General features: G+C 47.9%; 2 protein-coding genes across 6 annotated transcripts; both read right to left on the minus strand.

Moving 5' to 3' along the window:
• Positions 1-18,882: 18,882 nt before the first annotated feature.
• CD2 (CD2 molecule) lies at positions 18,883-44,462 on the minus strand. 4 transcript variants are annotated; one of them, XM_014947161.1, is made up of 5 exons: positions 44,320-44,462; positions 32,558-32,854; positions 29,349-29,591; positions 22,788-22,907; positions 18,883-20,826 (listed from the first exon to the last, which is right to left on the minus strand). In XM_014947161.1, exons 2-5 carry the CDS (start codon positions 32,829-32,831, stop codon positions 20,618-20,620), a joined length of 846 nt encoding a protein of 281 aa, XP_014802647.1. In that variant the 5' UTR covers positions 32,832-32,854; positions 44,320-44,462; the 3' UTR covers positions 18,883-20,617. The 4 variants fall into 4 exon arrangements, with proteins under 4 accessions (XP_014802647.1, XP_014802646.1, XP_014802645.1 ...); XM_014947160.1 differs by having other exon boundaries at positions 44,317-44,461; XM_014947159.1 differs by lacking the exon at positions 44,320-44,462 and adding an exon at positions 35,805-35,935 and having other exon boundaries at positions 18,883-20,823.
• A 5,082-nt stretch (positions 44,463-49,544) lies between these two features.
• Positions 49,545-61,730, minus strand: LOC106891003 (T-cell surface antigen CD2-like). Of its 2 annotated transcripts, XM_014947155.1 has the most exons (6): positions 61,619-61,730; positions 60,491-60,769; positions 57,906-58,154; positions 54,367-54,504; positions 53,627-53,746; positions 49,545-52,180 (listed from the first exon to the last, which is right to left on the minus strand). In XM_014947155.1, the coding sequence occupies exons 1-6, from the start codon at positions 61,677-61,679 to the stop codon at positions 52,020-52,022; spliced, it is 1,008 nt and encodes a 335-aa protein (XP_014802641.1). In that variant the 5' UTR covers positions 61,680-61,730; the 3' UTR covers positions 49,545-52,019. The 2 variants fall into 2 exon arrangements, with proteins under 2 accessions (XP_014802641.1, XP_014802643.1); XM_014947157.1 differs by lacking the exon at positions 54,367-54,504.
• Positions 61,731-63,660: the final 1,930 nt, after the last annotated feature.

Raw genomic sequence — 63,660 nt, forward strand, 5'->3', positions numbered from 1 at the left:
ACAGAAAAAAAAGAAAAGAGTTTCTGGGAAACTATGCAAAAGAAAAAGTTTGTTCACTCCTAAACCTTTTCTTAAAATTCAATTATATTGCTCTCATCCGCAACAGGCTAGTGGCCATTTACAGAGTCCATATCAGATGCAGCCACATAGTTTCTGCTGACCAAAAATTTCTCTGGAAAAATGCCATTTCATTTACTGGCAAGTTGGTTTGCTCAGCGCATCTCAGCTTTGACAGATTTTCACCAAGTACCATGCAGGATTGCCAGGATGAGTCCCTGGCTTGGCATCAGTGCCAGTCCCATCCCTGCCTCTCGGGGGGGCTGCCAAGGACCCTCTTTGGCACTGCTGTCCCCAGGAGCTCTCCCGACCAATTGGTTTCCCTGGCTGGGTAGCCGCAGTCAGGGTTTCGGGGACAATCTCTTTGTGCAGCATCCTCACACTTTCAGGTTTTCAGGCCACCCTGAAATATTGGAAGACACACTGTTGCCTGACCAAATGCAAACACCACTGCTCACAGTGCAGCTCAGCCACCAGGCTTCTCAGGTGGCACCGAGAGGACTTCTTACAACCCCTGACACAGAAGACTGGAGAGGAACTCCTGTGTTATGGGAGCCCAGACTTTTGTTCTTGAAAAGTCTTGAGCCTTGAGCTTGTCACATCAGTGTAATGGGTTCAGTAGGAGAAAATAGACCAAGAAAATATCGACCAACATGAGTGTGTGTCAGAGCCTGTCAATCAGGAAACAAAACAGAGCCAATGTCCTCCTCCCCCAGAAAACAATACCAAGAGCAAGGGATGGAGGGAGCAAGGACATGGTGCCTTGGAGGAGGAAGAAGAGGAGGGGTTTATATCTTACCCAGCCCTCTTCTCTAAAGGCAGTTCCTTTCAGCTGTTCCTCAGAAAGGTCAGTGTGGAAAAAAAAAAATAATTTTTTAAAAACAGCTCTAAGATAAAGTACTGCTTTCCTTGAAGGCAAAATAAAAAGCCTTACTTCAAAAAAAGGAGTTGGAGGATGTAAAAATAAATAAATAGTCCCTTGACTTTTACTTGTTATTACTATCTGGGGAAATATTCTTATCTGTGGGGACTTTTTTCAATGCACTGCTCTTGGAATCAGCAGTTGATGTAGAGCACATGTGTGCAAGGGTGGCTGCAGTTTCCCATGCAAACACTGAGAAACAGATCCAGATGGCTACAGGGACAACAAGGCCAGAGAAATCATCCAACACCCCCCAAGTGGGACTGATCTCACTTTGGGTACTGTTGCCACAAGGGCTATGGGGTGGCTGTCACACAGATGGACACCGGCAGGTCACTCCGCTATGTCCCCATCTGGTATAGCAGGACCTCTAGAGGTCCCCATGTGGTCAGGGGGCACTGAGCACACTGAGCACCGTGTACACCATGGCCTGTCCCTCAGACAGGCCACCCACTATCTCCTTTCCATCGGGTGTAAAGCAAGGAGACAGCCCAGCAATGCTCCTGCAATTAAAAACACAACACCCTTCTGGAGGAGGATCTGCGAGCATTTCACAGATCTCAATTTGTTAAAAAAGCCCCACAACTCTTCTTTGAGGTACTGAATTATTATTTCTGTTTTACAGGCAGGGAAACAAGGACAGAGCGAGTGAGGGTGTTTGCGTGAGATCCCATATGTTCTCCATTACCAACCACGGCGCTTCCTGGCTGCAGCATGACCTGACTGAAGTGCTAAATAACATCCAGCATTTTTTCTTTTCATACATCCAGACCAACCAGTAGCAGGAAGCACAGTTGCAAACTCAACAAACCTGGGAGGTCTGGAGAAGGGTTTGGGCCCCTAAGAGCACGTGCTCAGAGACACCGAGAGCAGAAATTCTGGACATGTTAACCTTCTCCGCAACAAGATACACCTTCTATCAAGGGTATGACAAGGCACAACTGCTTCTCGTTAGCAGAAACACCTGCTTTTTAATGAGGCAGAATTCTAAGCACCTTTCTTGCTCTGGCAGGGGGTTGGACTAGATGATCTCCAGAGGTCCCTTCCAACCCCATGTGATTCTTTGATTCCTTTCTTCCCCTAGTTGCAGAAGAGTGGGAGGAGAAGTGCATAGGACACCATCAGGAGAAGGGAGCAGCCACAGCAAGACAAAACTACCACTTGCATGAAGCTGCAGGACATCAAAGGTCTGGCCTCCTCCCAGCTGCTCTGCTTCTGGGTCCATGCATGCCTGCCCCACACACCATGTTCCTACCATCCTTTCATTGAGGGGTCAAAGCAGCATGTGAGGCACCCCTTGTGCTTCCTTCACTGCACTGCTGTATAGTCACTTCAGAGGGAGAAAGAGGGGATTATTTACCCAGCTGAAGCAAGGAGAGCACAACCATGATGACAGGGACAGAGCGTGCTGTCCCAGCCAGGTACAGCAGGTAATGGTGAAGGCAGCCGAGTTATCCATGATGCAGTGAGGGACCATGCTCAGACCAGCACCACCGTCCTTCTAGAAGGTGACATAGGCATGCAAGAATCTGGACACAGTCCACAGCCAAGCCAAACCTCTCACCCCTCTTACATTACCACAAAAGTCCAAATGAATCCAAATAAGCCAAGATTTATTTCCAAAGTTTCTCAACTCAGCAACTCAACAATGCTTCACAAGCTGCCTGCTTCAGTAGGGAGTTCATTTGGTCTTGTACTAGATGGCCTCCAAGGGGGTCTCTTCCAGCCTAAATTAAGCTTTGATCCTACAATTCACCAATTTTGAGGGAAGCGGTCTGAGCCAAAGCACTGCTCAAGCAACAACACTTCTCCTTCCAGCATAATCACTTTTATCCTCAGTGCATCTTTGAGGGAATGGTTCTCAGTTCCAGCTTGAAAAAACAACATCCCTGTGGAGACACAGCTGCAGCTGCATTAACATGGCTGGTCATCCAGAAACTTCTGAAGGAAAATTGGGCCATTTCAACTCACTTCACAAAGAGGATGCTGCCTCACCCTCTGCTTTGAGTCTGAGCTGCGGCAGTGGTATGAGGGAGGGCTTTCAGTGTGCGAGTCCAGGTTGCTCCCAACACGCCCATGCAGAGCCTGACCAGATTTCACCAGGAGGCTAAAAAGCTGTGGCCTTCCCATTAGCACCAACAAATCACACTGCTTAACACACACATTTTGCAGTACCCATAGTCACATCCAGCCCAGACCCCAGAACGCAGATTATGTTTGAAATGACCTTTTCAACCTGAATCACCTCCTCAGGATGCTAAGGTTTGTACAGAAGAGATTTTTCTCTCCTTGGGTAGTCTGGATGCCTATCTATCACACAGTGTCAGTCCAGAAGCAAAAAGGGAGGAGCTGTGCATCAGCCAGCACGTGCAGCTGCCCGCTTACTGGGTTTGTGCCTTTCACTGTGAAGATAAAACTGCAGGCGACAGTGAGCCTGAGCCTGTGCAAAGACCCAGTTAATGGTTACAAATAGAAATACACTGCACTATCAGCCTCTTGGGGCCGTGGGGTTTCCAGCATCCTTTTTACAAGAGCTGACATCTATGGCTCTTTCAGCTTGCCTTGGAGGTCACTCCTCAAAATGTGGCCGAGCACCATTCACCCACATCCAGCCCAAACCACTCATCTTCTCGGCCACAAGACAAATAATGTGCTCCAGCTCTGGCTCGCCTTTCTCCTCCACGTCATCTGGGCTAACCTCTCACCTTCCCACGCGGAACAGCTGGCTCCGTCTGGGCTCACATGTCTCCTAAGGACCTTCCAGGGGCTGCACCAATTTTCCACTAACACTGTGCTTTGTTTATGCCCAGAGGTCTCCAGGTCAGTGAGATGCTGGGGCTGCGGAGTTGAAGCCATTGCTCTACTGTATGCCAGATACATTTAGATCTTGTCTTTGGTTTGAATGGGAACCTTGAGCAAGAGGCAAAAATGAGCTGGAGATACTCCCCACCATGGCAGCACCAGCTGCCATCCCCTGACCGACTTTGAGAGACTTTGCCAAAAAAAATAAAATAACTTACACAAAACATGGGTCTGTTAAACATAAATATAACTGTTTTGACTCACCACAAGGTTGAGATGAAGGGATGAAGAGAGGAAGGCAAGTGGAAGTAGCACCAGCGTCACTGCTCTGAGGAGGTAGGCTGTTCTGAGGAGACCATGCAGGACAGGCAGTACATCTGCTGGAGATTGCTTCCTACTTTATGTCTCTATTCTGAACAGACAAGAACAAATAAGAAAGGTGAAAAAAAGTGAAGAGCATGTGACCAAACTAGTGCTCTAACCCCAGTGAAAAGCCCAGCAGACCAAAGCCAGTAGGGATAGAAAATGGGTTCAGTATCAAGGTGGCTGCTGGCACAGCACTATAGCGACAAGCCAGTGGAGGCCAGCTTCTCAGTGAGAGACCTTTGAACGTATTTCATCCAAGGGTCTGCCACTAGTGTCACCCTCATGGCAAAAATGCTGCTTAGCTCAAGATGCTACCACCATCAGGAGCACCACAGAACCTGGCTGTGCCTTCCCCAGTGGGGTCAAAGAGGCATCCTCAGACCCAGGGCTCCCTCCCCCACCACATCACGCCATACCAGGTGAGCTGGCATCCATTCATTTCACTTCAGGTGAGCTGGTATCCATTCATCCCACTTCAGGTGAGCTGGTATCCATTCATCCCACTTCAGCAGAACCTCCCACAACACATGGATGCATTTAGGGTCCACACAGACAGGGAAGAGGGACAGAGACCCCTCAGCACAGCTCCATTTGCTGCACATGCATCTTCTCCCACCACTAGTGGTGGGTAGGGCACCACTAGTGTCCTGGTGTGCAAAGCCAGAAACTGTTTTTGCATCAGGCAAATCCTGCAGACCCAACACTTCTTAGTGTCAGCCTCACACTCCCTTACAGCCCCAACCTCTCAGCCTGAAGAGGTTCACTCAGAGCAGCAGGAAGCTGTTATTTAAATGCAGAATGCAGCTGGGAAAGCACCTGAAATCTGTTTGGGGCTAAATCCTTTTCCCCAGGGTTCATGCCCTGCCCTTTTGCAAAGGCTTGTAACCAGCGCAGGGGCACCCCACTCTCACCCTTGCAAAAGCCCTAGTAAAGCTGTTCCTTGAGAGCCCTGGACAAAGCAGGCAGCAACAAGGTGCATGAAATCTCCCCAGAAACAGCCAGAGAGCAGTGCTAAGCACTCAGCATGGGGGTGAGACTTTCATCACCTCCCCTTCCCTGATGCTGCAGCACAGCCCAGCCTGGCCGCCTACTCCCATTCCAGTAACAGGGACTCCCCACCTCAAGCTGTGCCCTCCCAAAAGCCACAAGCCTTTGCTGGTGCCAGCAAGCTGCCCCAAAACCCCTCCTGGCTACCCAAGCACCCACATCACTCACCACCACCATCACCACTTGTTGCACCCTGGCTTTCCACTGCCCCCTCAGCTCCAGCGTATGAGCAACCCATACATCAAATTAATGGAGTAACAGCATGTTGCCCAGGGCCAAGGCGTGCGGGCCGGCCTAGGCATGCTGGATGTGGCCACCCAGCCTGTCCTGGCACAGCAGGCTGGCTGCAAGAGGGGTTGTCAGGGGTTTTGCTATTGCCACAGAGATGGCTGAGATACCGCACCTCCCGGAGGAGGAGCCCGGTCCCTTCTCCCTACAACGTGGAGAGTCCCACTTGGGGGAAAATGTTTCCTCAGAAGGCTGCATTTTGCATTTGTTACCCTTAAAATGGGCTAGGGGAGATTCACTGAGAGAGCACACACAGAGCCCATTTTAAGAAGCCACATGTTGCCCCAGAAAAAGGCCTTGGCCAAACAGGATTTCAAGTGGCTCATCTGCAGCACCTCGAAGCTTAGCTGAGAGCCTGAACAAGCAGGAGAGGCAAGCACGAGGGAAAGAGTCAGAAACAAGGGGGGTAAGAAAGACCAGAGGAGCAGAGACAGCCTGACAGGCTTGTTTGCTCTTGGAAAAGGAAAGTAAGTGTGTGCATGCGTGTCTGTGCAAAGTAAAGGAGTATATTTATACTTAAAGTGGTGTGGAAAACATGCCTGTATACACACAGTCTGTCGCAAGAATCTATTACAGAGCCGTCGACGTCTCTGTGCTTAAAAAGTGGAGACATACACGTAAGTGTGAGTTATATGTGGGCCATGTGGACACAGCTATAGAGCATGAAATGTTTATTGTGTGCATGCGTTGAGTCAGAGCGTGGGGCGCTCACCTGAGGAAGGCAGTTGCAGGGAAGTGATACAATTAGGGCATAAGTGCGTACAGCGAAGCCACACAGCAAAGCGTGTAAAAAGCATTTGTTGGTAGGGATTTCATGCTTGAATCTGCAAGCACCCATGAGAAGTGAGGAGGAAACAGCACGTGTTTGGGGGCTGGGGGTGGAAAGAGTGCGTCTCTGCAGAGGTGAGAGAGGGAGAGACCACGGGATGGATGCTCATGCTTCCCCAAGGGAAGCATGGCAGGGATGCTGCGCTGTGACTGTCGGCGTTAAAATTCACTCTGAGCAAAACCCCAGGAGCTTTATAATCTGGCTGGTATTGGTGTTGCAGCTGGCTGCCCCTCAGCCCAGCTGGGCTCTGTGGCCCAACACCTTTGATTTGAAGTTTGATGTGCAAGATCTCCAGCTCAATGTTTTCAGCCTTCGGGAAACCAGCCTTCCCAAGGAGCAGCATTCCACCAGCATTAGCACAAAGAGGCCCAGCCGTGGAGTGACATCTCAAAAAGACAGTCAAGCCCGGCACTGCTTTCAGCTTGACATTCTTGTTTCCTGAGGTGGCGTGGTATTTTCTTTCCTCCCAGCCCCGCCGTAGCATGATCACAGGTGCTGTTTCACTGAAATCTGCGTGTTGCCAGGAGCTTTTCAGGAAAAAAAAAAAATCAGATGTGGCTTTGGCCCCTGAATTGCCGTGTGGTTACAACACACTTGCATGTGCCCGTGTGTTTTGTAGGTGAGTGGATTGCTGGGGGTGGGCAGGGGCATGTGTCTGGGGCAGGGGAGAGAATTTGGGGCAAGAGGGGAGGGGAGAGGTGGCTGGATGCAGGCAGGGGAAGCGCAGCCCGCTGCTGCCCGCACACCGAGAGGGGCTTTGTGCTCTCCTTTCATGCCACAAACCAGCAAATTCCCAGGAAGATGAAAAGGGCTCTCAGGGTTTGTCGAAAGGAAAGGGGAGGGAGGAGAAAAAAAAAGGCAGGGGAAAAAAAAAAAAAGAAAAGAAAAAGAGAAAGGAGAGGGAAGAACCCAACAGTAGACACAGCCGTGGACAAAACAGTTGTTTGCAGGTGCCCTCTTCTGGCTTTGCTGGGGTTCTTCCTCGGATGAGGCCAGAGCAGAGGTCTGCTCCAGCCCCGGCAGTGGGGCACCGGGCACCGGGCATCGGGCACCTCCCTGGGGCGGGAGGGGGCCCAATGGTGTGGTGGGGCGCGGGCAGGGTGGGGGGAGGCTGGGAAGGAGGGGGAAGAGGTTGTGGTGCCTTTCAGAGCCCCGACATGACGCTTGTGGGTCCATCCCGGCTGCTCTCTTTGGTACAGCACAGTCGCGTTCTGGCAGCTTTCAGCAAAACTGTTCTTCTAGGAGCAGATGTGTTTGTGGCCTTTTTTACCCCCCCTTTTTTTTTTCTTCCTGACCCCCGTATCATCCCCATGTATGGACAGGGAATCCTGCCAGGACCTTCCTCTACTCACCATCAGCCTGCACCACTGAGCTTCTGCAGCCACCAGTTGACACCACGATCTGGAACAGTTAACCAGGGGGCAAGGAGTGCCTTAAACGGCAGAAGAGCATAAGAGAAATTAAGCTAGGAGTCCTTTTACTGGTCATAAGCAGATGTAACCTACAGATTAATGTGCTTCCTGAAAAAGACTAGGAGAAGGGTAGGAATGAAGGGTAGAGAAGGACAGCATGAATGGAGACACTTACCTTCATAACTGTATTTCCTTCAGGACACCAGTCGAGATCACCCTCTGTCACACATGGACAGAAGTGTTTCAGAGATAGAAAGATGAAGGATTTCAATCTAAAGCACAAGGAGAGAACAAGGGGCAGTGGGTACAAATTGCATTGGGAGAGGTTTCATCCTGACATAAATAAATTTCTCAGAGTGAGAACAAACGATCATTGGCATAACCTCCCCAGGGACATGGTGGAGCCCTCATCGCTGGAGGTTTTCAAGACACAACTGGACAGGGTATCAGATGATCTCACCTAGGCTCCCTTTCCCACAAAAGGTTGGACCAGATGATCTCCGGGGTCCCTTCCAACCTGGGCTGTTCTACGGTTCTATTTAAAATACTGTTAAGAAATCCCTGCATCTTTAAAAACAAAAACATGCCAGTGCTTCTCATTTGGGAGACTGCTTTCAGTTCCCTGTTGCCCCCTGCCAGGGCTGCGGTTTGCGTTCCTGTTCCTTTGCCAGAATTAGCAGCATCAGATTTTCCAGCACTCCCTCTGCTGTGTGAGGAATGAGGAGGCACTTATAGGACAAAACTATTAGAGGCTGGGAAGGATGTAAGATGAGCTGCAAGGCCCTACTCCCACCTCTGCCCTTCCGTTGCCACTCAGCCTTGAACGCATCCCAAATCCTGAGTCTCTGACATTGTTTTTTGTCTTCCAGAAGACAAGTCATCTCAATGTACCCTCTGGAAAACATTCGGGGCAGCCGACAGGGAGGTTTGCCACGTGTTGTGTAAGTGGCAGAACATGTCTGAGCAGTTGCAAGGGGAACCAAAACTTGAACCTGATTGTAGTGGAGATCACAAACAGGAATGTAGCAACTAATGCTGTGTTTTGAATACAAATAACAGAAATCAAGCATTTAAGAGAATTCTGTACCCTTGACCATTCAGACCTCCGTGGGTGCAAAACAAGATCTAAATTAGATGGCCAATAAACCATTATTCTATCTGTGCATTGGGTTAATCTCTTTTACAGGCACAAAATACACTCTACTGGGGGGAGTACGTGAGTGCCACCTGAGTTCATGAGTTTAGATGAGATCCCTTTAAGCCCTGCCTGTGACACACAAGCCTGATAAAAACTGTATATGAAGCATGTAACAATTAACAGCTTTTCCACTGCCTAGTCTAGGGAAAAGCCTTAGGTCCCCCAAATGCTCCCAGGCCTATTAGTCAGGACGTAAATGAGCACAAAGGAGGAGTAAAAGGGATGGGAGGAAGAGCCGAGCCATGGCCGGGCTGTGCTCACGTTGTCCCACTAGATGACAGCACCAACATGTGTTTGTGCACCCCGCGCTCACACCAGCACCAAGCAGACTGCTGCAGGCAGGGCACCTGCTGCCTCCACTGCTTGCTGCTGGAGACAGCCCATAGCACAGCTCAACAAAGCATTTGGGCCAGATCCTGTAGGGCAGGGCTTTGTACAGGAGCTGCTAGGTAGTTCTGTGCTGTAAACTGCCTTCCCTGCCTGGAGGTGTGTGCCAGAAGCTGCCTAACAGGCGCTGCGCTGAAATGAAGCATCCCTAAACTGTTGTCATCGCTGTACGGCCAGCCCGCACATTCCCCTTCTCCTCCAGTGACACCAGGCAGCCACCGGTTCCCTGAGCAGCAATGGGCTAGCTGCCCCTTGAGCACAGGTCCAGGTTTGTGTTTCCTTCTCCAGCCATGCTGTTCACCACCCAAGGTAGAGACTTTAGTCCAAGACCACTGGAAAGGGCCAGCTCTGAGTGTAAAACAGACATAGCACAAAATTCCTATCCTTCATGCACATAAATATCCCCAGGGAACCTCTTCAGTGGCATGTGTTAGGTAGGGCATCCATCCTGGCCTACTCTAGGTTGTACCTGACTAAAGGCTGACCCTGAAGTGGTGGTAGCCAAAGCTGCCGAGAAACTTATGGCAGAGATCCAGAGACCGGCTTCCTGGCTGGGAGCCACACCATTTGCAGACAAGTTTCTGCTTCCAGGATGCGACTGCCCCATGAGACCATCCACTTGCTCTTCAGACACCTGCGTGACACTTGGAGCTGGGAGAAGATGCAGAGCAGCCAGGTTCCACGTGAGAGGCGAGCCAAGTGTCTCAGGCCCAGGTAGCCATGCCCGTCCCTGGGCTCAGCCCGCAGAAGGTCAGTGCCTGCAGTGCACCTGCCCCACAGAGAAGTATCGTCTGTACCATGTCTTTCACCCCACCTTCTCACAGCATTATTTTGTTTTCAAAAGGATGCAGCATCTTCTTTTTATACCTTGGAGAAGCAGAGCTTTTGCTTCTCCTGTGATCAATCTAGGCCTGTAAACCATTCTTCTGTACGATTTCTTATTACGGTTTCAGAAGCACGTGTCCTTCAAAGCTTCAGGAGAGGGAGGAGACCAACAGTTCTCACTACTGAATATGTGTGTGCATATGTTGAGTCAGTTGAGACAGCTGCTGTGGTACCTACTGGTAATGGTGCCGTTTTTCATCTCTAGATAAGACACCACACCTGCATTTACCTCAGGTGCTCTGTCACAGATGTTCTTCTCTAGCACAGATGCTTTGAGAGAAAGGAGATTCACAGCTGCTTCTACAGTTGTCATCTTGAAATGCCTCTCCTCACTTGTAAGCATCACCTCTAACCCTGGCACTGTCTGTGGCTCTTCAGAGCTGCAATGTGGCCTTTTTCCTAAAGCTGATCCAGTTTTCCTGATGTGATGTTCCCAACAGCAACAGAGAGGACTACTGCAGGTAATAATTGATATTCAGAGAAGTACATATCCAGCCTCTTTTCCCAAGAACATAGGTCCTTGGTACCACAGGGATACCAAGGAAGTGGGGTGGGACACACAAGGATGAGTTTGGTAAGAGTCTGGTAAGAGAGTGTACTTTAGCAGCAGTATAATATAGCAGCGACATATTTGCTGTCCTCAGCAGCGTGACACTAGGCAGCTCATGTGCAGCCTGAATTTCTAGGCAATGTGAGGTATCTGATAAAGAGAGAGGGTGGGGACAACATTTACTTCCATCCCTTTTTCCTTATTAAACAGACCTTCCTTTGGAGACCTGCGATTCCCGACAACTCCACCAACCAGTATTTCATTTCTATTACAGGGCCTAAAGGGTCCTAAAAGTCACTTGCTGTGCAGACATGTTTCCTTCCTGTCAGCGCTTTTTAAAAAAATTCACATTACTCACTTCCTCCTTTGCAGTGGCTAACTTTTGGCTAAGCTTGTCTTCTTATTTATTTTTAAATGGCTAAAAGAAAAATAGAATCTAATAGAGTCTATAGAAACTGTAAGCTCAGCAAAAATGTGTTGGAAGTTTTGCTGGTTGCATTTTGGGTTTGAGACACAGGCATTTCCCCTGCAATAGGAATCACATCCTCATTCTGCCATTCACTCACACTGGCCCTGGCTACTGAAATCACTCTGATGCCAACTAAAATTGAAGTTTTGGCTACTAGTGACTAGTGTGCCTGCAGTACCTGGGCCTTGCAATCACCCTTGTGTTGTAGAGCCTGTTGGTTGTACAGCCATTCTCAGAGACAGAGCTCCCTCAGGTGGTGTGTTTAGCAGCTGTAAAATGTCCAGGAAATTAGGTTTTTGGAGGTTTTTTGGAATAGTAGGATACAGGCTCTTCAGGAAGGACAGGCAGGGGAGACAAGGAGGGGGTGTCACCTTCTATTCCAAGGACCAGCTGGAGTACATAGAGCTCTGTGTAGGGCTGGATGAGGAGCCAACCAAGAGCTCTTGGGTCCAGATCAAAGGAAGGGCAAGGACAGGTGACGTTACAGTGGGGGTCTGCTACACACCACCCTGCCAGGAAGATTGAGTGGAGAAGGCCCTCTCTGGACAGATAGCAGCAACCTCACATTCACAAGTCTTGGTCCTCATGGTGGACTTCAACCACCCCGATATCTGTTGGAGGGACCACACAGCAGGGCATGAGCAATCCAGGAGCTTCCTGGAAGGCATCAACGACAACTTCCTTCTCCAAGTGATAGAAGAGCCACCAAGAAGAGGTGCCATGCTGGACCTTGTTCTCATAAACAAGGAGGGGCTGGTGGGAAATGTGAAGCTCAAGTGCAGCCTTGGCTGCAGTGACCATGAGATGGTGGAGTTCAAGATCTTTAGTGGGGACCGGAGGGCGCACAGCGAGCTCGCTACCCTGGACTTCAAGAGAGCAGACCTGGGCCTCTTCAGGGATCTGCTTGGTAGAGTACTTCGGGATAAAGCCCTGAAGGGAAGAGGGGCCCAAGAAAGCTGGCTAATATCCAAGGATCACCTCTTCCAAGCTTGGGGGTAATGAGCATATGGACAGGGCTGAGGTATTCAATGACTTTTGTGCCTCAGTCTTCACCAGCAAGGGTTCTAGGCATACCACCCAAGTCACAGAAGGCAAGGGCAGGGCCTGGGAGAATGAGGAACTGCCCACTGTAGGAGAAGACCAGCTTCAAGACCCTTTAAGGCATCTGAAAGTGCACAAGTCCTTGAGACCCGATGAGATACACCTGTGAGTCCTGAGGGAACTGGTGGATGAAGTTGCTAAGCCACTTATCCATCATAACTGAGAAGTGGTGGCTGTCCGGTGAAGTTCCCGCTGACTGAAAAAAGGGAAACATAACCCCCATTTTAAAAAAGGGAAAAAAGGAAGACCTGGGGAACTACAGACCAGTCAGTGTCACTTCTGTGCCCGCCAAGATCATGGATCATATCCTCCTGGAAACTATGATATAAGGCACATGGAAAATAAGGAGGTGATTTGTGACAGCCAACATGGCTTCACTAAGGACAAATCATGCCTGACACATTTGTTGTGTTTCTACAATGGCTTTACAGCATTAGTGGATATGGGAAGAGCAATTGATGTCATGTACCTGGACTTGTGCAAAACACTTAACAATTTCCTACATGACATCCTTGTCTCTAAACTTGAGAGACATGGATCTGACAGATGGACGACTTAGTGGGTATGGAATTGGCTGGATGGAGTGAGTCCTTTATGTGGGGCACAAAGATGATCAGAGAGCTGGAGCACCTCTCCTATGAAGATAGGTTGAGAAAGTTGGCATTGTTTAACCTGGAGAAGGGAGGACTCTGGAGAGACCTTATAGCAGCCTACCAGTACCTAAAGGGGGCCTACAGGAAAGATGGGAGGGACTCTTCATCAGGTAGTGTAGTGATAGGATGAGATGTAATGTTTTGACTGAAAGATTTCGATGAGATATTAGGAAAGAATTCTTTACTGTGAGGGTGGTGAGACACTGAAACAGGTTGCCCAGAGAAGTGGGTGCCCCATCCTTGGAGGTGTTTAAGGTAAGGTTAGATAGGGCTTGAGCAACCTGGTCTAGTTAGTGGTGTCCCTGTCCATGGCAGGAAGGTTCATACTAGATGATGTTTAAGGTTCCTTCCAACTCTAACCATTTTGATTCTACAGAAGTAGAAATGGAATAAAACAGTGGTGCTGGTGTAAATCAATACCTCAAGAGCACTCCCTTCTCAGACAAGAGCAGAAATCAGGACACCATCCCCAGCAGGAATATGAACAGGTGCATCACAGTAGTATCTCAAGCCTACAGACAGCCCTTGCTCTCCCAGGTTTGCCATCTGCATAGTGCTCAGGGTGGGGAGAGTCACTAAGGGATGGGACACACCATCAGTGTGAGCTGACAGGTCAGGAGTAAGAACAGAGCAGGGTAAACCCCCTTCCTCTGGCAGAGAGCTCCTTTGCAGGGCAGGGAGCTCAGTGAGCTTCAGCCTAGCAGGACATCCCAGGCCCTCCAGTGAACCTGTCAGCAAACGCAGTGGGCTCTAGGGCACGCAGCCAAATGGGGAAGGGACTGAAGCAGGCTTTGGGAAGAGCCCATCATGGAAGCAGGTGAGGTACACGCATATTTTGTGGAAGAAAAGCTGGAGACCTGGACACCTTGGCAAACGAGCACCCCTTTACTTCATTCAGGTTCTTCACGGGAAAGCTCATCTTACCTGTAGCTGAGGAAGAGGGGTTTGTCTGACTCCAGCTGCTAACAGCAGTGGTCCCCGACTGTCCCAGCAGGCGTGACATTTTGAGGCACTTCAAGGACCGGTTGTCCTAATGCACTGGCCTTACTGCCCGTCCCCATTTCAGCAGTGTTCAGGCAGGGAGTGGTAAGCACAGGCGTGATGCTTTGTGTCAGGTCACCTGCACACAGTCTGGTTTCAGAGCCGTTCCCCTCCGGTTATCAGCAGTGCCCGTGCCATGCACACCTCTACCCGCGCCCCCACTGCCTTTTGCACCGCGCTTGTTCACCTGCCCCACGCCACCCAGAAGGGCTGGAAAGCAAAACGGGTGTTTGTGTGGGAGGGCAGGCAGCAAGCTGAAAGGCCTGCCTGCTGTTGCTAGGTAGGCAGAGAAAGCGGGTGGGAAATGCAACCAATGAGCACTAACTGCTACGCGAATAGCGTCTCCAGTGTGGGGTTATCTCTTCCTGTCATCTCAAAAGCTAGAGCCGAAGGCAGAAACTGTCTAACAATATCACCCAAAACAAAGGCACATGGGGCACTGTGTTGTGGTCGGTGCTGCTGAGGGCCAGGTGGGCAAAACTGAACACCTCCTTAGTCTGCCCTAGCCTTTGCCCTCTCCTTCCCTCTGTGTGTCCTTTGATTGAACCAGCAACTTACACTGGCGATGCACGTGCCAAGGGAGGGAGAGCCGTCCCCAGGGGCTCTGGGAGGATGGGGCTCACCGCATGCCCAGTGAAGACGCGGAAATACAGGGAGTCAGGGTCAGCTGTGCACCTCCCATGGCAGGAGACAGCAAAAAGGCACACCCCTCTTCCATCCTTTTGGAGCCAGGGATCGTTCCCGACAGCACTGGCAAAGGGTGACAATAGCAAAGCGACCTGGAGCGAGGCTTCCCACGGAAGGCATGATTAAGAGGAACTGTGCTCTGAAGCCACATGGGCACCTTGGAAGTCCCCTCTCCTCCCTCTCAGTGGGCACACTGCCCTTAGGCTGATGTGTGCATAGGTGGAGGTGTTATTCAAAAAGGAAAAAACACCCAGAGTGGGTGTTTTGTAGGAAAGGAAAGCTAGAAGAGAAAGTAACAGTGCAGCAGTGCTGCCTGTCGAAATGTCACAGGAGGTGATAACAAGGCAGCTAGTCCTGGGATTACGAAAGGAGGGGGAAGCAGGAGGCCCAGCAAGGCATGCAATGCATGCCCCCTGCCCAAAGGGTAAATTCCAGTTCAGATGAGAGCTCTGCGTGGAAAAAAGAAGCCCCATCCCAGGACTGCAAGCGTGAGAAAGTTACGTGACTGAAATCCTGCTTCCTGGTCATCCAGCCCATCTTCTCAATCAGCTGTTTTTGTGTCTGTCCATCCCTCGCCACATGTAGCATGTTGTCCAGCATGCTACATGGACAGAGCCTGGCTTATTCCCTGGGCCAGCTCAGCTGGTCCCTGACCTCCTCTGCCCCAAATCCCAGCTGGGAAGCCCCCAGCAGTAGCTGGCAGATGCTCATATTGATCCTGATTTGAGGTAGCTCTTCACACACATGCTCCTCACAGCTCCCCTTTCCACCTTCCCAGTTCCAGCAGAAAAGAAGAAGGGGAGCAGCAGCCATTTCGTGCCACTCTGCTGTGGGCTTTGGGAAGGCTCCTTCACCTGGGTCCCTGCTGTTCTTGAGGAGGAAGTAGCTCCCCCTCATCAAGGAGGAGAAATTCCGATGAGGGGGCTGTAGGTCTGCATCCTCTCCAGCTTGGGGTTGTTTGCCTTTGCCCTGCCAAAAGAACCCACAGAGGGTGAGAAATTTTGTTCAGTTTCTTACTTTCACTGCTGTCCTCCCCTCCAAAAGGGAGCTGGGAGGCAGTCAGGGTGCCAATTCCTTTCTGGTCTTTCAGGACAGACATGTCAGACCATCTTGACAGAAGGTGCTTGGAGCCCAGCTATGGCAAATCAGCCCCAGCTGCACCAGGACAATGACTTCACCCTCTGCCTGCAGAGCTGTGGCTCTCCCCAGCTCTAGCAGCAGAGCAGAGGGGAATTGCAATTTGGGGTGAGGATCAGAGGGCCCTCGAGCAGCTGCTCTGGCAACCTTCTGCAAGAGTAAAAGCTAAAGCTGCACTTCTGAGGGAGGGAAGTGCTCCCATGGCCTCTACTGATCGGTGGCTCAAGGCAGCAGCCAGGCTACAAAAATGGGAAAAGGTGCTTTCGTAAACTCCTACCTGCAGGGAGGGAAAGAGCACTTTGCTGGGGGAGAGGGTGGTCAGAAGGCTGGATTTGGCATCCCTCCTCTGAGAAGAGAGTAGGAACGGAGGCCACTTTATTGGCCTTCTTACTGTGCTTGCCTTCAGTTAACTCTTATCTTCCTTCCCACAGCATGAGATAAGATCTCCCAACAGGGTTATTTCACAAGCTTGATAGCTACTAGAAACTGATCTTATCCAAAAGTCTGAGGCCAGACCTTTTACATTATCGCTCACGACACATAAACAAGCCCCTCGGTCCTTCTGGGCCCAGGGCGACCATCAGCTAGTTTGGGGATCAGAAGGTGACAGCCATGCCAGCCTGCTCACTGCATGGCTCCTCTGCAAGGAGCATTGGTGGAGCACCTTGCCCACCTGCCTGAACTCTGCTTCTGCCTGATGCCTATAGCATACCCCACAGAGGGCTACAGCTTGAAAGACAAACCCAACATTTCTTAAGCCTTTTGCAAGGCTTCAGCATGGTTGAGGAGATTTTGTCTGTCACAACAGAGAAGTGAGCTGGTGGGCAACACAGTCCCGACTGGGGTTTATCTCCACGTGAGAGCCTGAAAATTTGTTGCAGAGTAAGGATAAAATAGGTGTCTTTTCCCCACAGCATTATTTTGGCAAGTGTCCTAAGAAAGTTATTTGAAGTGCCCATGGTTTCCTACTTGACCTTTCACAGGCTCCGAGTTTTATTTTAGAAATGAAATTGTCTAGCTGGCTCCAGCAATGCCTGTGTCAGAAGCAAGAGAGGCTCCCTTTGGACTGGCTAATACGCACCCGGCTGAGACACAAGCAGGTCTTGTCTACTTTACTAGACAGGCCAAGTCTAGGCAGCAAGCACTGCTGACGTGACGCAGATTAAGACCGGGACAGAAGATTTGCATCTTCTATACAACCAACCATTGCTCTTTTGGGTGCCTACTCATACTGCAGAACCAGCGAGCGCTGCAGGACCGCAGCACCGCTACAGACCTGCGTTGATCACAAGACTACATGTTCCTCCCATTCCATCAGCAATGGCTCTGCAGTACCTCACCAAGAAAAAATGATCCCTGCTAACACGTGGGCAGCATAAACTGCATCTCTCCAACTGGGGAGGATAAGGCAGTGTCCTTACAGAGCATGGCCCAGAGCACGTCAGCCTTCTCGTCTCAACCCCCTTAAGAAGAATGGGGTAAAACACTTTATCTTGTGTGACTCACTGGTAGATGTGTCTACGAAAGAAGAACCAACCACTTACTGTTATTTCTCAGGTCTCACTACCAGCTCATTTTCCAGAACTGAAACATCCTCTACAGCATAAAAACCCAAGATTTGAATACTCCATGACACACATTCAGAAAAATTGCTGATTTCTCAAGTTGGCACCAAGTAGAACTCAGGACTGTACAAGTATCATCTGTTGCAGCACATCAGGAACAAACACAAGACTTCTCACAAGCAATGGTGACTGTAAAAAAAAAAGACGTCAATTAAAAATAAGTATTGCTCTGACTCCCATTGCACTGGGGGTGTATTTTTGTGCTTCCTGTGCTCGTAGTATTTTCTTATTTGCCTGATGGAGGACTGTATTTTGGTGTTAATCTGCCCAACAGGGCTAAGATCAGCTCTTTTCACTTAGCTTTCAGCCTCTTGGCACACGAGAGAAACATTTAGCTGAAAAGAGTCTAATAACCCAGAGCAGACCTAAGTGAGTTGGTGGAGGCTGAGAGTGCTTCTCTCAGCTCGTGCTTACAGCAGCCAGGTGGAGGGCAGTATTAAAACACACGCTTCCATCCTTCACTCATGCCCACTGCTGTGGCCTCTGGCCTGCCCTGTACTCAGGCTGGTGGCCCCGTTCCCCAGGAAGGGGATCCAAGGGCAGCTTTTGGGTGTGCTCAGCTCTCATGTGCCTTAAGCTGACTCAGCAAAGGTTCCCATGGTTCACAGGGTAGTCTCGAGCCCAGTCTTGATGGCAGGTTTGGACCCAGTTTGTGACCAACAGTAGAAAAGCTTCTTGTCTCCTGTTCCTATCCTAGGCATGATGTAGCTTTGTGCTGCAGTTCCTTGCCAGAAGAGCAAGCACACCTCGCTGCTGGGCCAGAGTCACCCTGGCACCACCTCGTGCACGTACCGGTGTTCCTCTACAAGGAGCTGTGGGAAGTGTCACCCCACCTGCACCAGCCCCAGGCAGAGGAAGGCCAGGGCAACAGCTGGTAGGGAGCCTGGGAGAGTCTCTCAGAGGCACTACAAGAAGCTCCCCCAGCCTCAGCTGTGGGGATGAAGCATCTCCAAAGCATTCCTGCAGCTCTATTAATCCCCAGGGCACAGAGAGTGCTGATCAGTAGTGGGGGGGTGTCCCAGGAGGAGTCCACCCTCCTTCTCAGGTCCCAGTAACCCTCACTCTCTCCCCAGGAAGGACCAGTGCTCCCATAACAACAGAGGAGTCCCAGCTTGGCTGCTTGCTCTGGAGAGGGCATCAACAAAGCTCTGGCCAGGCAGGACAGGCAGAGTATGCTGCCACAGTGGGCAGGTGGGCACGGTGGCTGTGCTCACCCACACCAACCTGAGCCCACCAGCACTCGGGTGGCAGCCGGTACCTCCCAGGGTTCGGTGTGAAACCTCCTGCATCCAAAGTTCTGTGGCTCAGGGACCAAAATATTTTTCTTGCCTCCTTTGTACCAGAGATCCAGATACTGAAGCACCAGCACAGGTGTGAAGTCAGGTCTTCTCCACCCACTCTTACATTTATTCATTCACTACAGGGATATAGCATATGTTACAAAATAAACAATGAAACGTTTACCAAATGTAACTTTAAATAGCAAAAGCCCTAAAACAAGCTGCAGAAAGCAAGGGTGAGAGCGAGTGACACTCCTGGGGCTGTGTCTACCATCAGAGTTCAAGCAAAGCGACTGAGCTCTGGAGGAGGCAGAGACCTCCTTCTTCCTGACAAGCTACTTCCCTGCCCTTGTAGGAGAAGATAAAAATAGCCACATTTCTAAGGAGAACCAAAGGATGGCTGGTTTATCTCCCCTGGCATGTGTAGGATAGTCAAACCTGAACAAGGAGGTAATACACATTCTTCTGCCTAATGCAACAACATGCTAGCTGGATGTCTCATGATCTGTGGCTCTCACAGCTCTCTCCTCCTCCACCTCCGCTGCCTCTTACACCAGATGGCCCCGTGTTCCCATTTTGGCATTGCTCTAAAAAGGCCCGTCCTCTCTCAGCTCCTCGATTGTCCCATAGAGGGGGTTATAAACATCTCCAAGGACCAGAGGAGTGACCAGTGTTTGACCAGCATGTGGAGGGTGATGCAGATGCAGTTATTGTAGTCCAACCTCTCCCTTTGGGAAGGAGATCCCTGAGCAGTTCTCTGTCATCGCCTGGTTATCCATCAGGTGCTTACCAGCAAAGTCAAGGGACACAGTCCCTCACCATCAGCAGGAGGCCCTATGATAGACAGCCACGACAATTCAGACAATGCCACTAGAAATCAGGCTGCTTGGCAGTTTGTAACACTTGTTTCATGAGTCAGTGGATACCAGACCTCTTCTATGACAAAAGAATTGTCTGGAGAGCCAAACAGACCTATGCTGAGAATAAAGTTTCATTCTATTTGCCAGCAAGGAGTTGTGGAAAACTGAGCTGAAACAGTCCTTGGAGAGGCCACGTAGAATGTTTCCCTGCCCCTCAGCAGAACGAGGATGTCTCACAGATGGTTGCCTCATCTGGCCTTTGAAACCCCCAGTGCTGGAGATCCTCTCCCAGAAATCTATTTCAGTGCTTTGCTTGCCAAAAAAAAAAAAAAAAAAAAAAATCTGAACTCTCCCTTGCTTTAATTTAAACCCATGGGTCTTGTTCTAAATGTGTTCAAGAAAGTGAAAAGTTTACTCCTTTCCCACTTGCATTTTCCCACACAGATGCTTCAAGGCTCTCACATCTCCCTTCAGTTATTTTCTTCTCTCCATTAGATGACACCGATACTTTCAACTTCAGACAAGTATTTAATTACATACAACTCTTTTTTGATCCAGGAGGTTATGCATTTGATACTGAAGCCAGAGGGATGTCCAAATGTGTAGCAGGAGAAAGGAAAGATATGTGACAAAACCCTGGAAGATCCTTAGGCCCGTGTTGTTTCACTAGAACTTTCGCTTCTTCTTGATATAATCCATCCCAAAACCACGAAGACAAGGTCTGGTAAAAACAAGTGAACCGCAGAAAGACACAGGTTTCAAGGCTCAATGCTCCATACCTTAATACAGAGACACCTGAAGAAAAATGGCCACAGGGATGAATGCCCATCACCTTGAATCTCCTCTGCTGGATCTCTTCATCTCCATTTGATGCTCTCTCTAATTTCCTGCAATGAAAGCTGCCGTTTCATAGTTAAGCATTAGGCGAGGCTGGGCAGGAGGGGCTCCTGGCTATAGGAAACTTTCTTTTCCCCAGTGAGAGGTGGAGCAGAGAGACCACCGTCCCTCCCAGGGCAGATGTTCAAGGTCTTTCTTTGGGGTGGTTTGGAGTCCGCTGCTGAGTGCGGGGCCTGGGCCGCGGGGGCAGTGGTTGCTGCTGGACCTGGGGCTGCGGCAGCGGCCGCTGCTGCACTCGCAGCTGCTTCGGGGTGGGATTGCACGGCGTCTGAGGGAGCTCCCGCACCACCATTTCACTGTCCAGCTGGCGAGCCCGTATCATTCGCTCCTCTTCTGCAACGACAGAAGGACCCCACAATCAGGTACATACGAAGCAGAAGTGGAACAGCCAGGGAAAAGCACTTGGCCCAAGCAAGAAAAAGCCAAATATTGCTCTTACCTGGAAGGCCACTGTCACTCTCAGGTGTTCCTGCTACTTCAGTGAACAACCAAAATCACCTCTGCGTGCGCATCCCGGGCAAACCCAAAAGATTTTGACTGCCTGGCTGAGGTCAAGGTACCTGCGGGTGTTTGGGACGCCTCTGCCCTCTCTGTGCTGGGGGAACTGACTTTGCTGGGGGGGCCCCAGCAGTCACTGGTGGACACCCCAAGCCTGAGCTGCTCTTTTGGCCACGGAAGGGAAAGCGAGATGTAAGCCCAGGAAGCAACATCAGAGCTCTCTGCCCTGCCACTATCCATGCTGGGATCTCGAGGCATCTGGAAGCCAGAGGTACATTTCACCAGCATTAATTTCCCCACATGTAGAAGAAGTAAGTTCATGCCTGCTGACTTTTGATCATTAACTTATCATTTTTGAAATGTCAGTCAGTTTAGTTTAGGGATTGAGGGATTTACCTCTTGGGACACCCAAACAGAGCCCCCACCAAACTGTTTACAAGAGGCTAGGCACTCTCTTATATTAGATCTCATTTTCCCAGATTTCTCTTTTTCTTAATTCTTGCTTAATCCAGACTCAAAAATTGAGATATACTATCACCGTACAGTTGAGGGAGTAACGTACCCCACTCAAGCAGGAACAACCATAATGTAAAATAACACTCAGATGGCTATGCTCACACTTGCATTGTGCTCACAAGCTATGGCAAGCCTTCTAAGATGACATCCTGTGGTTACACCGTGGTGAGCTCTCCGAGCAAACGAGGAAAGCTTGACAGTCATAACTTCAGGAGAAGCAGGAGGGTCCTGGTGAGTTACCCACACTCAGGTGCGATGAGGTTGTGCTCCCCTCGGCTATGGGAGGGGTCATACTCACCCTTGTTGTTAGCCTGACCACCGGCACCTTTGAGGTATCAGCTGATGTTACCTTCAGGCATTGTCCTTTTTATTCTGACAAAGACTGTTGTGTACAAAGGAGCTTTTACTCCCATTTTGTAGCTCGAGAACTGACTCACACAGAGACTCAATGTTTTTTGAGACCACACAGGAAGCCTGACACAGTGTGTGGGGGCAGGACTCGGTAACAAGCCTTTAAACAAGCCCTGCCAGGCTTTAGCCTCTCCTTCCAGGTGGACCAGACAACTCTTCCTGGAGTGGCAGCTCCATACCCTCTATCCACCCAAACTAGCAGCAATGTCCAGGATGTAATTCAAGGCAACCTCTCTGTCAAGACTGAGAGCCCGCTCTCAGAGAAGACTCTGGCAGAGTATTTCCTATGGTCCTAAAGAGGCATGAATTTTGGGCAACAGATGAAATCTCTGCCCGGTCTGAAAACCTCAGGTCTTTAAAGTGCCCCAGGTTGGACCTCCGGTGTTGATAGGCCTTGAAGGGCATTGTTTTGAAGAGAGGACAATTTTTGTGAGATGCCTGAGGAAACTTACAAAAAAGGTGAGCCCTTCTAGCCCCTTCTCACTGCCTACAATGTTTTAAAACGTGCCTAATGATTTTAAAGATCCTGATTTTATGCTATATAAATTTAATGGAAAAAAAATCTGCTAGTGGGATATCTGATGGTATATTTTAGCCTCACAGATGCTCACGACTAGTGGCCTTGGTCGAGCTCTAGAGGAGCAATTCTTCTTCAAGAATAAACAAAAGGGCTTGAGAACAAGAAGTCTTTTGTTCAAGGCATATATCAGAAACTGAGGTCGGCACTGCCAGCCGATCTCCTGAGACTCAGCATGTGCCAAAACCAGGGTATTACTCATGCCAATGCAGAGAGCATGCTCCTGCCCACAGGACTGCTCTCAGCAGGATTAGGTGGCTGGATTGCAACATAATACCCCTTAAACACTTACCATCATCTGCACGCCTTTCTGCTTTCTTCTTCCTGATACAATAAATAAGCAAAATCACGAAGATGACAAAAAAGATTGCACCTCCTGCAATGCTTAAGATGAGATAAAGGTCCAGCTGGCCTAGTTAAGGGAATGAAAGAGAATGTTAGCGGGAAAGAAATAACTTGCTTAATGTCTACCAAGAATTCTGTATTTTCTTCCATTGACTGTAAATGCAGCCCCAGTGAGACAGCCCACTCTGCCTTTTCTCTGTACGCAGCAGAAAGTTGCTGGTCCTCATTGTGGAGAATTTTCATGGAATCATAGAGTCACAGAATGGTTTGGGTGGAAGGGACCTTAAAGATCATCTAGTTCCACCCTCACTGCCATGAGCAGGGACACCTCCCACTAGACCAGGTTACTCAAAGCCCCATCGAACCTCGCCTTCAACACCTCCAGGGATGGGGCATCCACAGCCTCTGCAGGCAACCTGTTTCAGTGTCTCACCATCCTGACAGTAAAGAATTCTTTCCTAATATCTCATCAAAATCTTTCAGTCAAAACATTACATCTCATCCTATCACTACACTACCTGATGAAGAGTCCCTCCCATCTTTCCTGTAGGCCCCCTTTAGGTACTGGAAGGCAGCTATAAGGTCTCCTTGGAGCCTTCACTTCTCCAGACTGATCAACCCCAACTCTCTCAGCCTGTCTTCATAGAAGAGGAGCTCCAACCCTCTGATCATTTTCGTGGTCTTCCTCTGGACTCACACCAACATGTCCACGTCCTTCTTATGTTGGAGGCCCCAGAACAGGTCACCACTTGGACATCAAGCCATTGACTGCAACTCTTTGAGTGCAGTCATCCAGCCAATTCCTTATTCATCAAGAGGTCCATCCTTCAAATCTATGTCTCTCCAATTTAGAGACAAGGATGTCATGTAGGAAATTGTTAAGTGTTTTGCACAAGTCCAGGTACATGACATCAATTGCTCTTTCCTTATCCACCAACACTGTAGCACCATCATACAATGCTATCAAATGTGTCAAGCACGTTTGGCCCTTAGTGAAGTCATGTTGGCTGTCACCAATCACCTCCTTATTTTCCACGTGCCTTATATCATAGTTTCAAGAAGAATCTGATCCATGATCTTGACAGGCACAGAAGTGACACTGACTGGTCTGTAGCTCCCCAAGTCTTCCTTTTTTCCCTTTTTAAAAACGGAACTTATGTTTCCCTTTTTCCAGTCAGCGGGAACTTCACCGGACAGCCACCACTTTTCAAATATGATGGATAGTGGCTTAGCAACTTCATCCACCAGTTCCCTCAGGACTCACAGGTGTATCTCATTGGGTCTCAAGGATTTGTGCACCTTCAGATGCCTTAGATGGTCTTGAAGCTGGTCTTCTCCTACAGTGGGCAGTTCCTTATCCTGCCAGGCCCTCCCCTTGCCTTCTGTGACTTGGGTGGTATGGCTAGAGGACTTGCTGGTGAAGACTGAGGCACAAAAGTCATTGAGTCCTCAGCCCTGTCCATATCCCAGGTTACCAGGTCTCCCATTTCCTTCTTGAGAAGACCCACATTTTCCCTAGTCTTCTTTCTGTCACTGACATGCCTATAGAAGCTTTTCTTGTTGATCTTGATGTCCCTAGCCAGATTTAAATCTATCTGGGCTTTCAATTTCCTAATCTGATCTCTGGCTTCTCCGATAATTTCTCCCAGGCTAGCTGTCCTTGCTTCCAGCCTCTGTAGGCTTCCTTTTTCTGTTTGGGTTTGTCCAGGAGCTCCTTGTACATCCATGCAAGGCCTCCTGGTGTTCTTGCCTGACTTCCTTTTTATTGGGATGCATTGCTCCTAAGCTTGGTGGAAGTGAACCTTGGATATTAGCCAGCTTTCTTGGGCCCCTCTTCCCTTCAGGGCTTTGTCCCAAGGGACTCTGTCAAGCAGATCCCCGAAGAGGCCCAAGTCTGCTCTCTTGAAGTCCAGGGTAGTGAGCTCGCTGTGCGCCCTCCGGTCACCACTAAGGATCTTGAATTCCACCATCTCATGGTCACTGCAGCTAAGGCTGAACTTGAGCTTCACATTTCCCACCAGCCTCTCCTTGTTTGTGAGAACAAGGTCCAGCATGGCATCTCTCCTTGGTGGCTCTTCTATCATTTGGAGAAGGAAGTTATCATTGATGCCTTCCAGGAAGCTCCTGGATTGCTCATGCCCTGCTGTGTGGTCCCTCCAACAGATATCGGGGTGGTTGAAGTCCACCATGAGGACTAGGGCTTGTGAACGTGAGGTTGCTGCTATCTGTCCAGAGAGGGCCTTCTCCACTCAGTCTTCCTGGCGGGGTGGTGTGTAGCAGACCCACACTGTAACATCACCTGTCCTTGCCCTTCCTTTGATCTTGACCCATAAGCTCTTGGTTGGCTCCTCATCCATCCCTAGGTGGAGACCCACGCACCCCCTCCTCATCTCCCCTGCTTCTCCTTCCTGAAGAGCCTGTATTCTTCCATTCCAACACTAACTTGAGCTTCACATTTCCCACCAGCCTCTCCTTGTTTGTGAGAACAAGGTCCAGCATGGCATCTCTCCTTGGTGGCTCTTCTATCATTTGGAGAAGGAAGTTATCATTGATGCCTTCCCGGAATCTGCTGGATTGCTCATGCCCTGCTGTGTGGTCCCTCCAACAGATATCGGGGTGGTTGAAGTCCACCATGAGGACTAGGGCTTGTGAACGTGAGGTTGCTGCTATCTGTCCAGAGAGGGCCTTCTCCACTCAGTCTTCCTGGCGGGGTGGTGTGTAGCAGACCCACACTGTAACATCACCTGTCCTTGCCCTTCCTTTGATCTTGACCCATAAGCTCTTGGTTGGCTCCTCATCCATCCCTAGGTGGAGACCCACGCACCCCCTCCTCATCTCCCCTGCTTCTCCTTCCTGAAGAGCCTGTATTCTTCCATTCCAACACTCCTGTCACAGGATCCATCCCACCACATCTCTGTGATACCAATAGGATCATAGCCCTGCAGGTGTGCTATCTCCTCTTGTTTATTGCCTATTCTACATGTGTTTGCATAGAAGCATTTAAGTTGGGTACCCGATGAAGTTGACTTACTGGGTGGAGTGTCTGGAATTCCTTTGTGCTGCACTCCAGGTGCTCTTTCATTGACCTGTGACCATTCTTCAGGTTCTGGGCATCTATTACTGGTATTTGGCACCATACTGGTGGTAGGAGTGGGATGGATTGAGGTTCCCCTCCCCCAGCAATTTTGATTTCTACCTAATGGATTCAAGTTCTGCAGAAAATTAAAATCAGAGCATTCATGTGTACCAGCTCATCTTATTTAAATTACCACAAATGCCCTGTTCCTGCTAGCAATGGACCCTTTTAAGGACTAGGACCATCCAGGCAGTGCTCTACATCTAACAAAAATAAACTTTTAAAGTACTTCCTACTGAGCTGGAAACACTGAAACTAACTTGCTTCATAGTATTTTGGTACTTCCTCTTCAATTTTTGGTTGTATGCAAAAATAGTGAAAAGGAAAAGAATATAACCAAATAGTCCACAGTCTCAAAATGAGAGTTCCATTTGCCGGGCAAGCAAAAACTTATATGACAGTTCCTTATTTTTGCCAGATAAGGTCTGTTGGATGCTGGCCTTCCATTGCCACCTCCTTCTTGGCGTGTCTTCCTGGCGTTCAGTGTTCATGCTCAAGCACAGCCTCATCCATGGAGCTAAACCCAGCAGAAGTGCACCTTCCTTGGCTTCTTGGGAAACAAAGCTCCAAAGGGAACAACACCACTGGTACCGCCCTTAACATTCACTGATCATGCACATGGTGGGCAAAGAGTGATGACATCAAAGCTGAGATGTCTACAGTCTAAAGGCCACCATCAACCTGGGCCGTCACAGTGGGAAAAAAAGACGAGCGATACGGTTCTTCTCACCCGTTTTAGCTGCCAGTGTTATACTGAGGTATATTTTGCCCTTTCCATGCCTGTTTCTCCCAGATGAAAGTAAGATGAGCCCAGGTAGATTCACACTTAGTCACACTTCTGTGAAAAGTTAGCTGAGCTGAAACCCACTGGAAGCATGCCTTGCCTGCTAAAGGTCAAAATTCACAGTGATAGGCCTCAAACGCAGGACCAGATGTTCATGGAAGGCAGCAGGGCTGGAAGAAAGTTGGACCGCAAGCTGAGAGATTTTCAATCTGCTATGGAGCTGACAGAGTCCTGCCACCACATAGAAAAGTTTGAGGAGTTTTTAGTTTGAGTAGGAAGGATAGTGCTACATGGTTTTAGTGGGTTTTTGGCTGTCTCAGAAATGCTACATTTGTACCTTAAAGATAAGTGTGGCAAGTCTTTTATTTCTCTGTTAATGATTTGAGAAAAAACAAACTCTCACCCAACTCACCCTGTGAAAGAAGAGCATTTCTCAAGGGTGAGAAGAAGTGAAAGTAAAGTATCTAGCTGATGGCTAATGTCTGCCTGGCGTTAGCCCTTGCTTGCCTGGCTTGAGCCCTGGGATGGCCAGCTTCAGCCAGCATTTCCTCATTAAGACAACGTGTTTGGACTAGTTTGCCCTGCCTTAAACGAACCTAATCCAGCAGCATGTTTTCATACCTGGCTTCAAAGTCCATGCCACATCCCACTCCCCCACACAACAGCCCCTTCCCAATGCTAGCACCAACAGGACTGTGCAGCCCTTTGGGTTAGGCAGCTCATGCAGCAGAAAACAACCCTTTTTTGGCTATTTTAGGCATCAGGGGGATCTTTCAGGAGGAAAGGGCTGCACAGGAGAGCAGAGGCCACCCCATCCCTCAGCAACTTGGCCTTCAGTCAGCCTCTCAGACCTTGGATCGCTTCAGTAAGGCTTCTATACCTTAAGGCTTGCTCCCTCCCTTCTCACACCATGGGCTGACCTTCAGACTTGGATTTTCCCTAAATTCGCTATGGCAGAAATACCTGGAAATCGGAAATGCTGAGCCAGCTCTTGTGAGCCCCACAGTCTCCACTAGCTCTAGTGGGAATCTAGAACAAGAAAGTGCTTTAAGTGAAGTATTTGCAGTTAGGTGGGATGAACCTAAGCCCAGAAAATTCAAAGACTTTTCCCCAGTACCACACTAGAAAACTGAACTTTGAACTGAACACCACATCCAGTGTCATACCAATATGATCTGTCCCTTGTTTTTGCCTTAACTTTCAAAACTTGTACAGGGGAGGAGTGATGACTTCTTTTGCCTATCTAATAATTTACAGCATAACTCTGCCTATTCAAAATGCAATTCCTTCAGCTCTCCTGCTGCATCTGTGATTTAGAAAGATGATGCTTCAAGTGAGTAAGAAAATCCATGGTATATTTGAGCCATGCTCATCTGAGCCATGCAACCCCAAAGCACAGCTAAATTCTCAATAACGTCCCTCCTGATTTCTAGACTAAGCTGGAGAGTACAGGCAGCTTATATTTCCCCTTGTAAGAGCAGTTGTCCACAGCCACAGGTAGCAGGCACCCACCACCTTCATAGGCATGATCATGGAGAGAAGAAAAATAATGTGCAACTGATCTCCCCACCATAAGGATTTAAATATTTAAATCAAGAGCAAATCCCCTGAAATTCATACCATGGCTTCATATACATAGGATAATATCCCAAGTCATATTTTCAAAAAAATAAGCTGTTAATTTATGTCATGGTAGCTTGAGTAGTTTTATACTGTCTTACTGAAGTCAACTCTGGCTTTTGGCTGGTCTACTGAAATCAACCTTTGGGAAGTTCCATCAGTTTTAAAAGAATAAAGGAGAATAAAAATAAGGGAGAAAGTGCTTTCCGCCTTTTGTAGACCACTGTGTTTGATTAAAACACTTTCAGGTCAACCTCCTTACTTTCTCCTTTACTTCATTGGTCTGCCACTAACAATAGTTGACACCACTTGAGTCTATCAGGATGTTGACACCAAAAAGTCTGCCAGGATACCTTTGGCAATTTTTGGAAGAAGAGTCAGCAACGGTGGAGGGAAGGGAGAAAATGAGCAAGAATATCTGTCTCATTAATTAACCCCTCAGCCAGGCTGATCTTGCTGGCAGCCTGCAGTTTTCCCCAGAAGACTTCACCCCCAGGGGAAGCAGCATCTCATTGCACCCTAGGCATCTCCCTGCCACCCACAAGGCTCTTGACTGCAGAAAAACCTCTCCTCCTCTTCCAGAGACCCTTAGGACCCACTGAGCAAAAACCACCTCTGGTTGCAGGAAGAGAGGAGGAGCATGGCCCACCTCACACCCCACTGCCTCACGCTTTTCCTCCCTGCTGTTAGAGCAGAGATGCCACAAGGGTAGCAGTGGGGGCACGCAGCAGCAGGGTGGGGAGGGTGGAGACACAGGGCTGGGCAATGCCAAGCAGAAAGCGTGACTCACATCCTGGCTACCACAGCAGCATCGGCTCCCAATAACTGCAGCAGGGGTAGGCTCACAATACTGGGTACCAGAAACAAACGGTGCTCCTGGCACCTGGGCCAGTCCTACAGATACATGCCACTGTGTCAGGCATCATGGGTCCACCCTAGCAGATTCTGGCAAAAATAGTTTTTTTTACCTGAGCACTTAACTGCTTTTTCAGCCATTTTTTCACTGACTCGGTTCTTAGCGATGCATCTGACCGTTCCAGCTTTCCGCACGTGCATGTCCAACTTTGTTGTATTATTTTGGATTTTTTTAATTTTATCTTGAATCAGTTCTATTGTAAATAGATCGTCTTTAGTCTTCTGCTTCACTTCACACTTGGCAGATACATTTTTATTCCTGCATTCAAAACTGAGGATTGGCTGAGGGACAGGCTCTGAAAAAAGAAGAGAAGGGACAGGCACGTCTGATCTGGTTTCTTCTTTTGAAAACCTCCATTATTAAGCAGAACAGAGAATTAACCCCCAATAAGCAGTAAGGGAGTAAAACCAGTTAATGAGATGAAAGAAGAATGAAGAGCAAATTAGACCTCTACTGCAGAAGTGACATGGCAATAATAAAGAAAATGGAGCATATTTAGCCTAGCAAAGCAGAGCTGACCCCCATGGCCAGACTACTTTCAGGCTCAGCCTGGCTGGCAGCCAGGCAGGCAGGCGAGGGGAGGAAGTGTGTTTTTGGGGGAAGCGGCAGATGGGAGGGACTCAGAGCCACAGCCCCCTCCAACTCTGGCCCCAGTGTTTTGGTGCAAATGAAGTCAGCTCTGATCTGCCCATGCCCATCAGGAGAGATTTCCTCTACGGCGGGATAAACAGCTACTTAGGATGCTTTATGTGATGATTCAGGTACTACCAATGGCACTCAGCTAGCATGACAGCCACAGCATCAAAACAGAATGAAAAACACAAAACGGGCACCTCTTGGCTCTCAATGAGGTTATGACAGAGAGAACTGATTTCTGTTTCTTTTTATGTCCTGCAAACAGCAGTTACATTTTGGTTCCAGATTCTCTGTCACTGATGGCACCGAAAGAGCCAGAAAAAGCCTGCAGGGCTTTCCTCAACTAGGGGCAACTGGCAGGGACATCCAAGGGAAAAAAATTAATTTCTACCTTTTAGACCAGGTAAACAAAAACATGCCAGGACCACCTCTAGTTGCAGGCAGTGTAAGTTATAGAGATCATAAACTTTAATGCCAATAAGCAAATTTGCTCATAGCAAATGCAGTCTAGGTTCATGCTGTGACATCTGCAGCCACCCAGATGTTAAGCCCATTCCTTCTCTGCAAGCCCTAACCTATTATTCAGGAGAACATCTTAGTGTGAAACTAGACTAGAGTCCAGGTCCCAGTGATGGAGTGACATGATGATATCGTTTAAACTTTTTTTTTTTTTTTTTTTAAAAACTGTTTGTTTTTCCAACCCTAGTAACGAAGTACAATCTGGCTGACAAATGACTCTAGCACCTGACAGTTACTAAAGGACTTTACTTGCAAAACCACCTGTCAGAGGTAAGGCAACCTCTCTGCTATGCAGGAGATGAAACGATGCAGCGCACAGCTTGGTTGGAACCTTAACCTGAAATTGAACCCAGGACAGCCCAATGACAGCTCAGAGGCTTAAAGCATGAGTAAACAGCATCAGGCCCTGATGACTTCCTGCATCTGTAGAGTTTGCAATAGTTCCCGAAGTAGCAAGACACCCTCATTGCTCAGCAGTCCGTTAGCCACAGGGCCTCCCACTGCAGAGAAACCCTGCTAAAACCATTCCAGCTGTCATTGCTGTCTCATCAAGGCATCATTTCTGCGCTGCCAGCTGGTGCCTACAGACTCAAGAGGTTGGCAGAGATGTGCGTGCTGGCTGAAGGACAGAGCAAAATCATCCCCTTGCTGGGAAAAAAAACCATGTTGCCCTATAGCTTGGAGGTCTGGAGAAGCGGCAGCAGCCATAAAGGAGCAGAATAGCCATCCCCATCTTCCCTACTCATCCCAAAAGCTTTGGGCTGCTACCGCTCTGATCTCTCAGGATAAGATACAGCACAGGAGTGGAGGCTGCCTTCGTGCTTCAAACCCATGCAGCTGAAATCCCCAGGTATCTGCTTAAGTGTGTTTTGCACAGCACAATCTTCATATTTGTTGTGTTATGCTATGCAAGGATAGGGTGCGTAGGGACCTACCCTTGGTGACTCCTGGGAAGGTGACTCCTGGCTATTTTTCATGTTAGAGCAAAAAAATTGAGTGGGATCGCATTGCCTAAATACGGGCATTTAGTGCCACCTGGGTTCCTGAGCTCTCCTCCAGAGGCTGGCAGATGCCATGCAAGGTGCTCACCTGGCTGGAGCAGTAGCTAGAAACCAAAAGTCATAACTCGCTGCCCGTAAAATAGCACCAGAAGTGCCAGACAGCATATCACCCACAGGCATACCTCACACAGGCTGCTGCATGAGGTTTCTGGAAGTGGAGTGCTGCCAGGAGCACAGCCCCACTCACAATGGTGCTGCGCCAGCTCAGGGACCAAGAGGGCTGCCTGCACTCATCCTTCTGCCAACACCGATGTGCTCACAGCTGCTCACTTGGGCACACACAGAAACCTGGTGGCTGGCAGAGAGGGGAGCCAGAAAGAAGCAGGGGACCAGAGGGCATCAACAGGAGTGAGAGAAGGAAGAAGAGCAGCAGACTGCGGGAGAGAAAGTCTCACTAATGCCCTCCCAAAACAAACAGGGGTGCAATGAGTAGGAAAGACTGTAGGAGAGAGCAGGAATACCAAGTCTTATTCAGCTAAACTGGGAATGTGTCGTGGTTCCAGTTGGGGTACAGTTAGCTTTTTTACTGGTATAGTGCTGTGTTTTGGATTTGGGATGGGAATAGTTGATAGTGCACTAGTGTGTTTGGTTGTTCCTAGGCAGCCAAGGCCTCTTCTGCTCCTCACACCGCCCCACCAGAAGGTGGGATGGGAGTGCAGAAAAAGTTGGGAGGAGGCACAGCCGCACAGCCAGGACAGCTCACCCCACTGACCAAAGGGATATTCCATGCAATATGATGTCATGCTCGGTATATAAATCTGGGGGAAGGAGGAGGAAGGGGGGAGACATTATGGTGTTTGGCTTCCCAAGTAACCTTTATGTGTGATGTAACCTGGAGATGGCTGAACACCTGCCTGCCAATGGGAAACAGCAGATGAACTCTATTAAACTATCTTTATCTCATCCCATGAGTTTTTCCTCACTTTTACTCTTCTGATTCTCTCCTCCATCTCACTAGGGGGTAAGTGTGTGAGCGGCTGCATGGTCCTAGCTCCCTGCTGGCATTAAATTGTGACAAAACAGTATGGGAAGAGCAAAAACTCACCCTGAACGATGAACCTTGTATGTTCTTCTGCCTCCCATTTTCCATCCTTACGATAAACAGTCACCGTGTAGTTTCCACTGTCCTCTCTCACCACCTGCTGTATTTGCAGAGTCCCATTTGGGAATATCTTACACCTGCACTCCGTCTTTTTCGCATAGTACCTAACGTCATTGCCTTTTATCTGAAGCAACTTCGTACCGTTTTTCTGCCATATTACCTCATATAGACTCCCACCAGCAGTGATGCTGAGAAGAAGAGTCTCATTCACAGCCATGTAAATCCAGTTGGTGATGGAGCCTGTAAAGGGAAGCACAATGTCAGCATGTCTCCAGCATCCCACACTGCCCCGCTCAGCAGCCACAGCAGTCACCCAGAAGGTTGTCACCCACCTCCGAGTTACCTAGGCCTCTCTGAGTTACTAATGCTGTCTTCCTCCCCTGCTCCAAAACACCTCTTGATTGTTCATTAGATAAATATCAGCACCCAATTTCATTTTGAGAAATGAGGAAGATAAGAGTCTGGCTTTCTAAATCTGGCTTTACATTCTGGCTGACTTATTTTGAGTGATTTTGGATGCAGGATTCATGGCTGCCCACAAACTTAACCCTTCCAGAAACTAAGGTCACTTCGGTGTGTTTTGCATGTGGAACATGCTGGTACTCAGAGCACCCGCCACTGCAAACATTATTGCAGACAGCAAGAAGACAACCTAGCAGTGGCCCTGGACAGTGGGGTCAGTTCAGCAATAAAAGTGATGCCAATAATAATAATAATAGTGGCCTGTATCAAGCAGTGAGTGAGTGTAATGCACTGGACTGGAGGTAGACCCAGTGCTGCCAGCTTACGGTGCCCCATCCTCACCCAACCCTGGCACCCTGCCCCAGTGGAATATATCCACTTGATTTTTTCTAGCACAGGACTATAACTGGGCAAGTAAGGCAGAGAGAAATACACAACTAACCACATCCTGTGAGCTGATCAGGCTCTGGAGATATCAAGATATACCAAAGGCCAAAAACATCTTTTCTCTTTGCAGGTCCCCTCTCCAGAACAGGTAAGAGTAGGTGCTTCCTAAAGGTGCTACAAGGACTGGGCAGCACATGATGTGTGGCTGCTGAAGCTGATACCCAGGAAAGCCAAAGCTGCTAAGCATCACTTCCATTACTGCTAATGGAGAGGGATGTACTCATTGGGCTGTGCCCGGGTGGCATGCCCTCTCCCCCCTAGTCAGCTTCACAGCCTTTGCAAGGCCCATCTCTGGTGAACCAGGACTTCGGAGTGCAAAGTTTGTTGGAGGGTCACTTAGAAACAATCATAGAAGCATCTAGGTAAGAAAGGGACCTTTAAGTTCACCGTGTCCAGCCATCAACCTAACACTGCCAAAAACACCACCAAACCTGTCTTCGAGTAAGGTACTGTCTCCACCCCCACGGCAAGTGGAAAATGTGCAGGAGGAGGTAGAAAAGTGCTGACAAGTGTCAGGTGGGATAAGCTCACTGATAACCGAATGCGCACTCAGAGCTTCAGCTTATTTCATTTGCCATTTTCTTATGTTCATTCCTCTTCAATTTACAGGATAAAGCCAATCAGCAGGAGGGGATTTCTCTTCACATCACCAGATAGAGCTGATTCTGCTCTAATTTTATATATTTTAAGCACTTTTTACCCCCAGAGAGAAAAAACTGTTTATGCATATCTTTGTCACAGTCCTTCGTTGCTGGTATCTAGGACAATGACAAACTATATCACAGAGGCAAAACCAAAATCCAGTTGCTATTTCATGAAACTAACAATACTAGAGATAATCAAAGAACTAAAATAGCGTACCTCTGCAATAAGAAAAAGTAATACTGAATTGCTTCTGGCAAGTCACCCCCAGTCGGAGAGGATGTTATTTCGCTATTGCATTTCTTACAAAGTATTTGACACATCTAATGAAATATTCTCAAATCAAGCTATCAACCAAACAGTCTAGGAAGCAGCTATCCCACACACAGATTACACTGCAGATTATAACCAAATATTTGAATTCCGGTACTTGTTTCTGCTCAGTCATGCATAGGTATTTAGAGCTAGTAATAGGATTTCTCTGCATAACAGATACATCTTTTTTTTTTCTCTTTAAGAAAAAAAAAAGTTTTCCCAGTATAATTCAGTGGCATTTCTATGGACAGACCACCTAGACACATTTCTGGATGTTTATCTGATTTCCACAGTCTCACTAGTGGAAAGCTGAGTATCCCACTTATATGATACTAAAAATTTGTTTAGCTAATGAGACCGCATTTTCTGCTAATACAAACTGAAATGCACTCCAAGGGGCAGAAAGAGTTGAACCAGCAACGTAGAGCTCACTTGCAGTCACAAGAAAGAATGAAAAGGAAAAGCTCCCATAGTAACTCTAAAGAAGTAAGGAAATCTTTGAAACAAGTTTTCCGTTTGAAACAATCAAGGGAATAATCTTCCTTTCTGCTGGGGAAGATTCTTTATATATCACATAAAAGAAATAAATTCCATATTTATCTATTAATTTTGTTCTGGAGGAGAAGAAAAGCATTAAACTGCCATACGTAAAATCTGTAGTGGAATGAACAGAGGGAAAAAAATATCTATGCATGATTCTATTGTATCCATCTCTTATAACCTTTCTCCAATCTATGAGTTAACACCTTAATTAAGTTTTTAGATTAATATTTTAAAAAATAATAAGAGCCATAATACACAAAATATAAAAGATATATGTATTTGCTTGCTGTTTTCGTATCTTAGACTTCTTCAACTCCACTGAAGACACTGAGATACATCGTTTGTTCTGTAAATATTTATAGAAGAATATAATTTCCACTTTCAAAAGATTTCCTCATCTTTTATAAGAAAAGAAAATTACATGTGATAATGCACCATGAACTGGATCTCTAGTGTAGTACAAGCTACCTCGAGGGCAGAGAGAAAACTACATGCTGAGATTTCTTATTATACACGTGTCAAATTAAGGCTCATTAACTGAAAACCAAAACTGTTTACAGCTTATTATTGTAACTGGAGTAGGAAACTCAGGTCCTGCCCTCCCCCTAGCTGAAAATTAAATCTAATAATAATAGCAATAACCCAAAGGTCTTCAGTCATTGGGAAAGTGGATCTAGCTTCTTATCAGTAACACCCCACCAAGTTGTAAATGGTTTGAAATACAATTTTTACAATGCAAGCCCCACTGAGGAAAAAAAAAAAAAAAGTAAGGAAAACTCACATTTTACACTGGGAAATAAAAGCAGCAAGCACTCGACTAGGAAAATCCTCCTAAAGTTCATTTTCAGGGTCAAAAAAAATCCAGTGTCGCCTTGTCTAATGACTGCTCCTGGCAGGTGAAAAGGATTTTCTGCTGCGTGCGAGCGGTAGTGAGACGTGTCAGTACAGCCCTCGTGCCCTCCTCCCTTCCTCCCAGCTCTCACCCCACCACTTCTCATTTCTAGCACAGGCACAAAAACCACAGGCAGAAATCCCTCTCAATGGGGTGTTGTATCAGGATGGGAACAACACGCAGTGACCAGGAAAATGCACACTAAAATGCAGGAATGCCCTCAAGGTTTGTCTACCCAGCTGGAGGGCCAGCCAGGGCTCTCATCCTCTTCAATTGTCACCCAAAGAGTTCAACTCCAGCATCCACATGCCACCATCCTCATGGGACAGATGCGGGTTTTGGGCTGGGGGCTAATGGGAATGCTTCTGTTCCCCCATAGCCTCAGTAGCAGCAAGGGGACAGCAAGCCCAGGACCTCCAGCAGGTAGCAGATGGCTGTTGGACGATGTGAAGAAAGGAGACGCTTCTCTCAGAAACCATCAGGATCAGCTTTGCATCAATGTCTGATCTACAAGGGGCTGGCCAGTGCCACGTGAAGGTGTCCTGCAGGCACGGCCAGCCCTTTGAGCAAGCTGCGAAAGAGGGATGAACATGGAAGGGGATGCTCAGAAACTAGCCCTGAAGCTGCGTGGTGGGGGAAATACGGTGAGGAAAGAAGCTGGGAGGAGGCATGGAGTTAGGTCCAAACACACAGGAGAAGCTAATAGAGTCTTTATTCCTGATTCTGATATGAAACAGATGGGGAGCTGAGGATTTTGAATCATACTATCCCCAGCACAACCTCTCTGCTACAGTGGCAGACGTAGACCAAGAAAGACGACAAGAGAAAAGCTGTGGCACAGCTGTGGTACAATATTAGATAAATCCTTCTCATTCATTCATGTCATTCCTCTTCCTTGAAGTTATAGGAAGGTCTTATAAGACACCTCCTTTTTTCTGGCTTTGCCATCTTCTAACTGGTACTTACAGTGGTAAAAATTACCCCTTTATGCACAAACGGAGAAAAAGTTACCTGAGGTAAAACGCAGTAAGGTCCCGGCATTGCTGCCTCTGCACATGGTGGGAAAACCTAGCTTTTCTTCCTTATTTTCATTATTGTTTCTTTACAAAGAATGCACAAAGGAGGTACACGCAAAAGGAGAGAGGAAGCAACAGCAGCAAGAAGACTTTCTCCATGGAGAGCAGAGGTCAGGCACAGAAATAAGCCAGCTGAGGGCAAGGACAGCTGTGCCCAGGCATCTCCTCAGCCAAGCAGCCTGTGCTGGCCACACCAGCCCTGGGGGGATGTGGGGACATCTCTCCCCAGCCACGCCAGCAGGGACATGCAATGTCTGCACGCTTGGACACATCTGCTTCCAGCCACGAGCGCCTACAGGGCTTTGGGCAAAGGCAGTAGCCCCAATCTCTCCTGCTTTGGGTTTGGTTTTTTTGCTGGGTCCATAAAGCAGAGTAGAGGGAGACTCTGGGACATGCTGAAACCACCATCCACACTCTGGTCAGCCTTGTCATGCTTCTTCCTCAGGGTGACATCCCTCAAAGCCACCACCCGCTTCCAGTGTCCCCCTGTGCTTTGTCTGTTTGTCGGCACACTGAGATTGCAAACGGGGCTGGGGCAGGGACCGTCCTTCTGCTCTGTGCACAGACAGAGCCTGCTCAGTGCCATCCCGCTCGCCAGGTACTGCCTGCTGCAGAGTTTCAGGCAGAAACTGGGGTTGGTACAAATGAAATACAAACGGAAAGACTTGCGTGTGTGAAGGTGAGAGAGAGAGGAGAGGTAAAGCTCCACAGCTGCAGAACAAGGCTTAAAAAGGATGCCCTGTATTTATAATGAAGGCCACTACTTCCAGTTAATTAAGTCTGTTATGCCCAGATGCCCATGTTCCTGTAAAATCACAGCTGCAATGACTCAGACTGAAAGCCCCTATTCTCCAGCAGACCAGCTACAGCACAACAAACGTGCCATCCTTCTTCCTTTTAGAGTAACAGGTAGACAGGAGCAAGAAACCACTCCCAAAGTATACCAAAAGTCTGTTCAAAAATGAGCTGGCTGTGAGCAGTGAAGAGGCATGCAAGAGAGGTGGTGAAGGCTCAACAGCTGATGTCCCCTGCCCGCTGTGCATCACAGTAGTGACACCAGGCCTTGGCATTCCTGAACACTTGGAGGTGTGTGCACAAAATCAACTTCCTTAGAGATTTTGTATAACAAAAGCACAGCCCATCCAGCAAAGGTGCACACCACCCACCTGCAGCAAGGAATCCCCATGAGATCCTAGCATGTGCACAGTCCATCCCACCAAGCAGCCCCTTTTCTAACTAGCTTCGGAAACCTCCTGCACCGTCAGACCCAGCTGTAGAAGGAGAAAACACCCTGTATCTCTAAATCAGCCTTCCTGACAGCTGAGAGGTGAGGAAATAGCAATATTCTTGCTGCTTTACCCTCAGTCTTGAGGGGCAAGACAACATCATGCTGCAGTCCTGACTGAGCTTCAATCCCCATTTTAGAAGGAGGAAAGGATTTTCCAGATCTTACTGTGAGGAAAGGACTAGAAGCCCCTGCACTTACATCTCTGTTGCCCTCCCACAAGGGAAGGCGTTAAGGAGAGGGTGTCTGAAGGCAAATGGGTGTTTCTGGAAAGCACAGCAGCTTTGGGCTATTGCCAGAGAGGCTCTGGAGGCAGCACGTATGTTCAGCAACACGGTGTGGGATGCATGTCCTGAAAACAGCTGCAGCAGGGCGTGCTGGCAGAGCAGCCCCCCACACCACCCAGCAATGGTCCCCGAGGAGCGGGACAGGCACAGCGAGAGCTGCTGCTTACGGCTGCATGCTGCCACTGTCCCAGGTTGTGCTGGGCAGGACAAGGTGAGGTCTGCAGAGAACCATGCCCTCACGCTCTTCTGCTCGCTGCAGACACCTTCTCTCCTGTGCATTACACAGGAAGTAACACTTCTGGGCTAAATGCAAGCCAGCTAGAAAAAAAACCAGGGCACTGACAGAAAAGGAGATATCTTCCAGGATGGTGGTGCTGGGCTTGTCTGCAGTCCGGCCTGTCAGCCCACGGCTGAGGATGCTTGGCCTCCGGTTAGCCCACCACACTGGTAGACATCTTCTCTCCTGAGGCACAGTAGAGCAGAGGAGGAATGCAGCCATGACAATGGGGTTGTTTCTTAATGGGGTTGTTTCTTCACAGCCGCTGCTATCTCTGTGGTATTGTTTCCACTGCAAAAGCCACAGAGTGCTGTACTCACATACATTTGCTTTTGTTGCTCCAAAAGCCACAAAGTGCTGTACTCACATACATTTGCTTTTGTTGCTCGCTCTCTCTTTCACTCTGCTGTTCTTTGTAATACACTAAGCTGTTTCCTCACAGGGAATGTAAGCATCATACTTACATTTCCATGTAAAGGTGACAGACTCCCACGCATCTGAAAGCAACATCTCAAGAGACAATATGTAGCTGTTACCAGCTCTAAGTCTTCAAGTTAGTGATGAGCCAATAAACATTCATCCCTGACTCTCATTAAAAAAAAAAAAAAGAGACTGTTATAAGATCTAGTAGAAAAGGAAGAGTATAAATACACTTAATATGTTCTTCTCAGGAAAGTCAACGTGCAATAAGCCAGCGTGGATTTGTAGCCCATCTGGTAATTTGCACCATCTCCTCTGGTATGAAGCTTAGGTCATATTAAATGGCATTTGCATGGAATACTCTTCCCTGAAAGAAGAATCAGACACCCTGCACTCACCACTACCCGAGACCCTCACCGTGAAAGATGACAAAGAGTATTGCAAATTCATACCTCTAAATTTCTCACAAAGACAGCCTTTGGTGAGGCACAGTTTGTGGGGAGAACAGTGGATGTGATCTTGATTGGAATGCCAGATGGCGTAGAGGGCAAACTTTGGATAAGGCTAACCTTATTCTTGGGAGCTCTCCTGGGTGTGCACTTTAGCCTGCAAGACTAACAGCTGGGCTCCACCTGCGATGCCCTGCATGGTATAGCTGAGGGCTTCATGATGGCACATTCCCTTCCCCTTTGCTGTAGCTTTTTTTGCAGGATGAGGGAAATTGTGGGGAGTGGCTGGAGTGAGGACAAAGCAGAGTCAGCCCTGGCAGAGGGAGTTGCCCTTGCACTGTGCAATGCTGAGGAACTGATGGCTTCCACATACAGCTTCAGCCATTTGGCTGATGAAGGCCTCATACCACCTCTTCTTCACATCTGCCTTACACAGAGCCAAGGAAGGAAGAAGTCCGGCTTGAAAGGACTGGTGCAAACACGGAGATCAAATATGAACTCAAAATAAAGTTTTGGCCAAGGGTTTGGTGGGGATGCTGACTCAGTGGCTTGGAGCCTCTTACATGCAAACCGAGAGTGCTGCTTTGCCTGTACACAGTGGAAATATTCCAAAAATAGTGACACAACCTGTCAGCATTGACACAGCTAGCTGCAGAAACTTTTAAATCTTCTCTAAAAAAAAAAAAAAAGGTAAATTGAAGCTTTAAAACCGTGACTCATGCAGATTGCTTGAAGAGAAATGGTTCCCTCATGATGTCCATAATACTACAACATCAGCCCCAGGTGTTCTCTCCCTCAGAATTGTTTTCCTCTTTTCTACCTGTAAGCATGTGTCAGCAGCCAGACCTCATAAAAGACACCTAATTTAAGCCTGGTCTGAAGGAATGGAAAATTCTTAGAGCAGTTTGACAATCTGTGGTTCACAGCAACGACTGAGGCTAGAGCAGATGCCAGCATCACAGCAGACAGTTATTCTTGTAGATGGTGCATTTCAGTCTAGCTTTTCTGACACTGACTTCCATCATCTATAATGATCCTAGATTTAGGGTCTAACTTTCAGCACCCTACTCTAGTAATTTCAGTGACATTATTAGTGCTACAAAACATGTTGCAGTCCAAGCAAAAGTTTGCTGGCATGATGCAGTCAATCTGTCTTACACGAGAAGCCAGACAGATTAACAGAACAGCCTCTTCCATTTTCAGCAGTGATAAATACACCACTGTATTAACTACAATATGCCCCTTCATCACCAGAGAGGGGATGGACTAGCTATCCAAGGAAGATATTGGAAGAACAGCTACCCCTAGAAATATATCCAGAAATACAACTTGTTATTGACATCTAATTAATCTTACGGTCAAGATCTGACACTCTCTGGAAATCATCAGCTTAACAAATGCATGAATAACTGATGTCCCGTACAATGTTTTATTCTATTATACTATTCTAACTCCAGAGAGGAGGGAGGGGTGGGGTGGGAGGATGAGAAGCAATCCAGGAGACTGAGCACAAGCAACTGGGTAATACATTCATTACCAAAGGCATTTACTCCTAGGAGGAGCCCTGAATGGCCTTTATGCAGTTCCCACACACAAAGGAAGGTCTTAACCTCAATTGCAAGCCATCAGCACAACTCTCCTGATAAGCTGCAGAGGCACTGTCGGGATTTGTCCTATCAGTGCAGCCCCTGGGATGCATATATATGCAGGCATAAAATGTCCCTTCTCCTGGAAGACCTTGGATAAGCCTCTTTGACATGTCACTGTAGATCCCAAAATCACTGTTGTCTGTGACTGTAATTTATATATTAGATGGTGGATTTATGATAGCAAACAGAAGTCCATTATGTGGCCCCTGTACACACACATAAGGACATTTTGGCCCTTATCACCAGGAAATTAAGAGATAAACTCCTCAGAAACATCTGAGTCACCTGTCAGCACAGACTTGCTTCTGCACACTGAAGCAAGAAAAGGGGTTCCTGGTATCTTTCACATCCCTAATACAGACGCTCTTTGGACCATGTATATCTGTGTGCAGCGTACAAGCACTTTTGCTGCCCAGTGTGGATCCCAACTTAGCAGCTCAGTTTCCCCTGCCTCTTCTCTGGTCCCACAAGTTTTCTGTGCCCTGTGAACCCGCTTTTCACCTTTCTGGTGTCTGTCCGTTCCTATATACAGCCATTTCAATGCATCGACTCACCTAGCAAGCTGTGAGAACAGCAAGTGGGGCAGAAAACAGGAGCTGAGACCTTTGCCGTGGCAAGATGGGGAGGTTTTGGCTAGTTGGTGCGGCAGGACACCCTGCTCTCCCCTGAGCAAGCACCGGTGGCACACCAGGACCAGACCCCGGTCTGGCCAAAGCAGGCAGCACCCTCCCTCTCACCAGTGTCACCCAGCCCCCCACATCGGGGCTGAGAAGCAACAGCAGACCCAGGCGGGATGCTTCTCAGGGTGGGGGAACAACGTGGCCCTGACCACGCTCAGCTCTGCTGCCAGCGTGCCAGGCTGAGGCAGGAAGCGCCGGGCGGCCGCGGCAGGGACCTGCACCAGCGCCAGGAAAGAGTGGGCCTTTTCCACAGCGGGGGGAAAGTACAGGCAACAGAGCTGCCCGTGCTTCTAAACGTTTACAGCCCACGGCTCCTGCTGTCACCCAGGAAGGGCAACGGCTAAGATGCTGTGTCACTGCATTTCTGAGAATTTCTGGGGTTTAAGATGTCTCAGCGAGGCAGGCAGGGGATGTTATGCGCAACGCCTCTGAGCACCCAGGGACTGGAGGCAAGCTGTGGCTTTTCACAGTAATTCTGCAGAGGCAACACACGAGGCCCAACTGCCTCCGTCACACTCCAAAGAGTCAGAAGGAAACCAGCACCTCGCAAGTTAGCAAGGTTAATGAGAGAGACACCACTGCCAGAAGGGTTTGGGTAAACCTCCTTCTTCACGTCCTGGCCAGCAGGACCCCCTGTGGCAGCAGTACCCCAGCACTCCCCACAGACAGACCTCTGCGGGCAGCACCCCACAAGGTCTCCCAGCTCTCAGCCACACCAACACGCGGGTGTGAGGTGCTGCTGCATATCAGCAAGGCCTAAACCCATTTTACAGAGGAGGCCTGTGTGATCACCCTGTGATCACACACGGGGAAACGAGCCAGAGGAGGATGAGATTACTTGCTAAGGTCAGCCAGCCAGTCCAAAGGAGGACAACAAATGGAACCAGATGTTCCCGTGACCCCAACTCCTGGCTCTAACCACATGTCTACAAAGCACCATTTAAAAGCACCTTCCATTCAGAGCCATCTATTGCCACAAGCAAGGTCTCAGTGGTCAGGTTCAGGATGGCATCACCATTTTCAGCCATCCCTTTTTGTTTCCGTCACAAAAGAGCGGGCTTTTTGTTGACCACCTTTCTCTCATGGCCCCCACATACACCGCTTTCAGAAACCCAGTAAAATTTGCTGAACCTTAGGGGCCGCTTTGCAGAGCTGCAAGTTTACAGTGCAGCCTCAATGGAAAGTTACTGTGCATGCCCTGTGCCCACACAGGCACGAGGCACTGGGTTGGAACTACTGCTGCAGTGGTTATTTGTGTTAGCCTGGAAGTTCCTTTAAGCTCCACAGCAATCAGTAATTCGGTATCAACACAGGCATCTACTTTCCTCTCTTTCACCAAAGCTGTTTAACCATTGGGGTTTTTTAAGATAGATGATATCAAATTCATGGCAGTGTTGACTCCTACGGATCTTGTCTCCAGCGGAAAAGGGCCTCTCCATCTACAACTGGTTCTCCAGATTAAGCTGTAAACAGGCATTCATATTTGCCAAATAACAAGGCTTTAAACTCTCAACAAAAGGTAAGGAAACAAAACTCCTTATCAGAAACTAAATCACCGGAAGAAAAAGAACCCCAAACCCTCAAAAACTGGGCAGGAATGAGTACAAACAGAAGCTTAAATTGCACAGCTTTCACCATGGCCTCCGACCAAGCTCATGCACAGGAAGGAGAGGGAACAGGCAATTTCTTACCCCTATTCAGGGTACCTAGAAAGCTGGCTAGGGTCCTGCCTTCCCACCACCCTTCTCCTATCTCATTTGGCAAAACCCATACCAGAAAGTGAAGTCAGGCAAAAAGTCCTGGAAGGGTTGGCTAGAGCTAGAGAGGGAGGGTTGGGGGGCACGCAGTGGAGTAAAAAAAAAAAAAAAAAAGGTATTTAAAGTGTTTACTGTTTGCTGCTATGGCAAGAATTCTGTTTATTCCCCTTCCCAGGCTTATCCAAACTAGCACAGCACATTCCCTACAAATGGCTTATGAGAAAAGCAGAGAGGAGTAAGGAATCCCCAGCGCCCCAGGCTAAGCATTGCCAGAGCGGCTCAGAGGATCTGTGATCCACCATCAGGAGAGATCACATCCATCTGAGGAACATGATTTATGCCAAATGTCAGGGAGAGTAGGTGTGAGGAAGAAGGAGCAGCGACTACTGCTTTCTGGAGAGCAACATTTTATATTGCCTGAAGAATTTGCAGAATGATAGAGGACAGGCCTTGCTTGAGAACCCTGCAACCTCCCCACCCGTTTGAGCGAAGAAACAGCATTTATAGCTGCTGTCACTCACCACCTCTTCTGTACGCTCAGTCGTTGACTCCTTTTGTCCTCTTGGATTCTCCACAGTGGTCGTCACTCTGCCCTCCTCTGCATCCTCCTCCTCTCTCCGTCCTGCCATGCTTTGTCCTGTGATGACAGAGACACCAGCAGCAGATGCTGTCCCACCCAGCAGGCAGATCCTGCTCCAGGCTTCATGGGCCACCTAGGAAAAGCTTCCACCCACCCCAGCTTCTGTAGTCAGCTCGAGATGAATTGAGACTGACTGCCAGGCAGTTGACTACCCACTCACACACATCACTGAATCCCATCCCTGGTGTCCCCAGCCCCCTAACTACAGGTTTGTCTGTGGTTTCAGAGCAGAAATCTCTGAGTCTTATTTGCTCTGCGACAGAAAGCATTCACAGGAGTGCAACATAAACTCTTATTGCTCTTTGCTTCCAGTCATGCATTCAAGGTCACTGTTGCAATTCTTCTCACAGACCCAAAAACACCATCACGTCATCCTTTTCCTTCATTTTTCATTAGACTGAGGATTTCCTATTACTTGTTTTATTACATTTCAAACCTCTAAAACTGCTTCACTCCTTAGTTTTGGGAAAACACGTTTTGCCCTCAAAGAGGAACTTGTATAAACCAAAGCTGAGACAGCAATGCTTGCATAAGGATAGCCACTAAACTGTATTTCTTTATTCCATTTGCATATAATAGAGATGCAGATAATAATTCTCTTTAAGGTACTATATTTGCAATTCCAAAAGATTCACTGAAAACTGCCTCCAAGTAATTCTCAGTCTGTAATACATCTACTTTCTGTAGTGTTAGACAATACTAAAACTACCAGTAGTTTTCACCAGTTTAGGTGAGTTTTGAAAATTCTGCATGGAATTCAGGTTCTAAGTTTTGCTTTTTCCCTGATTTCCAATATTAACTATATGTCCTGGTTTCAGCTGGAATAGAGTTAATTTTCTTCCTAGTAGCTGCTGTGTTTTGGTTTTAGTATGAGAACAATGTTGATAACACATCTTGTTTTAGTTGTTGCTAAGTGATGCTTATATTAAGTCAAGGACTTTTTCAGCTTCCCATAGAAGCTGAGAGGGAGCACAGACAGGACAAGCTGGCCAAAGGCGAATTTCATACCATAGACACCATGCTCAGTATATAAATGGGGGGTTGCTGGGGGGCAGGAATCCACAACTGCTGCTTGGGATGGGATGGGCAATTGACCATTGGGTAATGAGCAATTGCACTGCATCACTGATTTTGTATATTCTTTTACCATTATTATTATTTTCTCTTCTGTTACTGTATTTACTACCTCTACAGATGGGAACCCTTCCTTACCATTAATGTTTGACACAACAGCACAATGAGGAGACTACAGATGTCTCCCCACACACCAGGACCAGTCCCTACCCCAAAATGCCCATAAACCAACTGGGCATAGGCCAAGCATTCCCATCTACCAGGAGGCAGAGACTCACCTCATCCCCATAACACCCACCCCTCCAGCCCCCAGGGACCACACAAAAAGCAAAGGGAAAACCTCCAAAATCCAAACCTCCAAAAATCACTCCACTCACTGCCTCCCGCAATCAGCTCCGACTGGGGTATCAGGCATCCCTGCTCACAGTCCAGCAGGTCCAAATCCATCTCCTCAAGAGAAGGGGAGGCACAGTGCTGGCCAATGGCCCCTTCTCTCAGCAAAGCTTGAAGGGGACAGGAGGTGCGGACCGAAGAAGATGGCAATGTTAGCTCCTGGGGCACAAACTAAGGTGCCAAGCACACATAGAATCATAGAAGTGTCTAAGCTGGAAGTGACTTTTAAGATCATTGAGTCCAACCATTCACTTAGCACTGCTAAAACTACCACATCTACCTGTCTTTTAAATATCTCCAGGGTTGGTAATTCAACCACTTCTCTGGGCAGCCTATTCCAATGTTCGATAACCCTTTCTATGAAGAATTTTTTCCTAATATCCATTCTAAACCTCCCCTGGCACAACTTGAGGTCACTTCCTCTTGTCCTGTCGCTTATCACTTGGGAGAAGGGACTGACCCCCACCTCGCTACAAACTCCTTTCAGGTGGTTGTAGAGAGTGATAAACATCTCCCCGCTTCTGGAGATGATGCATTGAGAAGAGAGAAGTATTGTGAGGTACCTAAACTTGCAAGTGTAAAGAATGATTTGATGAAGTGAGGCCACTCATGCCCTCATGGTTGACAGGAGGGTGGGGGCAGGAACCCCAGGGAAGAAGAGCTGTTTGCGGCTGAAATCCCACCTCCTGGCTAAGGTGGGAAATGCCTTCACAAAGATACTAATGTTGTTGTCAGGCTCTTCACATGCTGCTTGAATGTGCTATCCAGCTCCTGAGGGGTTTAGCCATATTTAAATACTTTAGGGGGGTGTTTCTGGCCTCCCTCTCCTCTCTCACTTCACTCTCACACTTTCTTCTTCCTTACCATTAAACAGCCTTTGCCCTCCAGGCAGTTTTTTTAGTCTCTATCAATAGCAGATGACCACATGATTCATCCACATTGCTTGCTGGTGATCAAGAGGGCTGGAGGTAAGAGTGTCTCAATCCCAGAGCTGGCCAAGAGCTCCACTTCAGCCCATCAGCCAGCCTGGAGCCACACAAGAGGGGTTCGATAGAGGCCAGTCAGAAACATGTTGCACTTCCCAGTGGTCCTGCACAGTCCAGAGATTTCTCTTAACTGACCATATCCAAGTTAAATTAATCTTGATATAAATAACACAACACCTGCAACTATTTGCTTGCTTCAAAAATACATATATTTATAAGGGCTTCATCTAAGGGCCTTCTAGGTTCCCCGTAAATACTCCCCTGCTGTCTCCAGCCACATCCCCTGCACGAGAAATGAGTCACACAATCTTGCAGAAAGGAAACGCCATGCTCATTGTGAACAAAACCCATGCAGGATGCCGTCACCATTTGTCAAAGGTCACAGGGTCCCCACTGGGTGATGATGTTGTTTCCCAGCCTGTTTGACACCAGAGGACAAGAGGGAAGCATTGCACATGTTCAGGAGGGACTTCACCACTAGCCTCGTACAAGCAGGGTTTGATTGCACTCAGGCATTGAGCAGCCTGGCGGAAGGCACAAGCAACACCCAAACACTAATCCAAGCCTCTGCAATGACACATCACCAAATTCTGCTTCCATCTTAGATAGAAATGGGTGACACTGCTCTTCTTGCCCACTTCTGTTACTGTTCTGTGTGCTTAACTATGGAAGTCCATGGGGCATCTCACTCCTTCCCGCTGCAGGGTAGTAATATCTACTCTTCTGGATCTTATAGGACCACCAGAATTTCTTGGCTAACATTAAGGAAATGGTTTTGAAGATATCTATTGGTGACACTGTATTGTACGCTGCGTTACACATGAACTCTTCTTGTTTGCTTATTTTGAAACAGGTTGCAGTAATTCATAAAAAGTGACATGAACTTACTACGCACATGCCTAAAATCTACAGGTTTTTTCAACTACACCGAGATTTTCATCAGAAGTTAACACAACCACTGCTCACACTCCTCTTCAGTGTTTACAATGAACATTTCATTTGCTATTGTGAACTGGCCCATTATCAGTTTTGTCTATCAGCCCTCAGACTCACCAACTTCTACTCGGATGTTTCTGTAGAGCTGATGGTGGTGGGGAGGGCTGGTTCTTCAGCTCCCCACAAACTGCTGGTTCTTGCCCTGGTTGCTCTGTGCCTGTGCTGGGATCCAACCAAAAGGCAGCCCAGGGTAGAGGTTGGAAAGCAGAGCACAAACTGTTCCGTTACTGGGATGGGGAACTTTACTGACATGAGACTTGTGGGGATGAGTTCGTCCCGAATGCTAAAAAAATCTAAAGGGATCATTCCACTTTCTCTGCTTGCTGTTATATAATACGTTTCTTTTCTGCTTTTGCTTTCACCTATATCTTAAGCCAAGTAAGATCGTTCTCTGTTCTCCTTTCATATTCATAAACTGCATGAATTACATGATGAAAAGATGACATGCTGCATTTCATGTCATTTGTTGCCTAGCATATGCCACAAGCAGAAGGAAATTTTTCTCTTCTCACCATGAAACGTTGACGTGGATACAAATCTAAACACCCATTCTGTACGGTATCATAAATCACTGGTGGTTTGCCTCAGCTGGGAAGAAACCACATCCCAAAACATCCACATTTCCCACAAAACCAGAGCTCCCTTGCCCCACCAGCACTCGACGAGCGGAGTGACGGATCCTGCCCTATTCCCAGCCTTCCCCATCCTGGCCAGAGAGGATGGTGTGACTGGCAGCTCTCCATGCAGCTCTCCTCTCCTGGAAAGCACCAGCTCCCCACTGGAGGCCAGAGGAACCCAGAGGAACACCAGCACCAAGGGAAAGCAACCCAGAGAGAATAACTCAGCAACTTGGAGAGAGTAGGGCCTCAGTGTCGAAGAGACAGCACAGACATCCCTTTTTTTGGTCAAATTCCTGATAGCACCGATACATCCGTACCCACTACTCTGCCAGACAGCCCCAGACCTGAAAGTACCCTCACTATTGCCTGGGTGATACAGGGCCATAGCTAGGCTGAAAAACAGCTGCAAATTCAGGTGGGTGGTTCCTTGGGGTGCTGGGTTCACAGGCTGCAGGACAGGATTGCCCAAGTCTAGTCACACAATTGCTTCAGCGCTAACCCTGTAACGGTAAAGTCAAGGGATTTTACATGGTCACAAACCATCAGGACATTGTTTTTACCCACCGTCTGGGTCCACTTGTCTAAGGGTGAGGATAAGAGAGTGACCTTCTTGCAAAAGTAGCCAAGCAGTCAAGCATCCTTTCTCACAACTAAGGTGGCTTAAGTGTCACAAAAAAATACAGATGGATAAAGGTGGGTAAAACAAGACCATCCCTCTGCCTCCATTCCCTGCACTTCACAGTTCAGGCAAGGCAGCAGGGCAGGTTTTGGTGAGCTGCTGATGCACATGGATGTGCAGGCACATGAGCACACACACTCTGACAGGGACTAGTTATATGCCACTGTCCTACAGCCTCTCCTGGGCTGACTTACAAACGGATGTCCTTGTGATCTCTGATCTCTAGACTACCCAAACAGCTCTAGTCAGCCACTTTTCCTTTATTCGGCTGGGTGAGAATGTGGAAACCAGCCTGTACTTTCAATGAAAACCATAAAGAAACAATTATTAAATAACAGAACTTAAACATTTCCAAAACAAGTTAGAAAACAGATCTTTTTATTAGGAACAAAGAAACAAAAAAAACCACCACTGAAAAAGAACAATAGCTGTGCACAAACACATACACTTAAAGGAAGAGCACAGGCTGCACAACTTCTCTCCTGTCCTCACGGTAACAGAAACCTTTGCCCTGCTGCTGAACGGCACCTTCAGCAGGGATGGATAGAAAACCAGCTGTGTCCTATCTGCCTCATAAAGACTTCTTGAGTCTCAGGTTCCCATCTCAATGGGAAAAATCCTTCCCAGACTGGGGTTACACCAGCGTTGGTGCTAAAAGCTGCCAGGGCACCCCCAGCCCTCCCAGGGCCGACAGCAGCAAGGCAGCACTAGGGCAACCTGGAGCTGGGACACACCAGCCCAGTAGGACAAGGCTGGCCCAGCTCTGTCACCCTCAGCACCTGAAATGCTGTCATCTTCTCCAGTGCAGCTCAGAGCACCATTCAGCCTTCGAAGCATGTACTGGAGTTGACAGTCCCCTGCCTGCCCCTGCCGGAAAGTGCAGAAGAGAAGCAAAAGTGACTACGTCCCTCCATTTCAGTGACACTGGCCCTTGTCCCCCCAGTGCTGCTGCCACTGTGCTGCCTATAGGCAGCTGCCACCCCAAGCCCTTGGCGTCACGTTTCTGTCATTCAACTCACAGCCTCTGAGGAATGTTTGTACTGAAAGGAGATAGTGCAGCACCGCGAGGAAAAAAATTATTGTCTCCCTCTTACTGTGGAAAATCTGACTCCTACAGCAGCCTTAATAAGCAGAGACAGGCTGAATCACCACCGACACAGCACACAAACTCCAAAAATCTTCTAAACAGAGTCACAGGACAAGGAAACAGCAAGAGCAACCACCTACGGCTGGGCGTCACCGCCGCAGAGCTTTGCCATGTACACAGATATGAAGGTCCTCCAGGTAAGCATGTAGCCGTCCCACCAGCTCCCCCGCCTGGGAGAGAAGCGTTCAGCTGGGTTTTGAATTTGCTGGGGCACTTGCAGACCTCACTGGGTGGCATTCACCTCAAATCTACTGCCAAGGGATTCATGGCACAGTACCAGCACAATATAAAACAGCGACAAAACGACAAGGGAAGAGAGGAATGCAATACACACCTCCCCATCCCCTTCTGCCCCAGTCTGTACCACCTCTGCTTTTACTCTACTATGTCCTTCTAGTCCACTGGGCTAGTTTAACAGCAACGTGCCTCGCTTCTGGCTATCAAAATGCACTTATACGGCAAACACCTTGCTCTGGCAGTGCATCCCTGCAGCCATCCCTGTGGCCTCACAGCCCTGCAGCCCTTGGCAGCTTCACCGGGGACACAGCTACCTGCTGCCTGGGACAAAGTCCTTACCCTCTCCTCGCTTCGTCCTTCATCCCTGCAGGTCTACCCCAGCTGCTCTGCTCGCAACACCTCCCCTGAGCAGAACAGGACGTGCGTAGCAGCAAGGCTTGCCTAAGAGATTCTAAAAACTGCTGCTGTCTGGGCAAATAGCACAGCACTGAAAAAGCCTACACGCACAGGCAGATGGCCAGCTTCATCAGCTTGTAGTAGCTAAACCCTTACGCTAAAGGCACTAACGCTTGCACTGGTGAACAATCTCAGCATTATAATCAACATTTCCGTCAAAATTACACACCCAAGCCCCAGGCACCCTTCTGCTGCAAGCAAGCAAGCTAGTGACAGAGCTGTTTGAACCCACTGGCAACCCGAGCAGTTAGGTGCTGGCCGAAGGTAAAACGGGTAGCCCCCTGCCATTACAGGGCACTGAAAGGTGAGCCAGGCAGCGTCACCTCCCGGGCTCTGCAGCCAGCAGCCCCTGCCACCGCTCCCCACCCCGGGCAGCAGGCGGTGAGGGCCACAGCACAAAGGGTCTGGAGTTCAGCGGAGCGATTCAGATAGACACCCGGCGCAGCAGATACCTAGCCAAAATCTCCACTGGGCTTTTTCGCAGGGCCTGTGAGAAATGCCTTGAAGTCTCCTGAGAAAAGGCTTTCTCAGGAAATTTCTGGCAGGTCTTTGTTTCCATCTGGGACCAGCAGGCCACCTAAATCCACTTGTCATGCCTGCCCCTGGCAGAAACCGCCGGCAGGTGAAGACATGGCAAGGCATGGGGTGGGCAGGGAGCAGGAGGAACCACCCGCCTCATTGCAGGCTGTCCTCTAGGGCTCCATAGTTTAGCTGCAGGTCTATTAACAGACAAAGCATCAAAGAGCTGCCCAGTTTTGTTGGTTAATGAACCTGTCTGCCCACAGCAGTGTGGCCTTGAAGCCACACACGTGTTTTTCCTTATGTTTTCTTTTTCCCTTTTTTTTTTTTTTTAGATGAGGTTACCAGGCCTGACACCTCACATCTTTTCTCTGATAAAATTTTCCAGACTAATTCTTACACACAATGAGACTATGGGATGCAAAGGACAGGTGTCATAGGCTTCAAGACAGGGTGGGGATCAGCAAGCATGCCAGATCAGTCATCAGTTGGATCTGGGAAACAGTCCGAGGCATTTTCCTGGTTTTCCACATCAACTATGACCTCTGGGTCTGGCAATTCCTCAGGGTTTATCTCCACTGGTAAGTTTTCTTCCACCAGTGGCTGGGGCTCAACACCTTGACCAGTCCGGGCAGCATCTGAAAAAGAAGGGAAAATGGTTTATAAGTGCCCACCCATGGAAACCCTCCTCCCAGTCCCTGAGGATTCAGGCAGCCTAACCCACTCAGTCCCCTCTCCCCAGGTGTCTACAAGCCAAATTGCAATTTTCTTTGTAACTACTCATTTATTGAGCTGTCCATCATGGCTCTTTAGACACTTTGGTGCTGGAGGCCTCTGGGCTCAACTGCCAAAAATAAACCAAAGCCAAATCTATTCTGTTATATCCAAGTAATTAGAGCTGGCTAACAGCACACATTTAGTATGTTCTCACCTAAACACTTTCCACACACACCTCTGCTTTTTACTCATTTGGAGAAAATTAAAATATGGGATACTTTGTTAGTCAAACTGACAATGTGTAAATTTTGTATTGGATAAAAAACAGTTCTACACTTTAAATATATTAATATTAAATAATGACCTGAATGACTTACATCTTTTTCTTTTTTTTTTTTTCTGTCTTGCACCATGTTCATGACCAGCATTTAATATTTTGAAAGCAGAGCAAAGCAGCACCCTGGTTAGACATAAAGCATAGCTGAGCTGCTGAGAGGCTGTGTGTGGTACAGTGAAGGACACCAGGAGCGGAGACAGCGGTGCTGAGACCAGGCTATGACCTACGTAACATTGCACCAGTCCATGATGTCTCTGCTAGACCTACTTCAGCTGTTGACGATGCAGTACTCGAGAAGGTGTTGCCAGCATTTGTATTTCAGAAATAAAATGGAGGGAAACATAATGCAAAAAAGTGGAAGACTAATATCGAGCACTCACAGAACAGGAGATTTCTGAAAGGTTTTTATTGCTGCACTCTCTTGACCATACTGTGCTAAAGCTCTGGGGTTTTATACTCCATTGTTTTGAAGGATTTAAAATGTGAGCGTATTCCCACTTTAGTCCAAATTTAAGGAAATATACAAGCCTTTGGCTTTGATGGGATTTAGCTGTGTTTACAGCTCAGCATATTGTTGGATGCAGTCCTGAAGATGACTGCTTACAAAAACAATGCTGATTCTCATAAAATGTTATTGATGAAAAGGGGATGTGTGTGATAAATTTGCAAGAAAATTGCTAAGTTTTGGGGGGTTGCTGGTTTTGAGATGTGTGTTTTAGCACAGGAAATACTGGAACAGACAGCCTGCTAGCAGTACCCTCTGTGGGATGCTTATGAGATGGCTGCCACATCTCATGGTTGGGTGAGGGCAAAGCTTCTCCTGTGTAGAAGCCGAGCACAAGTAAGGTACTGATAAATGACCTGCTGCAACTTCTGTCATCTGGACAAGATGTAGCATCTTCCCTGTGCTAGCGAGTCCCAGGCCTCTCTCTACAGTCAGCTCCTCCCCCACCAGCCACACACATCCATTTTGCCCTTCACCCTCCCAAACAAGCTATACATACAACTTAAAACCAGTCCCTGGACCCACCAGGCTTTGGAGGGCAGTCAATTTGGGCGGCTTGAGCCTCAACATGGTCTCCATTGGGGGGACTCTTCACACCTTCACTGGAGACCACAGACATGATTAGTCCGTCATCCTTCTCCTCCTCTGTAAAACAAAAATCGCAGACTTGAAGGAAAGAGGTCCCCCACATCCCAGCAGCCTCGGCACAATCATTGTGAAGCCAGACCACCAACACACGATTGCATCTCCTCCTCATGCAGCTCTGGCTCCATTCCCAGAGCAGACAGATGCTGAGTACAAAAGGCCCTCACCAACCTGTCAGAGACCAACTTGGCCATGCTGGCAAGATCACAGCTTGAGATGGCTTCACTGGGCATGGGCAGATTGCACTCATGGCTGGTGCTGACAACTAACTGCCATCAGAAGCCTTCAGGTCATTTCAGGATCAGACCTGACCAAGACTCAATTTTTTTTGCCCATAGTAAAGGTTTTGCCGTGTTTCTTTCTGGCCAGGAGCACACAGTGGCAAGAGTGAGGTGAAAAAAAAGGAAATGTAAGGTTTAATTCAAGACCCTGCGGGTTATAACAGTTGCCTATCAGCAAGCAGCTTTCTGCTCCACCAGGTCAAGAAAGGTCTGGCTAGAAGACAAGTAGCCACCCAGCTGAGACCAGTTTATTTTGAGGCTACTTCAACACCAGCCTGCACAAACACAGTCCTCTGTAAGACTCATCCACCCCAGGGGGCAATAGTGCTTTCCACTCACCTGAAGGCACCGGGAGGAACTTGTGTTTCCTCTTCATGCAGCAACATATGAGTGAGGACACAACTACCACCAGGATAACCGCACCCCCTGCGCACCCTGCCAGGATGTAAATGAACCACGGGTACTGCAGCAGGTCTCCTGCGAGAAGGACACGGCATTGTTAGCTACCAGGGTGGACAAGCTTCTTTCTCCAAACAGGAGAAACCCTGCAGCCAGATTAGAGCATGTGGGCGTTGCTGTTGCTTCAGTTTGGGTCAGGGGAGCTGACACTGAACTGTGGTACATTGTGATTTATGGCACATTGTTTAATGGAATTTTTTGTTAAGAGAAGAGGCTTGTGTGACTAAGCTGTGTACATTTCTTTCTGCCTACCCTAACCAGTAACATCTAAAATAATTCATAAGTTTTAATCAAATTTAACAGGGAAAGTGGTGGTTTGAAAGACACCACATTTCAACAAGTTTTACGAAAACAGGTAGTTGAGAAGAGAGAGACCTAAGCTAGCACCTCCTGCTGAAAGAAAAGCTGCAAAGTCTACCCTCAGAGCTTGTATTATCCCCCAGAGAACCCACTCAGAACAGCCATGTAACAACTATGCCAACCTCAAAGCAAGTCTGATCAGAGCCTGCACTTCCTCAGGCACCAGAGACTCCAGCCACCCCAGTCAGAGCTGCTGGAAACCGGCATTGCTGCTGCTCGGGGAAGGATTTCTCTTTATCCCTCTTCCCAATGGAGATCATGAGAAACACCTAGCAGGAGGTGAAGGCTCCAGATGGCTGAGCAGAAGGCCACACACAAGTCAGTGCTAATTATTACCCAGTTCAGAACCCTTTGCTCAAGGTTGCTTTGATGGGGTCAGGCTTGCACGTACGTGTCTGCTGAGCAGGGAAGCTGGTAGAGGGCATCACAGACTTGCAGAAAAGAGAAACCCATCCAGACTCACTCCCTCACTGAGACAATGTGCTCCAACCTGGGGCAGCCCGTAGGAAGATTAATTCTTCCCGTGTGAAAAAAAAATAAAAAATCCATAGAGCTCAACTATTACCATAATAAAAATTCATTAAAACTCCTCAGGTAAACCTATGCCATGCCTTTTTGAATCGTTTGGCTTCTTTTCGGCTGCGCACACGCCTGGAGAGCACAGCACTGCAGAAACCAACAGGCTCATTTGGAGCTGGTTTTCAAGACCACAAATGCACAAAATTGCTACATATCCCCAAAGACTGGGAAGTGTTTCAAACTTTCCAGGAACTGCTACATTTCATAGTCTACATACTCACCAGAACAGTAAAAACAACTGTAGACAGGTATTCCTGTGTGGGAAATCACACATACTCAAAGCATTTTTGGAGTGCTTGTTCTGGTCTTTTTAGGAACAGTTGCCAAGTTCAAAAAATCTATACTCAAAATTGAACTTTTAGCAGATGAGAAATCATTTCCCTAATAATTTTATTTCCTTTTCATTGAAAGCTTAGAGAATATTGTCAAAGACATAAATATATGTTGGAAAAAAAATTTCCTGAATATTTTTTCCTAAAAATTTGCCATTTGTTAGAACGGTCTTCTTGAGATAAAATAGTTTGTTAAAAATTGGTAATAGACAAGTAATAAAACAAGTACTGAACCAATAAAAACCTTTTATATATGTTGACTGGTTAACTTCTGAATCCTCCGCTTTAGATCCTACATGATCCCTTTGATTTCTGGGAAATTCACAGTATTTCTGCCAAACTGTTTCACACTAACAGTTATTCAAAGTTCATTCCACTGGCCAACAAGGTTGCCCAAATAGGTGCTTTTACATAGATCTTATACCTACAGAGGAAAAACTATATTTAGCCCTTTGCCTGGAGCAAATAATAATGCACAAAAATAATGAATTAGTCTTTAATTAACTTAATTGAACTCATTTCTCTCTTCAGTTCAATTTACTAGCATTCAGAATTGCTTCAGTTCACTTTTTACAAATGCGGTTGCATTTGGTGACTAAAAAGTAGAATCGCTGCTACTTTCTTGCTCTCAGACCCTTCCAAAGACGTGTTCGTGCGCGTGTCCATCACAACAGAGCTATCACTAAACTCCCCTGTGGGCTTTTCAAGAGGAAATGGGGAACTGATATCGCACCCGGGGGACTGGGCAGCCACCCAGAACAAACAATAGTAACTGTCAGCACTCGCGTGATTTATCACAGGGCTTGACTGAACAGCTCATGGATCTTCACATCCTCACTCCCCAGGTGCCTCAGCCAGCTTGTGTCTGACTACACTGAACAATCTCTGACCAATTTAACCGGACAAAATTAAGACCGCTGCTCCACAATCACAAATACCAAACTTTTACAGATTGGCCAGCGGCACCGACATGTGAGCACGGACAGCCCACGGCGTTTCTGTTGAATGCCAGCACACAAGATACAGGGTTTATGTCAGTAATTTTCCTTTCACACCAACTGTATGCCAACCATAGAAGAAAAGACAGTATCTTCTGTGGAGTAGGAGCATCTCAGACAATTTCTAAAATGCTAAGTGCTATTGGACGGTACAACTACTCTCATAGAAAAGGTGATTAAATTAATTACAGCTAAATTAGTCAGAAACCTTACAGTTAAATTATGCCACCTTGATGTAGTTGTGATGACCACCTTCACTGCCAGAAAGGAGAAAAAGCTTCAACACTGGAGATGCAAGTGAAATCACACCCAAGGATATCTAATCTATTTCTTATTTTTTTTAAATAAATGTGAGCTTCCAACACAGACCAGTGCTTTGCATCATGAGGGTCTGGCAGTTTTTGATCAGATTCAGATTTTCTGTCTCATTAAACTATGGCTTCTTTCAAGTAAAGTACTAAGCATTTATGGATAGCTTGTAAATGGATAAAGTCACAGCCTTCTCACAGAGCTCCATACCCAAGCAGGGACGCAGAGGGGAAAAAAGCTCTACATTTCTTAGGTAAATGACTTGTGTCTTTATCCCACCTCTGATAGTGTGGGCCTGATGGAGAGACATTTGTATAGACTGGTAAATCTCCGTGCAGCTGGCCTAGATAAAGGAGGAAAGAGACAAGGCAAAACACCTCAGCTGAGTCCAGCAGCAACGGGGCTGAATGAGCAGAGGAGTTTTTGCAGGGATGTTGCAGAAACTGGGAGGCCATCTGGGTAACGGATGAACATCAGAGTAGGAAGCAACTCGTGTTTCTAAACTGGCAGAGAGGATCAGTGCAGAGGAGGGTGCGAGGTCTCCATCACTGGGAAGCTGGAAAATAGACAGAGATCCACCCTTGCTGCAGAGCTGGGTGAAAGGACCTCCTGAACAAACTTTCATCCATTCTGTGATCATGGGCTGTGTCAGTCTGAGACACAGGAGGGAGAAGGAAGTCAAGGGCACACTTTCTAAAGGGAGGATGTGGTAAGTCTGGAAAGCAGACTGCCAGAGCTGCCAGAGGACAGAAGAGTTGGGTATTATGCAGACAGCAACAACTCCTTGGTTTTTTGCTGTGAGAGACCAAAAGGGAGATTTTCTGGAGACACCGTTACTCACCATAGCTGCAAGACAGCACAACGGGCCGGGTCCTCACGTTGCTGTTCCCATGGGAAACCTCACAGACAAATTCCCCGGGGACGGTTTTGTCCAGGAGAACCTTCTTCCCGCCATCCTTAACACAAGCCTCAGGAGCGCTCAGCGCAGCGCCGTTCAGCAGCCACCGAAAGCTGGTGCTCTCGTTGCTGGTCACATCACAGGACAACTCTCCAGTCCCGTTAGGGAAGCACTGGATACCAATGACCGGCTCTGGTCACACACGGCACAGGGCAACAGGAACAGGGAGGAAAGAGAGAGGTGAGGAGCAGTGAACATGAGCTGGACAGGAGCTTCCCTTCACGGCAGTTTTGCTATCACTGCATTTACTGGTAGCCAGGGAGCACAGAAGTAAGTAACTAGCCTCTTCAATGCCTGCCCCCAGCCCTGAAATGCTTAGCAGTGCCCACCCCACCCTGCTAACGCCACAAAAACCTGGCATCTCTTCATTTTCTTTATTGAAACTGGAAAAGCAAAAAATAAGAGCCCCTGATGTGGGGGGATGATGGAAACACCCAAAGCATCTGCCAGCCAGAGGGTTCCTCTGTAATCAGCAGATAACCATAGCTTCAGAGGAGACTCGGCACTCTCCTCCTCCAGAGGTTTGTTCTTTTGCTGTCACTCTGCCTCTTCTTCCATTTTGGAGAGGAACGAGCACAAATCATGCCCAACATGGGTATCAACACTAGACACCTGCAGTTAGATAGGACGGCCCAGACTAGAACAATTTAAAACCAAGTAATGAATCATTCATATTACTACATTTTCCTGAATTTCTCTTTTTCGGTTTATTACAAGGGACCAATCCATTTCCTACCTTTGTCACTTTGCAAATACAGACTAGGCAGAGAAGTGGTATGGTTTTATGACAGTAAGAGTCACATTGAGAACATCTATGCAAACATCCATGTAAATAACCTCAGAAATCACTTTCTTCAACTAGGACATCACCTGCAGCTAAAATTCACTGCCTCCAGGAATACCTTTGCTGTGAAACTGTTTCCCCGACTTACTTAGAGAACTACAGAATCATAAAATGGTTTGGGTTCCAACCCAAACCATTCCATGATTCTATGATTGGAAGCGACCTTAAAGATCATGAGTTCCACTCCTCTTTCCATGGGCAGGGACACCTCCCACTAGAGCAGGTTGCTCAAAGCCCCATCCAGCCTGGCCTTGAACACCTCCAGGGATGGGGCACCCACAACTTCTCTGGGCAACCTCTTCCAGTGTCTCACCACCCTCACAGTCAAGAATCTCTTCCCAATATCTAATCAAATCTCCCCTCTTCCAGTTTAAAACCACTATCCCTCATCCTGTTGCTGCACTCCCTGATAAAGAGTCTCTCCCCATCTCTCCTATAGGCTTCATTTAGGTACTGGAAGGCTGTGGCAACAGAACACAAAGAGACAAACATTCCCAAAGCAAATCCACTGAAATGGAGGTTAAACCCAGGACACTTCAGCAGTGTTTGCCTACTTCCAGTCTAAGCCTCTGATCTTGATGCCAAGGAGTCACATCTTTGACCGACTCTCCGCGGCAGTTCCGCTTGTTTGAGCCCAAAAGATGTAAGGATTCATTTGTCTTCACTGAGACCAGTTCGCTCAGACATTTTCATTACAATTTCATACGCTTCAATTTCTCTTAGAAGCTTGTGTAAGTGAAAGGTCTGCAAAAGCAACTGTGGAGATGAGGACCAGCGCCGTGTCCACTGGCTGGCTGGAGCACTATGCAACATGGTGGGAAACCCATTTAAGCCTTCTCCATTTTAACCCAAGCAATGAGCTGGATCCTGTACAGAAGCGACTTTGTTTCTGTCTTCTCACCCCGCAGATGGATGAACAGGCACATGAAGGGGAGCGGCCATTCTGAGGCTACGGAGAGGACAGGTAGGGAAGCTGGCACAACAAGGTACCTATGACTGGTCTCTGAAAAGACCCAGAAGATGCTGACCTCCAACCTACTCAGGGCAGCTAAAAATCAGAAAGTCACATCCAAGTTCCTTTAATACCCTTCCTTGGCTTCATGAAGCAGGGGAAAAAACCAAGTACACTTCAACCCAGACCTGCACAGAAGTCCAATTCAGTTTCCAGAGCCAAGTCAGGTAGGGTTAACTCCTTAAGGAAGTGTGTCCACAGGCAGCAAAATGCTGCCAGTCAGTGAGAGCTTTCATGAGAGCCATCAGGAAGAGTAGTCTGGAAATGGACTGAAATCTCCAGCTACATGTCTACACACTGCAGGCTCAGCTTTACAAATACTTCATGCTGCTGTCTCTTACATCAGGGAAAAATGGCACGTAGCTCGACTGACTGGCTGCTTCAAGGAAGGCTCAACAGACAGGAGAGACTGATAAACATGGATGCAAAAAGCATTCCATAGTTTACAGTCACCATTACTGCTCCCTGAGGTGCCAGAGACTTACAAAGTTGTTCCAGAGGCACCTATAGCTCCTGCAAGCTCAAGCTGTGTCTCAGGTACAATTTCAAGGCACCAGCTTCCAGCCAGGCTCACAAGTTCATAAGCTGTTTGTTGCTAAGAAGACCACTTACCAAATACTTCCAGTGTAATGACTCTGGTGGTGTTGTGAAAGACAAACTCATATGTTCCTTCGTCCTCTTTCTCCACACTCCTCAGCACCAGGGAGCCGTTCTCCAAGTTCAGGCACCTGCCAGCAGAATTGCCACACTTGGCCAACAAAGTATCATTTACGACAGCTGTGAAGCATTTCCCATTCTCCTTGGTCATTCTGGAGAGGCTCTGCAGACTTTGGATTCCCACAGAAAAGACTGCTGAGCCGCCCCTGAGCACACTGATCGAGGTGACAGAGCCTGAAAGGAGAAGCAGAGAGTGTGGGCAGCAAGCTTGCCGTGTCCATCCATCCCCTCTCAGCTGCCTCCCAGAGAGGCAAATACCCAGCTGAGATGTAAGGGGGACAGACCCAGCCCTAGCAACAGGCTGGGGTCACAGGTAATTGGAAATCAGAGGAGTGGGAAGCCACCTATAAAGGCCATCTTTCCCCTCTGCTAACATGGGAGTGGTGTGCGCACCATGCGCAGAGGGAGACAAAAGGCTGAGCAGCTGGTCTTTTCTCCCCTCAAATTTGAGATGACCGTCCTACCACCTCCCCCTCAGAGCCAAGTGCAAAGAAAGATCCTCAGGGGATCGATGCCATGGATCCTGTACAGAGGGTAGCAAAAACAACTGCTGCCTGCACAGCTCCTTTCACCCAAAGAGTAAGGTCGCAGCTCTAACTTGAAGCAGCCTCAGAGTACCCCGGCACATCACTAAGTTGCTGTACGCAAATCAGAGATGGGTAAATGACAGGGTGACAGCAGCTCAGGACTAACCCAAGGTCACACCGAGCGTTAGGAGCAGGACCACATTGTTCTCCAGCCCCTCTAGCTACTGTTCTGCGTACCAGGACCTTAACGTTCTCCGTTGAAATGCTTTTACAGACGCAGTACGCTGAGAAAATACTATATCGTTAGTTATCATTCGTTTACTAAAACAATAATCTGTCTTACTTCGGTCTGACTGCCCCTTTCATGCATTAGCAGTTACACTATTTGATGTCTCCCCAAATCTGGTAGAGTCCTTAAAAGATCTTGGAGCAAAATTAAGGTGTCTGCTCATCTAGGCAAATCTGTGCCAGCTTCATAAAGAAAAATCCCACTTACCATGAGTAACAGTTATTATCACCAGCAAGCACTGCAGAGTAAAAGGAGAGCTGAAATCCATTTTAAAGAGCTCCTTGCATCATATGCTGAGAAGACGATCTGGCTACAGTGCTCCGTGAATATAGCGTTCAGGAAATGATGTCAGAAGCAAGAGTGAAAAAAAAAGAAAAGAAACTCTATAGTGGACAGATTGAAAAATGTTTCAAAATAGACCCGCAAGGTTTTGGGTGACTGAACTCGGGCTGAACCAACCTGAGCCACAATGTGCTCTGCAAAGTACTGCACCTTGGAGCTAGCTGCAAGTGCGAGAATAGGGCTGGGAGGTGAGGAAAGACAAAAATATCTCATGGTCAGCTCATCCTGCTTAGGAAGATGCTAACGCCGAGACCGGGCAAAGGCAAAACACCTATTTCTTTCATCCTTTTCCAGTTTATCAAAGTACAGCATCCCCACCCAGGGAAGAGCAATCAGTCCAGTTGGACAAAGCACTGCAGGTGCAGACCAGCTGTTTTTCTGAAATACCAGTGACAATCATTCACGGAGAGTCTCAGCAGCAGGAGGTGTGAGAGAAGGCTCTCCCTCTGTACACAAAGGCTATGTCGCCAGCCTGAACTTTGCTGGGCTCTTCCAGTGACCGAATGGTACCTGCCATGTAGGAAAGGGCTCCATACAGCCACCACAGGCAAAGAATAAAGGTTATGGGAAGTTAAGTTGCATTGCAAAAGTAGACTTAAACACAGCCTGAAAGCCCCCCTGGCTCTGTTTGGAGTGAATATCCCAGAGACAAGTCTGAAAACTCGTCATTTGTTCACAGCAAAGACTGGCTTATCTACAGCACAGGATCAGATACCCTGTTTGCTCTCATCGAGATGCCCTAAAGCATACCAGCCTTTGGCACTGACTGCCAAGGTGGGTTACACAAGTAACACAGCAGAAACCCTCTCACTCACTGGAGGAAGTAAACCACCATTGCATTAGGGTCAACACCTGGATTTTTTTAGACGGTCTTGGCAGATGTGGTGGGGAATAACCATGACAGCAGTTCATGATGTGTCTGGGAATCTTACGCTTTTGTGCTGTGTCTCTGGGCATAGACAGAGCCCGTTAAGGAAGCTCCACACGGTGGAATTACATGTATACACATCTCAGAAACGGTTAAACACCTTGTGTTGTAGTCTGCACTATTTTTCAAACAATTTGGCTCTGCTTGATAATTCCACATTTCAGCCAGTGGCTTGGCCCCTCTGACTTCTAAGTAACAACACTTACATCTCACCTCCTGCTCCCAGTGTCCAAAATTTACAAGTTTGTTCAAGGCTGCCAAAGCACCATCCTGGCTTTATCATATGTGCATAGGACAGGCCTAAATTGATCTAAGACGTGACAGAAATAGCCTTCTCTGAGAAAAGCAGTGAAGTGAGTCTTCAGACATTCACAGCAGTGCAGAGGAAGGGGGGGGAGAGAAAAGTATTTACAGTAAGAAACACTTTCATTTCCTTCTGTGCTGCTGAAATGACATGAGGAAAATCTCTCTCAAATACCCCTGCAAGAGTAGGGCTAACCATCTGCCTCGGATGTGCACATTCAACTTCATTTCACCTTCATGCTTGAAGGGCAAGCTGGTAGAGCTTAGGGTTGCAGCGCTGTGGTGGAGACATGAGGCAGAACAGAGAGCGTGTGCAGGGTCCCTTCAAAATAGCACCCCAAAATGCTCAGAAAAACCACAAAATGCAAAAGAGGTCTGCATACAGCCAAATCCAGCAAAAGTTCACCTTCTCCTCCAGTCAGCGATAGCAGCCTCACAGAGCTCATTTACAGATTTGCAGTAAAATCAAAGAAAAATATGGCCTTTCTACTGTAGCTCTGTTGTTACAGAAGTGACTCTGCATGACTGTGACATTGCGGTGTCCTGTATTTAGTCTCCCTCTCAGTGACTCCAGGGTAAATGAGTACATTTATGAGTTCAATATTTCTGACTGCAAGTGCCCCATACATCACGCAGTATATGAAATCCCATTAGGCTTCAAAAAAAAAAAAAAAAA

This window comes from Calidris pugnax, unplaced genomic scaffold (genome assembly GCF_001431845.1).
Source record: "Calidris pugnax isolate Ruff unplaced genomic scaffold, ASM143184v1 scaffold95, whole genome shotgun sequence".
Classification (NCBI taxonomy): domain Eukaryota; kingdom Metazoa; phylum Chordata; class Aves; order Charadriiformes; family Scolopacidae; genus Calidris; species Calidris pugnax.

Coding starts and splice junctions, on each gene's coding strand:
- CD2 (XM_014947158.1), bottom strand. CDS start 35,865: ATGAACTTTAGGAGGATTTTCCTAGTCGAGTGCTTGCTGCTTTTATTT. Junction 22,908..29,348: donor AAAAGCAGTTAAGTGCTCAG/GTAAAAAAAACT, acceptor TCCCTTAACTAG/GCCAGCTGGACCTTTATCTC. Junction 20,827..22,787: donor AGAAAGGCGTGCAGATGATG/GTAAGTGTTTAA, acceptor CTGTCGTTGCAG/AAGAGGAGCGAATGATACGG.
- LOC106891003 (XM_014947155.1), bottom strand. CDS start 61,679: ATGGATTTCAGCTCTCCTTTTACTCTGCAGTGCTTGCTGGTGATAATA. Junction 60,770..61,618: donor GATAATAACTGTTACTCATG/GTAAGTGGGATT, acceptor TTCTCCTTTCAG/GCTCTGTCACCTCGATCAGT. Junction 53,747..54,366: donor GTTCCTCCCGGTGCCTTCAG/GTGAGTGGAAAG, acceptor TTTGTTTTACAG/AGGAGGAGAAGGATGACGGA.